This window comes from Rutidosis leptorrhynchoides, chromosome 1 (genome assembly GCF_046630445.1).
Source record: "Rutidosis leptorrhynchoides isolate AG116_Rl617_1_P2 chromosome 1, CSIRO_AGI_Rlap_v1, whole genome shotgun sequence".
Lineage (NCBI taxonomy): Eukaryota > Viridiplantae > Streptophyta > Magnoliopsida > Asterales > Asteraceae > Rutidosis > Rutidosis leptorrhynchoides.
This window is the reverse complement of record NC_092333.1, coordinates 560,621,383-560,693,471: the sequence shown is the minus strand read 5'-3', so window position 1 is coordinate 560,693,471 and position 72,089 is coordinate 560,621,383. Positions and strand designations below refer to the sequence as shown.

The 72,089-nt window shown below is 33.0% G+C and overlaps 2 protein-coding genes across 2 annotated transcripts; one reads left to right on the top strand and one right to left on the bottom strand.

Moving 5' to 3' along the window:
* Positions 1-33,327: 33,327 nt before the first annotated feature.
* LOC139881020 (uncharacterized) lies at positions 33,328-37,083 on the top strand. Its single transcript, XM_071865564.1, has 5 exons — positions 33,328-33,496; positions 35,034-35,148; positions 35,387-35,476; positions 35,560-35,658; positions 36,532-37,083. The coding sequence occupies exons 1-5, from the start codon at positions 33,429-33,431 to the stop codon at positions 36,628-36,630; spliced, it is 471 nt and encodes a 156-aa protein (XP_071721665.1). The 5' UTR covers positions 33,328-33,428; the 3' UTR covers positions 36,631-37,083.
* Positions 37,084-40,366: 3,283 nt separating this feature from the next.
* Positions 40,367-43,697, bottom strand: LOC139844099 (transcription factor EMB1444-like). The gene is made up of 11 exons (XM_071834314.1): positions 43,600-43,697; positions 42,908-43,081; positions 42,718-42,802; positions 42,557-42,598; positions 42,349-42,408; positions 42,129-42,219; positions 41,585-42,072; positions 41,402-41,503; positions 41,145-41,261; positions 40,941-41,066; positions 40,367-40,447 (listed from the first exon to the last, which is right to left on the bottom strand). Exons 1-11 carry the CDS (start codon positions 43,695-43,697, stop codon positions 40,367-40,369), a joined length of 1,464 nt encoding a protein of 487 aa, XP_071690415.1.
* Between the last annotated feature and the right edge of the window lie 28,392 nt (positions 43,698-72,089).

The following is a 72,089-nucleotide window of genomic DNA, read 5'->3' as shown; positions in this document are numbered from 1 at the left end:
AATACTTGACTAACCTAACCTTATTACTACAACTAACTTAAAATTATAATCGCAAATTGAAATTACTAATTGGAATGATAATTGATACATAGTAAAAGGTCTAAAAATATTAAAGCTTACAAGGAAAAACTAAATCCCAAATGGAAATAATTTAAAAAGAAACTAAAACTTAAAAAGGCGTCGCAAAATTCTAAAGCACCTAAATCTTAGTCTAAAGAAAAAGCACTTAAGGAATTCTACGGCAAAGCCTAAAAATATATGAGTAAAAATGACTATGGCAAAAACTAAGTTTAAAATTAAATATGAGCTAAAAATACAAATATTACGCTACAACGATTAAAAAGGGACAAAATATAAAAATATATAAAAAGTTGTAAAAAGTACAATTTTTATAAAAATATTATTTTTATATTATTTATTTAATAAAACTACTAATTTTACAATTTAATTAAACTAATTTATACTAAATACATAAATTAAATAAAAAGTAAAAGTAAAAATAAAACTAATAATAATAATAATTATTAGGGTTTAATAATAATTAATTAATAATTACCGTAATTAATGCTCGATTAGGGTTTTTTGTCGCCTGTCAGAAAGTCTCCGCGACTTGCGGTATTTAATGCTTCAAACCCCGCGAGTCGCGGGGTTCAGAAATTCAGTTGACAGATTTAAATATTCGACGCGTTTTTTTCTTTATTTTTTTTTTTATTTTCTGTTTTCTGTTTTTTTTCTATATATAAAAGATATTTAATAAAACTTATATTTTTATAAATTAAAATAAAAATAAAGAAACTTATAAAACTTAAATATTTAACAAAATCTTAAAAATACTTATATTTTTGTTTTTCTTTTTATATTTTTGAATAATTAAAACGTATTTTTACAAAAACGAATTTTTAATAAAAGTAAACTAAAAATCTTTTTTTTTTTTTTATATTAGCGTTGCGCTTCCGACGTTTAAGAGAGTTCCCCGGCAGCGGCGCCAAAAATACTTGATGTTATGCGAGGTGTATATAAAATAGCTTTATATTTTACTAGGAAAAACTATTAAATACGATACAATTTTACACAAGATATTTATTTATTTATAGAATGGATATACTTAAACCTTGCTACAACACTTATAGGCAGTGTACCTAATCGTACAGTAGTGTAGTTTTTAGTAAGTCCGGTTCGTTCCACAGGGAAATCTTTAAACAAAGCTCAACGCTATATTAATTTACTTTTAAAAAAGTACAAATATATATATATAAGTAATATTATTATTATAAAGGGGGGTTTTTACCGTTTAATGACCGGTTTGTCGATTTTAAGACTTTAGTCGCAGTTAAAACCTAATGTAAAATATAAAATAAATACAAGACTTAAATTAAAGCGTAAAGTAAATAACGATAATGAAATTGCGAATAATAAAAGTGCGATAAAATAAAATTGCGATAATTAAAAAGTACGATAATTAAAAGTGCGATTAAATAACAATAAATAAAAGTGCGATAATTAGAAGTGCAATTAAATATAAAATAAAGGAAATTAAATATGAAATAAAAGAATTATGCTTATTTAAACTTCCGTAATCATGATGTTTGACGTGTTGATTTTAGTTTTATGCCCATGGGTTAATTGTCCTTTGTCCTGGATTATTTAATATGTCCGTCTGGTTTTTGTCCATAACAGTCCATCAGTCATAAATATAAAGTGCGAGTGTCCTCGTCAAATTATTATTATACCCGAAGTTAAATATTCCAACTAATTGGGGATTCGAATTGTAACAAGGTTTTAATACTTTGTTTAATGAATACACCAGGTTATCGACTGCGTGTAAACCAAGGTTTTACTACTTTGTTAACAATTACACCAATTACCCTTGAATGTAATTTCACCCCTGTTTTAATTATTCTAGTGGCTATTAATCCATTCCCGTGTCCGGTTAAATGAACGATTATTCGTACATATAAATACCCCGCCCATCGTGTCCGATTGAGTGTATATGGTAATTTATAGGGACGCCCAATTGTAAATCTTTATATTAACATTAACAAACTTTCATTTAGTTAAACAAATATAAAGCCCATTAATAGCCCATAGTCTAATTTTCACAAGTGTCGTTCTTTTGTCCAAACCCCAATTATGGTACAAAGCCCAATTACCCAATTTTAGTAATTAGCCCAACATCATGATTACTTCGTTTTAAATAAGCATAATAATAACTTAGCTACGAGACATTAATATAAAAAGGTTGAACATAACTTACAATGATTAAAAATAGCGTAGCGTTACACGGACAGAATTTCGACTTACACCCTTACAATTTTCGCTAACATACCCTTATTATTAGAATTATAATTAAAATTAAAATTAAAATATAAATTATATATATATATATTTTACGTATATATGAGAGAAGAGAGAAATAGAATATGAAAAATGATCAGAATTCGGTTTGCTTTATAGCCAGAGTTGATTTTTGGGGCTCCGCGACTCGCGGTGAAAACCTCTTCAAACTCCGCGAGTCGCGGAGAATGTATTTACAGCTCACACCCTTGGAGTCTTTCTCTGCCGACGGTTTATAATATATATATATAATTAATATAATTAATTATATATTATATTATATTTATATACATAGTTAACTTGTAATTTTTAGTCCGTTGCGTCGAGCGTTAAGAGTTGACTCTGGTCCCGGTTCCGGATTTTCGAACGTCCTTGCGTACAATTTTATATTTTGTATTTTGCGTTTTGAATCTTGTACTCTTGTAATTTCGAGACGTTTCTTATCAATAATTGGAACCTCTTTGATTGTCTTTTGTACTTTTGAGCTTTTTGGTCGTTTGCGTCTTCAATTCGTCGAATCTGTCTTTTGTCTTCACCTTTTATTATTTAAACGAATATCACTTGTAAATAAAACAATTGCAACTAAAAGCTTGTCTTTCTTGAGGAATAATGCTATGAAATATATGTTCGTTTTTAGCATTATCAGTTATTATGAATCATTATATTCATAGATTTTACTCGAATGGGTTCTCTGTCCTTCCTGCTCAAGGCATCGGCTACCACATTTGCCTTCCCCGGGTGGTAACGAATCTCAAAGTCGTAATCATTCAATAATTCAATCCACCTACGCTGCCTCATATTCAGTTGTTTCTGATTAAATATGTGTTGAAGACTTTTGTGGTCGGTATATATAATACTTTTGACCCCATATAAGTAGTGCCTCCAAGTCTTTAATGCAAAAACAACCGCGCCTAATTCCAAATCATGCGTCGTATAATTTTGTTCGTGAATCTTCAATTGTCTAGACGCATAAGCAATCACCTTCGTTCGTTGCATTAATACACAACCGAGACCTTGCTTTGATGCGTCACAATAAATCACAAAATCATCATCCCCTTCAGGCAATGACAATATAGGTGCCGTAGTTAGCTTTTTCTTCAATAACTGAAACGCTTTCTCTTGTTCATCATTCCATTCAAATTTCTTCCCTTTATGCGTTAATGCAGTCAAGGGTTTTGCTATTCTGGAAAAGTCTTGGATGAACCTTCTGTAATAACCAGCTAATCCTAAAAACTGGCGTATGTGTTTCGGAGTTTTCGGGGTTTCCCACTTTTCAACAGTTTCTATCTTTGCCGGATCCACCTTAATACCTTCTTTGTTCATTATGTGACCGAGGAATTGAACTTCTTCCAACCAAAATGCACACTTTGAAAACTTAGCGTACAATTCTTCCTTCCTCAATACTTCTAACACCTTTCTCAAATGTTCACCATGTTCTTGGTCATTCTTTGAGTAAATAAGTATGTCATCAATGAAAACAATGACAAACTTGTCAAGGTATGGTCCACACACTCGGTTCATAAGGTCCATGAACACAGCTGGTGCATTAGTTAAACCAAACGGCATGACCATAAACTCGTAATGACCGTAACGTGTTCTGAAAGCAGTCTTTGGAATATCATCTTCTTTCACCCGCATTTGATGATACTCGGAACGTAAGTCAATCTTTGAATAAACAGACGAGCCTTGTAGTTGATCAAATAAGTCGTCAATTCTCGGTAGTGGGTAGCGGTTCTTGATGGTAAGTTTGTTCAACTCTCGTTAGTCGATACACAACCTGAATGTACCATCTTTCTTCTTGACAAACAAAACAGGAGCTCCCCACGGTGATGTGCTTGGTCGAATGAAACCACGCTCTAAAAGTTCTTGTAATTGGCTTTGCAGTTCTTTCATCTTGCTGGGTGCGAGTCTGTAAGGAGCACGAGCTATTGGTGCAGCTCCTGGTATAAGATCTATTTGAAATTCAACGGATCACTGTGGGGGTAATCCTGGTAATTCTTTCGGAAATACATCGGGAAATTCTTTTACAATGGGAACATCATTGATGCTCTTTTCTTCAGTTTGTACTTTCTCGACGTGTGCTAGAACAGCATAGCAACCTTTTCTTATTAGTTTTTGTGCCTTCAAATTACTAATAATATGTAGCTTCGTGTTGCCCTTTTCTCCGTACACCATTAAGGGTTTTCCTTTTTCTCGTATAATGCGAATTGCATTTTTGTAACAAACGATCTCTGCTTTCACTTCTTTTAACCAGTCCATACCGATTATCATATCAAAACTCCCTAACTCTACTGGTATCAAATCAATCTTAAATGTTTCGCTAACCAGTTTAATTTCTCGATTCCGACATATATTATCTGCTGAAATTAATTTACCATTTGCTAATTCGAGTAAAAATTTACTATCCAAAGGCGTCAATGGACAACTTAATTTAGCACAAAAATCTCTACTCATATAGCTTCTATCCGCACCCGAATCAAATAAAACGTAAGCAGATTTATTGTCAATAAGAAACGTACCCGTAACAAGCTCCGGGTCTCCCTGTGCCTCTGCCGCATTAATATTGAAAACTCTTCCGCGGCCTTGTCCATTCGTGTTCTCCTGGTTCGGGAAATTTCTAATAACGTGGCCCGGTTTTCCACATTTATAACAAACTACATTGGCATAACTTTCTTCGACACTACTTGCTCCGCCATTACTCGTTCCGACACCATTTGTTCCTTTCGTTCTATTAACCCCTGGTCCGTAGACCTCACACTTCGCCGCGCTATGACCATTTCTTTTACACTTGCAAAATTTGGTGCAGAACCCCGAGTGATTCTTTTCACACCTTTGGCATAGCTGCTTCTGATTGTTGTTGTTGTTGTTGCGGTTATTATTGTTGTTGGGATGATTGTTGTAGTTGCTGTTGTTGTTGTTGTTGTTGTTGTTGGGCCGTTTGTTGTAGTTGCGATTGATGTTGCGATTGTTGGGATAATTGTTGCGATTATTGTTGTAATTGCTGTTGTTGTTGTATTGGTGATTCTTATCACCGTTTTCCTCCCACTTTTTTTTGACTTGCTTCACATTGGCCTCTTCAGCAGTCTGTTCTTTAATTCTTTCTTCAATCTGGTTCACTAGTTTTTGAGCCATTCTACATGCCTGTTGTATGGAGGCGGGCTCGTGTGAACTTATATCTTCTTGGATTCTTTCCGGTAATCCTTTCACAAACGCATCGATCTTCACTTCCTCATCTTCGAATGCTCCCGGACACAATAGGCACAATTATGTGAATCGTCTTTCGTACGTGGTAATATCAAATCCTTGGGTTCGTAACCCTCTAAGTTCTGTCTTGAGCTTATTGACCTCGGTTCTGGGACGGTACTTCTCATTCATCAAGTGCTTGAATGCTGACCACGGTAGTGCGTACGCTTCATCTTGTCCCACTTGCTCTAGATAGGTATTCCACCATGTTAACGCAGAACCTGTGAAGGTATGCATAGTGTACTTCACTTTATCCTTTTCAGTACACTTACTTATGGCAAACACCGATTCGACCTTCTCGGTCCACCGTTTCAATCCGATTGGTCCTTCGGTTCCATCAAATTCCAAAGGTTTGTAGGCAGTGAATTCTTTGTAGGTGCATCCTACACGATTTCCTGTACTGCCAGATCCAAGGTTATTGTTGGTATGTAGCGTAGCCTGTACTGCGGCTATGTTTGAAGCTAGAAAAGTACGGAATTCCTCTTCATTCATATTCACGGTGTGTCGAGTAGTCGGTGCCATTTCCTTCAAAATAGTCAAATGGAACAAGTTAATCATACAGAATATTAAGAGTAGTTAATAGTATTTCGTAGCATAATATGAACTCATTTATAAAAGCTTTTTCTTCATATTAGCGTTTTATAAGTTTAAATTCGGGTAGTACCTACCCGTTAAGTTCATACTTAGTAGCCAATATACAATTCAACTACTACAATTCTATATGAAAAACTGATTGTAATAATATTTCGTGTTCAAACTTTTATACAATATTTTACAAACTTACAATACCGCTTATTTTACATAAAGCATGAAATATAGCACACAATAACTTTGATACAAGATAGTTGTGAAGATAATTCTAGCTAGTACACAAGTCGTTCAGCAAAGGCAATAAAGACACGTAATTCATACGTCCAGAAATAAGTCATGCATTCTGGTTTTACTAGGACTACTTCCCATCCTTGGTCTTGTGGAACATAACCGTTATGGCCGTTAATAAGACAATGTGTTGTAACGTCGTCAAAGGGACGAGGGTTACGTAATGTCCAACAGTCCCGTAACAATCTAAAAACCTCATTTCTTACCCCAATTACCGACTCCGTCACTTGTGGGAACGTTTTGTTTAATAGTTGTAGGCCGATGTTCTTGTTCTCACTTTGGTGAGAAGCGAACATTACTAATCCGTAAGCATAATATGCTTCTTTATGTTGCATGTTAGCCGCTTTTTCTAAATCACGAAGTCCAATATTCGGATATATTGAGTCAAAATAATTTCTTAACCCATTGCGTAAAATAGCATTTGGGTTCCCCGCAATATATGCGTCAAAGTAAACACATCGTAACTTATGGATTTCCCAATGTGATATCCCCCATCTTTCGAACGAAAGCCTTTTATAAACCAAGGCATTCTTGGAACGTTCTTCGAATGTCTTACAAACTGATCTCGCCTTAAATAGTTGTACCGAAGAATTCTGACCGACTCTAGACAAGATTTCATCAATCATGTCTCCGGGTAGGTCTCTTAAAATATTGGGTTGTCTATCCATTTTGTGTTTTTATACTGTAAAATAGACAAGAGTTAGATTCATAAAAAAAATACTTATTAATACAAGCAATTTTTTTTACATATATCATAAAGCATAAGCACACTATCTTACATATATTACACCACACGAATACAACTATCTTATTCCGACTCGCTCGTTTCTTCTTGTTCAGTTTTGATTCGTTTTGCCAAGTTTCTAGGGATATATGATGTTCCCCTAATACGAGCCGTCGTTGTCCACATTGGTTTAGAAAAACCTGGTGGTTTAGAGGTTCCCGGGTCATTGTTACAACTTAAGGACTTCGGGGGTTGACGATACATATAAAGTTCATCGGGGTTGGAATTAGATTTCTCTATTTTTATGCCCTTTCCCTTATTATTTTCTTTTGCCTTTTTAAATTCAGTTGGGGTAATTTCTATAACATCATCGAAATTCTCGTCGGAATCCGATTCATCGGAGAATTGGTAATCCTCCCAATATTTTGCTTCCTTGGCGGAAACACCATTGACCATAATTAACCTTGGTCGGTTGGTTGAGGATTCTCTTTTACTTAACCGTTTTATTATTTCCCCCACCGGTTCTATTTCTTCTTCCGGTTCCGATTCTTCTTCCGGTTCTGATTCTTCTTCCGGTTCCGACTCTTCCTCCGGTTCCTCTTCGGGAACTTGTGAATCAGTCCACGAATCATTCCAATTTACATTTGACTCTTCATTATTATTAGGTGAGTCAATGGGACTTGTTCTAGAGGTAGACATCTATCACATAATATCAAACATGTTAAGAGATTAATATATAACATAATATTCATATGTTAAAAATATATAGTTTTCAACAAAAATGTTAAGCAATCATTTTTAAAGAAAACACGGTCGAAGTCCAGACTCACTAATGCATCCTAACAAACTCGATAAGACACACTAATGTAAATTTTCTGGTTCTCTAAGACCAACGCTCTGATACCAACTGAAATGTCCCGTTCTTATTGATTAAAAACGTTCTATATTAATTGATTTCGTTGCGAGGTTTTGACCTCTATATGAGACGTTTTTGAAAGACTGCATTCATTTTTAAAACAAACCATAACCTTTATTTCATAAATAAAGGTTTAAAAAGCTTTACGTAGATTATCAAATAATGATAATCTAAAATATCCTATTTACACACGACCATTACATAATGGTTTACAATACAAATATGTTACATCGAAATCAGTTTCTTGAATGCAGTTTTTACACAATATCATACAAACATGGACTCCAAATCTTGTCCTTATTTTAGTATGCAATAGCGAAAGCTCTTAGTATTCACCTGAGAATAAACATGCTTTAAACGTCAACAAAAATGTTGGTGAGTTATAGGTTTAACCTATATATATCAAATCGTAATAATAGACCACAAGATTTCATATTTCAATACACATCCCATACATAGAGATAAAAATCATTCATATTGTGAACACCTGGTAACCGACATTAACAAGATGCATATATATAAGAATATCCCCATCATTCCGGGACACCCTTCGGATATGATATAAATTTCGAAGTACTAAAGCATCCAGTACTTTGGATGGGGTTTGTTAGGCCCAATAGATCTATCTTTAGGATTCGCGTCAATTAGGGTGTCTGTTCCCTAATTCTTAGATTACCAGACTTAATAAAAAGGGGCATATTCGATTTCGATAATTCAACCATAGAATGTAGTTTCACGTACTTGTGTCTATTTTGTAAATCATTTATAAAACCTGCATGTATTCTCATCCCAAAAATATTAGATTTTAAAAGTGGGACTATAACTCACTTTCACAGATTTTTTACTTCGTCGGGAAGTAAGACTTGGCCACTGGTTGATTCACGAACCTATAACAATATATACATATATATCAAAGTATGTTTAAAATATATTTACAATACTTTTAATATATTTTGATGTTTTAAGTTTATTAAGTCAGCTGTCCTCGTTAGTAACCTACAACTAGTTGTCCACAGTTAGATGTACAGAAATAAATCGATAAATATTATCTTGAATCAATCCACGACCCAGTGTATACGTATCTCAAGTATTGATCACAACTCAAACTATATATATTTTGGAATCAACCTCAACCCTGTATAGCTAACTCCAACATTCACATATAGAGTGTCTATGATTGTTCCGAAATATATATAGATGTGTCGACATGATAGGTCGAAACATTGTATACGTGTCTATGGTATCTCAAGATTACATAATATACAATACAAGTTGATTAAGTTATTGTTGGAATAGATTTGTTACCAATTTTCACGTAGCTAAAATGAGAAAAATTATCCAATCTTGTTTTACCCATAACTTCTTCATTTTAAATCCGTTTTGAGTGAATCAAATTGCTATGGTTTCATATTGAACTCTATTTTATGAATCTAAACAGAAAAGTATAGGTTTATAGTCGGAAAAATAAGTTACAAGTCGTTTTTGTAAAGGTAGTCATTTCAGTCGAAAGAAACGACGTCTAGATGACCATTTTAGAAAATATACTTTCACTTTGAGTTTAACCATAATTTTTGGATATAGTTTCATGTTCATAATAAAAATCATTTTCTCAGAATAACAACTTTTAAATCAAAGTTTATCATAGTTTTTAATTAACTAACCCAAAACAGCCCGCGGTGTTACTACGACTGCGTAAATCCGGTTTTACGGTGTTTTTCGTGTTTCCAGGTTTTAAATCATTAAGTTAGCATATCATATAGATATAGAACATGTGTGTAGTTAATTTTAAAAGTCAAGTTAGAAGGATTAACTTTTGTTTGCGAACAAGTTTAGAATTAACTAAACTATGTTCTAGTGATTACGAGTTTAAACCTTCGAATAAGATAGTTTTATATATAAGAATCGAATGATGTTATGAACATCATTACTACCTCAAGTTTAGTAGGTAAACCTACTGGAAGTGACAAGAAATGATCTAGCTTCAAAGGATCTTGGATGGCTTGAAAGTTCTTGAAGTAGGATCATGACACAAAAACAAGTTCAAGTAAGATTTTTACTCGAATTAAGATAGTTTATAGTTATAGAAATTGAATCAAAGTTTGAATATGAATATTACCTTGAATAAGAAAGATAACCTACTGTATATAACAAAGGTTTCTTGATCTTAGATGATTACTTGGAATGGATTAGAAAGCTTGGAAGTAAATTAGTAAACTTGAAGGGATTTTTGAAGTGTTCTTGAAGTGTTCTTCCTATGATGATTATAGCTTGATTCTTGAAGTGATTTTTGATGAAGATGATGATTAACTACTGGAAAAATACGTTCATAATAGTGTGTGTGTGTTGAGAGAGAATTAGAAAGAGAATTGGAAGTGAAATGGAGTGAATGATGAGTGGTAATTGGTGAGTGGTGAGTGGGGTTAAAAGGAGTTCTAGTTAGTTGACTAGCTCATGGTAGAAGTTAAAATTGATTAGTCATACATGACATAATCAAGAGTGGAATCCCATGCTAGTTCCTATTGGTATATACTCATAGTAAGTATGTTTTGAAGCTGTGTATAATACGGGTAAGAATACGACTAGAATTCTTGATGAAAGAAAAGAATGGAAAAGTAACTGTAACCATTTTCGTTAAGTATGAGTGTTTTGATATATGTATTGAAGTCTTCCAAAAGTATTTTAATACATCTAAATACACTACATGTATATACATTTTAACTGAGTCGTTAAGTCATCGTTAGTCGTTACATGTAAGTGTTGTTTTGAAACCTTTAAGTTAACGATCTCAATTAATGTTGTTAACCCATTGTTTATTATATCTAATGAGATGTTAAATTATTATATTATCATGATATTATGATATATTAATATATCTTAATATGATATATATACATTTAAATGTCGTTACAACGATAATCGTTACATATATGTGTCGTTTCGAAATCCTTAGGTTAGTAGTCTTGTTTATATGTATATAACTCATTGTTAATATACTTATGGAGATACTTACTTATCATAATCTCATGTTAACCATATGTATATCCATATATATATCGTCATGTCGTTTTCACAAGTTTTAACGTTCGTGAATCGCCGGTCAATTTGGGTGGTCAATTGTCTATATGAAACATATTTCAATTAATCAAGTCTTAACAAGTTTGATTGCTTAACATGTTGGAAATTAAATATCAATCTCAATTAATATATATAAACATGGAAAAGTTCGGGTCACTACATATGCAACCACCGTTCTTACGGTTGACACCCGATTTAGTTCAGGTGACCTAATGAATTCCAGGTGAATTCCTAGGATTTTACGTTCAATGGTAATGAATGCATTGAGAATACGGTTTTCAGAAAACAAATCGGTTTGTAATTTTGATCAAAATATTTTCTCGTTCAAGCTCGAGTTTAGATATCATTGAATTCCATGAGTTTGAATTCTCAATCTTTAAGGTCAATCTCAAGGATTGAGTAATATCAGTCTTAAAAGCTGATTTTTAATCTTTAAGGAGATTATCCTTTCTGGGGATCTGATTCATTAGTCTTATCAAGCTAATTTGCACGGTGTCCCCCCCATTGTACGAGATAAATCCTTCTCATGGTTAGGATAAATCTGACCACTTGGCGACCCTGTTTGATGCTGAGGTCCGTGGATTTCCTGCTGATTTTAGTGATGACTTTTCTAGATTTTTCGTCAACCTACAGCTGGTCTGGACGACAATTTCATGACCTAAATCAAGAAGCGCGTGTCTTTTTCGGAAGACTTTACTTCCTTTTAATGATGGAATTGATTCATCGTGTAGATCCATCTTTCTTACAGTAAATCAGGTAAAACTTTTTAGTTTAGTCCAAAGCAAAAGTATTTTCAGTTATTTGTACAAAAATATGTGATATATGTTTTGAATAACTTGGAGAATTTTCCCACACTTGGCTTTTATTTTCCTTTTTATCGTCCTCTATTCCATTTTAAATGAATTTTAACATTTTGGTTTGTTTCTCAATTTATGTCCTTTCCGAGGTAACAATAATTTCGGTGTTAAAACATAGTTTTATCGTTCATAAATATGTATAAACATGATTTTGAGTTCATTTAATTGAAAATTTTGAAAAATTTTACTAGAATTGGGTAGTCAGTATATAAGACTAGGGCTGTTCTTTATTATCAGAGAGCACTAGATTCTAATACAACTACTGCTTTACTAGTATTTTTAATGGTAACCAAGTGTTTAAGATAAAAAATATAAAATCCGAAAGAATTTAACCCCTTCCCACACTTAAGATCTTGCAATGCCCTCATTTGCAAGAAATCAGTAACAATTTAAATTATTGAGGGTGATTTGTGTGAAAATGATTAAATTTTTACCAAAGTTTCCAAATATATTGGCGTTTGTTTGCTGAATGATAAATGGTGCACATCATTTGTTCATTCCGTCTTGTTGTTATTTCACATATATTTTGCATCTTGTCGTCAAAATTAGTTGCTTTTGCTGAACTTAATGCCAGTCTTTGAAAATGCGTTGTTTTACCCTGTTGTGTACATAAGATAAACTGCAAACATATATACATATTTTTGAAGTTTGGTATATTACCCCACATTCAAAAATTATTAAAATCTAAGAATAAAAGTTAGAAAATTATAAAAACCATTACAATATTAACATAAGTATTAAACGTATCAACATTACAAATTACAAAATAAATAAAACTAAGTAGACTAGGGATGATACTGATACCAATAGGGGTTCCAAGCATAACCATAGGTGCTATAAAATGCTTCGGCAGGGTTATACGTAGGATACGGTGGTTGCATCTCTATAGACCAGGGAGGGAATATGGGTTTTGGCGTAGGAATATATTTTCTACCTATATGTTGGCAATGAGCTATGATTTGGTTTTGATGAACTTGCCAATCTTCAAATGCTCTCTGTCTAGCATTTTCGTATTCCTGTGAAGCTATAAACCTTTGCATTTCTTGCATTTCATTTCCCCCTCCTACATTACCTTGCTGTTGGTTTCTCTCAACCTGTGGATGTCTACCATGGTATTGTACTGCGGCGTTATTTCGGCTCTTCAAAACTTTCGCACCATGGTATACATTTAAACCTATAGTATCGCGGGGTTCTGGTTCTTCGACTAATAATCCCCCCCGACTTATATCCACACCGAGATATTCAGCAATCAAAGTAATAAAAATACCATCTCCTATTATGCTATGCGGTCTTATCCCCCTAACCATAGCTAATAAATAATAACTCACACAATAAGGTATACTTACAGCGCTTTGTGGGTCTCGAATACACATATGGTAAAACAAATCCTGTTCATTTACCTTTTCCTTGTTCTTACCTCTTTGTGTAATCGAATTAGCTAAAAACCTATGAATCACTCTTAATTCAGCTCTATCTATATCCAAATAAGAGTAATTTCCCCCTTTGAATCGGTGATGGCTTGTCATTTGACTCCATACACCGTGTGTATCAAAATTTTCATCTATCTTTCTACCATTTAGTATCAACCCTCTACAATCGGCAGATGCTAATTCCTCAGGCGTGTATATACGTAAAGCCTGAGCCATGTCTAGTAAAGACATGTGGCGCATCGAACCTCCTAACAAAAATCTAATAAAAGATCGATCGGTTAAACTAGCTACCCGATCATTTAATTCTATACTACACAACAATTCTTCACACCATACTTTATATACAGGTCTACGCATGGTGAATAAACGTACCCAATCGTCAAAAGTAGAATTACCATACCTCTGTGCAAGTAATTCCCTAATTGGCCCGGCCAATTCTACAGCTTCTAATGGTCCCCATTCTATGACCCTAGGTACCTCAACAACTTTAGAATGAAGAGTATGCAACCCCCTTTGATACTTTGGATAATCTATCCAAAGTCTGTCAAATCTCAGGTTCGGATGCAAATCTTCCAAGTGCATATCAGAAAATGTCATGACTGGATGAGGTATATCTTGCTTGTAGTAGTTATCCACCTCCTGTTGTTCCGCATTCTCAGCAGGAGCATTGCGCGCTTGGGATGAAGATTCACCCCTTTCAGTCTGCAAAACACATCAAACACAATTTTTGTGCATCCAAATATGCATTAGTGTCAGCAAAATCATCAATCAAAATAATTACAATGACATGATCAATTTATATCAAACTTAAGCTCATTTTCCTATTTTTATCAAATCTACACTTTTTCAAATAAGCATATACGAAAATGTTCGCCAAGTTCATAAGCATTTAACTCAAATAACATGTCAAAATAATCATCACTAGCAATTAAACAAGTTTCAAATGGCATTATCTCTCAAAAATCAAGTTCATGAATTTTTAAACTTGAAAAAGTCCACTTTAATTCTCAAAATCATGTTTAGGCTCAAAGTTTGGATCATTTAACTACCTAAACATGTTACACTACTTAATTTAGCAACAATTCATGACAAAAATCGGCCATAACCTGTTTATATCAAAAAGCCCCAAATTTGCTCAAGAACACAAACCCTAGATTACTGAAAATTTGAAGTTTAAGGCTTCTAATCATGTTAAATAGCATCAATCTAGGTTATACAAGCATAATACATAACCAATTTAAGCATAATTACACTAAAAAGCATCAAAATCAAATTGGGGAAAAAATTGCTCAAGAACACTAATTTTCGGATTAAATGGTGTTTAGGTGTAGAAATTTACCATTTTACTTGAGTAATTCCTTGATAGAATCCTTCTCAACATGATTTTAGTAAAAGATTTGATGATTAACGGTTAAAAATTGTAATTTTGGGGGTGTTTTTGCGTGTATTTTCGGAGTATTTTCGCTGTGTTCTTCGCAGTATTTGGTGTGGGGAGTGAACTGAGCTGTTCCAGCTCTTATATTTTTTTTTCTGTAATTCGATCCCTCCACGAGTCGCGGAGATTTTCCCTTCAAACTCCGCGAGTCGCGGAGTTTGTTTGTTTGTTTTTTTTTTTTTATAACATCTTATATTAATTAAAACAATTAAGTAATTAATTTTAAAATTTTGTTTCCCTTGTTATTTAGGACGAGGTCGTTTCGAATCGATGTCCTAGTCCGTTCCTCGACAAAATTTTAAAATTTGTCTTTTTGTAGCGATTGTTTTAAAAACTAAGATTTTTGGGTTTTTTAATGTTTTTGGCATACTTTAATTCAATAAGATTAAAAATAATGATAATAAAAGTTCTCGTCCCTCCCTCGGGTAAAGCAATTTCGGTTCAAAGACCTAGTCTTCAACTTACGACGAATTTTAAAAATCATATTTTTAACTTAATGAGATAAAGTAAATTTTTGTTTTTAAATTCACACAATTTAAATATAAAATTCAAAATTAATATTAAAAATTCACACCAAACTTAAAATTTGAAATGCATAAAATTAAAAATTCATATTTTAAAAATTAAAAATTCACACCAAACTTAATTTAAAAATTCATATTATAAATTCACACCAAACTTAATTTAAAATTCATATTATAAATTCACACCAAACTTATATTAATTTTTCAAATATTTACAATTTTAAAAATATTGTTTTTACAAAGTTTACAATATTAATTTAAGATTTAAATATTAATTTTAAAAACATGGTAAAAATAAAATTAAAAATCTTTTTGGCTTTTTATCCCACTTTAATCAATCAAATATTATCAAAACTATGCGCCCCTCTTTTCGGTAAAGTAATTTCGGTTCCAAGACCTAATTTAACTCATGACGAATTTTTGAAATATTTTGGGTTGATTGTTTAAAGATATTTATACCTTAAGAATAAACGTTAAATTTCGCAGTGATGTAATAAATTTTTGAATGATATCAATAATTTCGGTCGCCAAACCTAATTTTATTCAATACCAATTTAATACTTTATAGCGAACAAATTAGCGTTTATTATCAAAAGGTTAAAAATAAAAAATAAAAATAAAATAAAAACTGTACAAACTTACCTGTGAGATAGTATTCTTAGTTATATGATCTATCCCATTCATAAGATAGTCGGTTTAATTGGTTTTCCATAGCTACATAGGCGTAACCTCGAGCATTCAGTGTCTTTTCTTCTAAACATATGAACGGTCCGTCTCTGCATAAAGTAACAAATTCGGTATTTGAATAGGTTTGATTATTTGAATATTTACCTCCATGTGACCATTTTCCGCATTTGTGACATCTTTCTAGGTGTCGTGCTCTTCTTTTCGCTGCGGATTTTGATTTTCCTTTACCAAATTGTAACTTATTATCTTCGCATCTGGATTCTTTTCTAACACCGTCCATTCTTTCTCTGATTACTGATACTATTTCACTCGGTAGGGTGTCATTATTACCTTTAGTGATCAAAGCATGTAGCATTAGACCATGGTTTAGTTCACAGGCAGTCTTCATTTTGTAAAAACCTAGAAAAATAAAAAATCAGAATGGGGGGAGAAGACTAGTTCTTTAGGGTCTGCAAGGGAAAGACCATTCGGGTTCCATTTTCGAGAACTACACGAAAACAGACAATCTATCTCTAACAGAAATACATATTATCCTTTAAAGACTTGATTCTCCCCACACTTAGTTAGCTGTGGTGTCGAAATTGTGATTAACTTCGTTGTCGACTTCCATCAGACTATCTATGTAGTGTTTAACTCTGTGACCATTAACTTTAAATTCAATCCCATTTGAATTTATTAATTCTATCGTTCCGTATGGGAAAACTCTTTTAACTATGAATGGTCCAGACCATCTTGATTTCAATTTTCCAGGAAATAGCTTGAATCGTGAATTGAAAAGAAGAACTCTGTCTCCTTCTTTAAATTCTTTTGAACTTCTGATTCTTTTATCATGCCATTTCTTCGTCCTTTCTTTATAGATTAACGAATTTTCGTATGCTTCATGTCTTAATTCTTCTAATTCGTTTAGTTGACTTAATCGTAGACGTCCGGCTTCATGTAAATCAAGATTACATGTCTTCAAAGCCCAAAATGCTTTGTGTTCAATTTCTACTGGAAGATGACATGCTTTTCCATAAACAAGTCTAAAAGGTGTGGTTCCAATTGGAGTTTTGTAGGCTGTTCTAAAAGCCCAGAGTGCATCCTCCAATTTAATGGACCATTCCTTCGGATTTGATCCTACGGTTTTCTCTAGAATACGTTTTAAAGCTCGGTTGGTATTTTCAACTTGTCCACTTGTTTGTGGATGATATGCGGTGGAGATTTTATGAGTTACTCCATATCTTTTAAGAACTTTCTCAAGTTGATTATTACAGAAATGAGTACCCCGATCACTTATTAAAGCTTTCGGTGTTCCAAACCTTGCAAAAAGACGTTTTAAAAAGTTGACTACAACTCGTGCATCGTTAGTTGGGAGAGCTTGTGCTTCCGCCCATTTAGATACATAATCAATGGCTACGAGTATATATAGATTATTATGAGATTTTGGAAATGGACCCATAAAGTCAATACCCCAAATGTCAAATACTTCACATACTTGGATGACATTTTGTGGCATTTCATCACGTTGACTTATTTTTCCGGCCCTTTGACATGCATCACAGGATTTGCAAAGAAGGTGTGCGACTTTGTAAATTGTAGGCCAATAGAATCTAGCATCATAAACTTTTCTTGCTGTTAGTTGAGGCCCATAATGCCCTCCTGTTGGTCCTGTGTGACAATGGTTTAATATTTTACTAGCTTCATCTCCAAATACACATCGGCGTATTATTCCATTGGGACAACTTTTAAACAGATGTGGATCTTCCCAAAAATAGTGTTTTATATCACTGAAGAATTTCTTTCGTCTTTGGTACGATAATCCTTTTTCAAGGAATCCACAAACTAAGTAGTTTTCGTAGTCTGCAAACCATGGAATTTCTTTATAATCTATCTTCAATAGATATTCATCAGGAAAGTTGTCTTGTATGGCTGATTCATTTAGAACTTCTAATTCGGGATTTTCAAGACGAGAAAGATGATCAGCGGCGAGATTTTCTGCTCCTCTTTTATCTCGGATTTCAATATCAAACTCTTGTAAGAGTAAGATCCAACGGATTAATCTTGGTTTAGCATCTTGTTTCGAAAATACGTATCTAAGAGCAGAATGGTCGGTATAAACCACCGTTTTTGCTAGAACGAGATATGATCGAAATTTGTCAAAAGCAAAGACAATAGCAAGGAGTTCTTTTTCAGTAGTTGTATAGTTCGTTTGTGCTCCTTGTAACGTCTTACTAGCATAATATATAGGTTGTAATCGTTTTTCAATCCATTGTCCTAAAACGGCTCCCATTGCAAAATCACTTGCATCGCACATTAGTTCAAATGGTAGATTCCAATTTGGTGTTATCATGATCGGCGCATTAGTGAGTTTCTATTTAAGAATATTAAAAGATTTGATACACTCATCTGAAAAGATGAATGGAGCATCCTTTTCTAGGAGTTTATTCATAGGAGTGGCAATTTTAGAAAAATCTTTTATGAAACGTCGGTAAAAACCGGCATGCCCTAGAAAACTCCTAACTCCTCTAACATTGGTGGGATGTGGAAGTTTAGCAATTACATCTACTTTAGCTCTATCCACTTCAATTCCTTCTTTTGAAATTTTATGACCAAGAACGATGCCTTCTTTAAACATGAAATGGCATTTCTCCCAATTAAGTACTAGATTTGATTGTTCGCATCTAATAAGCATTCGTTCCAGATTAGCTAGACATGATTCAAATGTATCACCGAAGACTGAAAAGTCATCCATGAAAACTTCCATGCATTCTTCTATCATGTCGTGAAAAATCGCCATCATACACCTTTGAAAGGTTGCAGGGGCGTTGCAAAGTCCAAATGGCATGCGTTTGTAAGCAAAAGTACCATAAGGGCATGTGAATGTGGTTTTCTCTTGGTCCTCGGGTGCTATTGGAATTTGAAAATATCCGGAAAATCCATCTAGAAAACAATAGTAACTATTTCCGGCTAATCTTTCCAACATTTGATCTATGAAAGGTAAGGGAAATTGATCTTTTCTGGTGGTGTCATTTAATTTTCTATAATCAATACATACACGCCATCCTGTTACAGTCCTAGTAGGAATAAGCTCATTTTTCTCATTTGTAATGACAGTCATGCCACCCTTCTTAGGTACGCATTGAACTGGGCTTACCCATGGACTATCAGAAATTAGATAAATTAGACCTGCATCTAGCAGTTTAATAATCTCTTTTTTAACTACATCTTGCATATTAGGATTTAGTCTTCATTGGCGTTGCACATACGTTTTATGACCTTCTTCCATAAGGATTTTATGTGTGCAATACGAAGGACTTATTCCTTTAATATCATGAATCTTCCATGCAATGGCTGGTTTATGAGCTTTCAACACAGAAATGAGTTGTGATTTCTCATTTTCAGTAAGAGAAGACGATATTATTACAGGTAATTCAGATTCACCATGTAAATAAGCGTATTCCAAATGGTTTGGAAGTGGCTTTAATTCTAATTTCGGAGGTTCTTCTATCGATGATTTATATCGATATCTGTCTTCTTCTTTTAGCATTTGAATTTCTTCTGTTGTTGGTTCATATCCATTAGCTATAAGTGTAGCTAACATTTTAGCTTCATCAATTGGTTCATTACCTTCTCCTAAAGAACATTCTCCTGTTCCTTGTAATTCTGGAAATTCTTCTAATAATTCTGTATGTGCATCTATATTTGAATATAATAACATGTATCATCTGCAGATTGTGGTTTTTGCATTGCTCTATCAACTGAAAAGGTAACACTCTCATCCTCTATACTTAGGGTCAATTTCTTACCGAACACGTCTATCATTGCTTTAGCCGTGTTTAAGAATGGTCTTCCTAATATGAGAGGAACTTGAGAATCTTCTTCCATGTCCAGAACAACAAAATCTACTGGAAATACTAAAGTACCAACTTTAACTAGCATGTTCTCCATTATTCCTCTAGAATATTTTATTGATCTATCGGCTAGTTGTATGCTTATTCTGGTTGGTTTCAATTCTCCAAGGTCTAGTTTAGCGTATAGTGAATACGGCATTAGATTTATACTAGCACCTAAGTCTGCCAATGCTTCTATTGAACTAAGACTTTCCAGAAAACATGGAATTGTGAAACTTCCAGGATCAGATAGTTTTTCTGGTATCTTATTCAACAGTACTGCTGAACAATTAGCATTCATGGTAACAGCCGAGAGTTCTTCCATTTTCTTTCTATTCGAGATTAGATCTTTCAAGAATTTTGCATATCTAGGCATTCCTGAAATCACATCAATGAAAGGAAGATTTACATTTATCTGTTTAAACATATCCAAGAATTTGGATTGCTCGGCTTCAAGTTTCTCTTTCTTCATTTTACTCGGGTAAGGAAGTGGTGGTTGGTATGGTTTAACATAAGGTTTAGCCTTAACTGTGTTATCTTCATTAACCTTTTCAACTACCGGTTCTTTTTCCTTATCTTGATCAGGTTGTGGTTCTTGTGGAGTAGGAATAGCTTCATCAGAAGTTACAGGTATTTCCGGTGGTTTAAGTGTTGTACCACTTCTTGTGGTAATAGCTTTAGCTGTTTCATTCCGGGGGTTAGCATTTGTATCACTAGGTAGACTTCCCGGTTTTCTTTCACCTATTAACCTTGCTAGGTTACTTACTTCTTGTTCCAGATTTTGAATAGAAGCTTGTTGATTTCTAAATGCTTGAGCATTTTGTTCATTGGTTTGTTTTTGAGATGTGAAAAACTGTGTTTGAGTTTCAACTAGCTTCGTCATCATATCTTCTAAATTCGGCTTTTTATCATCGGTTTGTTGTGGTGGTTTTTTTTGAAAATTAGGTCTTTGCAGATTGTAAGTATTATTGGATACTTGTTGATTGCTAGGACCTTGTTGGTTGTTGTATGGAATATTTCGGTTATAATTCTGGTTTTGATTGTAAATCGGTCTTGGCGGTTGATAATTATTCTGATAATTATTTCCAGGCCTTTGGTTTATGTATGAAATATTCTCTCTTTGTTCCATTGTTAATTCAATACTGAGACAATCTTTTGTCAAATGTGGTCCTCCACACTGCTCACAACTAATTCGTATTGAGTGAATATCTTTAGTCATCTTTTTCATTCGTCTCTCCACAGCATCTATTTTTGCGGAAATGGAATCTAAGTCATGGCTAGAATCGGCTCTAGCTGCTTTAGATGATCTAACGATATCTTTTTCTTGGTGCCACTCGTGTGAGTGGGAAGCAGTGTTATCAATAATTTTGTAAGCATCAGTTTCGGTTTTCTTCATAATAGAACCACCAGCTGCTATATCTATGTCTTTCCTTGTAGTGATGTTGCATCCTTGGTAAAATATTTGTACTATTTGACAGGTGTCTAAACCATGTTGCGGACATCCTCTTAACAACTTTCCATATCTTGTCCACGCCTCATATAGAGTTTCATTTGGCTTCTGTGTGAACGTAACAATTTCTGCTTGAAGTCTTACGGCTTTAGATGCAGGAAAGAATTGTTTAAGAAATTTGTCAACTAAAACGTCTCATGTATCGATCGCCCCTTAAGGTAATGATTCCAACCAATCTTTGGCTTCTCCCTTTAAAGTCCAGGGAAATAACATGAGATATATCTGTTCATCCTCCACTTCTCGGATTTTAAATAGTGTGCAGATCCTATTAAAGGTACGTAGATGTTCATTTGGATCTTCCTTCGGCGCACCACTAAATTGGCATTGATTAGTCACCATGTGTAGAATTTGTCCTTTGATTTCATAATCTGGCGCATTAATGTCTGGATGAGTAATTGCGTGACCTTGGCCAGTGCGTTTAGCTCTCATTCGGTCTTCCATACTTAAAGGTTCCAGATTCTCCATAATTGAATTTGTTGAATCGGTATCACTAGATGATTCTGATTTAATGGTTCGTTCCTCAACAATCTCTGTTTGAATGATTAGTGGTTCCGGAGGAAAGTTTAGTGGTTCAGGATCTACGAACCGTTCCTGAATATTCTCCGGATTCTCAATTGTGAGGTCGGGTTCAAAAAATGGATTATCGGAAATTTGAACTGAAGTACTTGGTCGACTGGATGACGATTCTAAAGAAAAATCAACGGCGGTTATATTTGCTAAATGTCTTGATCTAGTTACAGGTGGTGAACGTACAAAAGGTGATGAACGTCTTGCTCGGTGCATTCACTGAATATCCTATTAGTTTTTAAAAGGAAAGAAAAATTATAATAAGTTATCCAACCAATAGACTTTTCTGATTTTGCCCACGTTTTGAATAGCCAAAAGATGCAGCAGAGGGGCAGGATTCGTTTGGTCTCAATATAATTGAGGACTGTTTGGCTCCAATAACCCGGTCCACGTACAAATCCAACTATTACTACGAACCAGAAAATTTTGATGTCTATTAATTTAACCACTTAAAATAAATTTTCGTAATTTTAAGAAATTTAGATAAGAAGTAGAATAAAAATCTATGTCCTAAAACTAGAATAGCGAGAAATAAGAAAGAAAAAGAGTTCGTCGAAAAAGGTCGAAAAAGAAAAATGGTTGAAAAATAAAAGGTGAAGGAAAAATAAAAGAAACTTATAAAACTTAAAAACACTTGACTAACCTAACCTTATTACTACAACTAACTTAAAATTATAATCGCAAATTGAAATTACTAATTGGAATGATAATTGATACATAGGTAAAAGTCGTCTAAAAATATTAAAGCTTACAGGAAAAACTAAATCCTAAATGGAAATAACTTAAAAAGAAACTAAAACTTAAAAAGGCGTCGCAAAACTCTAAAGCACCTAAATCTTAGTCTAAAGAAAAAGCACTTAAGGAATTCTACGGCAAAGTCTAAAAATCTAGAAGTAAAAATAAATATGGCAAAAACTAAGTTTAAAAGTAAATATGAGCTAAAAATACAAATATTACGCTAAAACGATTAAAAAGGGACAAAATATAAAAATATACAAAAAGTTAAAAAAATACAATTTTTTATAAAAATATTATTTTTATATTATTTATTTTATAAAACTATTAATTTTATAATTTAATTAAACTAATTAAACTAAATATACAAAATAATAATAAACACTAAAAACTTAATTAAAAACTAAAAACCTAATTAGGGTTTTAATTAAAAATAATAATAATAATTACGTAATTAATGCTAAATTAGGGTTCTGTCGGCGTGTCAGGTTAGCTGCGCGAGTTGCGGTATTCCAAGAAGAAAACTCCGCGAGTCGCGGGGTTCCAATTTTCAACTCAGGTACAGTTTAAAATTCGACGCGTTTTTTTTTATTTTTTTTTCTGTTTTATATTTTTCTGTTTTATAATCTAAAATTTATATTTAAAAACTAAAATAAAAATAGAATTACTTTATAATTTTATAAATATCTTAAAAATAGATTTATATATATAAATTTTTTTTTTATGTTTTAAATAAAAACAAAATACTTAAAAAATAAAGAAACTTTATAAAACTTAAATATTTAACAAAATCTTAAAAATACTTTATATTTTTGTTTTTCTTTTTATATTTTCGAATATTTAAAAACGTATTTTTATATAAAAACGAATTTTAATAAAAGTAAACTAAAAATCTGTTTTTTTTTTATATTAACGTTGCGATTCCGGCGTTTAAGAGTTTCCCCGGCAACGGCGCCAAAAATAACTTGATGTCGTGCGAGGTGTATATAAAATAGCTATTAATTTTAGCAGGAAATACTATTAAATACGATACAATTTTACACAAGATATTTATTTATTTAGAGAATGGATATACTTAAACCTTGCTACAACACTTATAGGCAGTGTACCTAATCGTACAGTAGTGTAGTTTTTAGTAAGTCCGGTTCGTTCCACAGGGAAATCTTTAAACAAAGCTTAACGCTATATTAGTTTACTTTTATAATAATACAAATATATATATAAGTAATATTATTATTATAAAGGGGGTTTTTACCGTTTAATGACCGGTTTGTCGATTTTAAAACTTTAGTCGCAGTTAAAACCAAATGTAAAATATTAAAAATAAATACAAGACTTAAATTAAAGCGTAAAGTAAATAACGATAATGAAATTGCGAATAATAAAAGTGCGATAAAATAAACTTGCGATAATTAAAAAGTACGATAATTAAAAGTGCAATTAAATACAATAACAATAAAAATGCGATAATTAGAAGTGCAATTAAATATAAAATAAAGGAAATTAAATATGAAATAAAAGAATTATGCTTATTTAAACTTCCGTAATCATGATGTTTGACGTGTTGATTTTAGTTTTATGCCCATGGGTTAATTGTCCTTTGTCCTGGATTATTTAATATGTCCGTCTGGTTTTTGTCCATAACAGTCCATCAGTCATAAATATAAAGTGCGAGTATCCTCGTCAAATTATCCTTATACCCGAAGTTAAATATTCCAACTAATTGGGGACTTAAACTGTAACAAGATTTTAATACTTTGTTTAATAATTACACCAGGATGTCGACTGAGTGTAACCCAAGATTTTAATATTTTGTTATCAATTATACCAAGTGTCCTTGTACATAATTTCACCCCTGTTTTAATTATTCTAGTGGCTATTAATCCATTCCCGTGTCCGGTTAAATGAACGATTATTCGTACATATAAATACCCCGCACATCGTGTCCGATTGAGTGTATATGGTAATTTATAGGGATGCCCAATTGTAAATCTTTATATTAACATTAACAAACTATCATTTAGTTAAACAAATATAAAGCCCATTAATAGCCCATAGTCTAATTTCCACAAGTGTCGTTCTTTTGTCCAAACCCCAATTATGGTACAAAGCCCAATTACCCAATTTTAGTAATTAGCCCAACATCATGATTACTTCGGATTAAATAAGCATAATAATAACTTAGCTACGAGACATTAAATTAAAAAGGTTGAACATAACTTACAATGATTAAAAATAGCGTAGCGTTACACGGACAGAATTTCGACTTACACCCTTACAATATTCGCTAACATACCCTTATTATTAGAATTAAAAATTAAAATTAAAATTAAAATATAAATTATATATATATTTTTACGTATATATTGAGAGAGAGATAGATATTAGATGATGAAAAATGATCAGAATTCGGTTGGCTTTATAGGGAGTTTCAGAAATTGGGGCTCCACGACTCGCGGCATTTTTTGCCTTCAAACTCCGCGAGTCGCGGAGTTTGAAATTACAGCTCACAAACTTTGGAGTCTTTCTTGCCGACGGATTTTTATTATTTATTATAATATATAAATAATTATAAGAATTATTTAAATATTATATTATATTTATGTGCATAGTTGACTTGTAATTTTTAGTCCGTTGCGTCGAGCGTTGAGAGTTGACTCTGGTCCCAGTTCCGGATTTTCGAACGTCCTTGCGTACAATTTAATATCTTGTACTTTGCGTTTTGAATCTTGTACTCTTGTAATTTCGAGACGTTTCTTATCAATAATTGGAACCTATTTGATTTTATTTTGTACTTTTGAGCTTTTTGGTCGTTTGCGTCTTCAATTCGTCGAATCTGTCTTTTGTCTTCACCTTTTATTATTTAAACGAATATCACTTTTAAATAGAACAATTGCAACTAAAAGCTTGTCTTTCTTGAGGAATAATGCTATGAAATATATGTTCATTTTTAGCATTATCATTAACATACTGCGGCGGGGGCTTTCGGTCGGCGTATTCATATTTAACGCAGTTTTATTTACAGAAGGGTAAACCGGCCATCTGTTATGCGTCGTTGTTGGTGTCGTCGTCTTTAGTTTTTTTAAAATTTGTCCGGTTCGAACGTAGTTATTTTCGTTTTGTTGATAAAATTATTTCGAGCCTAATGGTGCTGGCGAAAAAATTTAACTCGTGGCGAGCAGGAAGATACGGGCTGTCGTTGTGTTTAGCGTTTTTTTAAATAAAGTGCCCGTTTCGAACGTAGTTAGTATCGTTTTGTTTATAAAATTATTTCGAGTCTGACGCTGTCGTCGAAAAAATTTAACTCGTGCCGAGCGGGAAGATACGGGTTGTCGTTGTGTTTAGCGTTTTTTTGAGAAGTGTCCGTTTCGCGTATAGTTAGTCCCGTTGGGTTCGTAAGATTTTTCCGAGTTGAACGGTGATCTCTGAAAAATTTAACTCCCACCCAGCGAGAAGATACGACCCATTATAAATTCGGGTGAAATTAGTTTCTTATATTTTAATTAAATTATATATTTACACTTTTTACCCCTTAAAATGTGTAAACTTGAGGGACCGTTGTGGAAATATAGGCGAAGTTGAGGAAGCGTTTGTAATGTCAACGCAAACTCAAAACTACAATCAGATATAACTCAAACTACAATATTTCACACCTCTTTTAGTATATAAGGTTAAGGTTAATAATAATAATAATAATAATAATAATAATAATAATAATAATAATAATAATAATAATAATAATAATTAATAATTAATAATATTAAAATTATGTTGATTTTAACGATTCTATCAATAGTTATTTATTTGAAACATACTTTCTCTTTGATATTTTTATGGTTATTAACGTTTAAATATTTAATTTAAAAGATAAATTGTGTGCAACGAAAAACTGGTTAATTATGTTATATAAAAAAAAATAAGGGATCGTCGTCGCAACGCGCCACTAACCCAAAAAACTTGTTGCAAAAAAAAAGAAAATTTTGTTATAATTCAGTAGGCTTATAACTACCTTTAGTGGTTTGATTCTTGATGTTATAATTCAGTAGGCTTATAACTACCTTTAGTGGTTTGATTCTTGATGTTATAATTCAGTAGGCTTATAACTACCTTTAGTGATTTGATTCTTGATTTAGAATACTAATAATGAAGTGTAAGAACAAAGATGATAATGGAGAGAAAGAAAGAAACACTTTGTAAGTGTGAGAAATGGTGCAAGTTTAATGCTTGCATTCATGAGTATTTATAGCCTAAAATCTCAATATAAAAATACATACTTTGTGTACCAAAATTGACTATATGTATACACCAAAATTGACTATCCATATCTATATTATTATTATTATTATAACACTCCCCCTTGGATAGCAATTTTATTTTGTTGAAGATCAACTATAAATTACTGCCTCGTTAAAAACCTTGCTAAAGAAAACCCAGTGGGAAAAAAACTTTAGCTAAGGGAAAAAGAGTGCAGCATGGAGTTGACTCCCCCTCAAGTAGACATCGCTTCAGCTGTTACATCTTTTGAACATGTCTCATGCCAATGTTATGAACGTGTGTTCTGAAAATAGCAGTTGGAAGTGCTTTCGTGAAAAGATCAGCAGAGTTTTTGCTAGATTGCACATATCTCATTTCAATCTGGTTGTCCTTAATGAGATTTTGAGTGTATGAGAAGAATCTAGGTGGTATGTGTTTTGTTCGGTCACTTTTGATATACCCTTCTTTCATCTGTGCTATGCAAGCTGCATTATCTTCAAAGATAGTTGTTGGACTTTTATCGCGTTCTAGTCCACAAGAATCAGTAATGAGTTGTGTCATTGATCTCAACCAAAAACATTCTCGAGTAGCTTCATGTAATGCAATCACTTCGGCATGATTTGACGATGTAGCAACAAGTGTTTGTTTTTGAGAACGCCATGATATTGCAGTACCTCCATTTAGGAATACATATCCAGTTTGAGATTTAGCTTTATGTGGATCAGATAAATAACCTGCATCTGCATAACCAACCAAATCTTGTTTTGATTCGTTAGAATAAAATAATCCTAAATCAGTAGTTCCTCGAAGGTATCGAAATATGTGTTTGATCCCATTCCAGTGTCTTTTGGTAGGAGCAGAGCTGAACCTTGCCAACAAATTAACTGCAAAAGAAATGTCAGGTCTTGTACAATTTGTAAGATACATAAGAGCTCCAATTGCACTAAGATATGGTACTTCTGGTCCAAGAATGTCTTCTTGATCTTCACATGGACGAAATGGATCAGCTTCAACATTGAGTGATCTAACAACCATAGGAGTACTTAATGGTTTTGCCTTGTCCATATTGAAACGTTTCAAAATCTTTTCAGTATATGTTGTTTGATGTACAAGTAAACCATTAGGCATATGCTCAATTTGTAAACCAAGGCAATACTTGGTTTTTCCGAGATCTTTCATTTCAAATTCTTTCTTTAGAAGTTGAATGGCTTCATGGATCTCTTTATTTGTACCTATGATGTTAAGATCATCAACATAAACAGCTATGATCACATATCCGGATGTTGTTTTCTTAATGAAAACACAAGGGCAAGTAAGATTATTTGTATACCCTTTGCTTATCAAGTAATCACTTAATCGGTTATACCACATACGTCCCGATTGTTTTAACCCATATAAAGATCTTTGTAATTTAATCGAATACATTTCTTTGGGTTTTGCATTTGATGCTTCTGGTACCTTAAATCCTTCAGGTATCTTCATATATATATCACTATCAAGTGATCCATATAGATAAGCAGTCACAACATCCATGAGATGCATTTCTAAATTTTTAGAAACTGCCAGACTGATTAAGTACCTAAAAGTAATTGCATCCATAACAGGAGAATAAGTTTCTTCATAATCAATTCCCGGTCTTTGAGAAAAACCTTGAGCTACAAGTCTAGCTTTATACCTTGTAACTTCATTTTTCTCATTTCTTTTTCGGACAAAAATCCATCTGTATCCTACAGGTTTCACATCTTTAGGAGTGAGAATGATGGATCCGAAAACTTTTCTTTTATTGAGTGATTCTAATTCAGCTCGTATTGCTTCTTTCCATTGAGCCCAATCATGTCTATTTTGACATTCAACCATAGATGTTGGTTCTGGATCATCATCATTATTCATGATGTCATATGCAAGATTAAATGAAAATTTCTCATCAAGATTTTTCATTTCATTTCGGTTCCATAATATTTTTGAATATGCATAATTGATTGCAATTTCTGTATTGACATCATCAATCTCCTCTGCAGTAGGAGTACTGATTTGTGGTTCTTCTTGAACACTTTCTTTTACTTCATTATCAGCTGATTTTCTTTTTCGAGGATTTTTATCCTTTGAACCGATTGGTCTTCCACGTTTCTGACGTGGCAAAGATTCATGAGTGACGTTATTGCCAGCTTTTGGAATTTCAATTCGAGCTGGAGTATTTACTGCTGGTATATATGATTTTGTCACCGTTTTTGTATCTGTAAATGCATCAGGCAATTGATTTGCAAGTTCTTGTATATGCATTATCTTTTGAACTTCTGTCTCGCATTCTTTTGTGCGAGGATCAAGATACTTTAATTGAGGTTCACACCATGAAACATCATTTTCTTTATTTTTCATTTCTCCCCCTAATCTAGGGAACAATGTTTCATTAAAATGACAATCAGCAAAACGTGCTGTAAAAACGTCACCTGTCATAGGTTCAATATACCTTAATATTGAAGATGTTTCATATCCAACATATATTCCCAACCTCCTTTGAGGACCCATTTTTGTACGTTGTGGTGTCGCAATTGGAACATACACTGCACAACCAAATGTTCTAAGATGGGAAATATTTGGCTCTTGACCAAAAGCAAGTTGTAGGGGGGAATATTTATGACTTGCACTTGGTCTGATGCGAATCAATGCAGCAGCATGTAAAATTGCATGACCCCATATAGATACAGGGAGTTTTGTTCTCATTATCAATGGTCTAGCGATTAACTGTAAACGTTTAATCAATGACTCGGCTAAACCATTTTGTGTATGCACATGAGCAACAGAATGTTCAACAACAATTCCTATAGACATGCAATAGTCATTAAATGCTTGAGATGTAAATTCACCAGCATTATCAAGTCTCACCCTTTTAATGGTGTAATCAGGAAAATGAGCTCTCAATTTAATAATTTGGGCAAGAAATTTTGCAAATGCCACATTACGGCTTGATAACAGACAAACATGAGACCATCTGCTAGATGCGTCTATTAGAACCATGAAATATCTAAATGGTCCACATGGTGGATGAATTGGTCCACATATATCACCTTGAATTCTTTCAAGAAACATTGGTGATTCTTTCTCAACCTTAAGTGGTGAGGGTCTAGTTATCAATTTTCCAAGAGAGCAAGATGTACATGGAACCATTGTATCATGATGGATTTTTCTATCCTTTAGTGGATGTCCATGAGTACATTCAATAATCCTTTTCATCATTGTTGATCCTGGATGGCCTAATCTGTTATGCCATAAACTGAATACACCAGGATCAATATATTTTTCGTTAACTACCATATGTATTTCTGGTACATTTATATGTGTATAATGTAATCCAGAACTAAGTCTTGGCAGTTTTTCAACCACATGACTCTTGTCAGTGATACTTAAATATTTCTCATTTTCTGTTGTCACTGACTGATAATCATACCCGTTAAGGTATATGTCGGAGAAACTCAATAAATTTCTGCTTGATTTGGGAGAAAATAAGGCATCATTTATTAAAAATTTTGTACCATTTGGTAGTATGAAATTTGCCTTTCATATCCCTTTTATCAAGTTAGCAGGTCCTGATATTGTATGTATAGTTCCTTCCGTTGGTTTTAGATCAATAAAATATTTCTCGGATTTAAGTATAGTGTGTGTAGTTCCACTGTCTGCTATACAGAGATCTCCACCACTTGATTGATGTTGTATTCCAGCAAAATTCATATTGAACTTCATATATAAGAAATAAATAGTGAGTACATTAATATTACACAATATTTTAAACGCAAATAGATAGTACTGAAACATTTAGCAAACATAATGACAAAGACAGACGATATTAAATCGTTTATTTTTCAAAAGACACACAACTTAAACATTCAAGAAATCTTCATATAAATCAGATGGTTTCTCAGTGACTGTTGGATCAATATTATCCACAAAATTTACTTCCTTTTCTTTACCTTTCAGCGAATCCTGATACATCTTAACAAGATGTTTAGATGTTCGGCAAGTATTAGCCCAGTGGCCCATTCTACCACATCTGTAGCAAGATTCTTCAGAATTTTTAGAAGAATTTTCTTCAACATCTTGTTTAATGGGCTTGTTTTGTGGTTGATATTTATATTTTCGTGGATTACTATTTCTTTGACCACCACGGCCACGACCACGACCACGTCCACGCCCATTACCATTACCATAAGGATGGTTTCTACCATAGTTATGGCTTTTGGCATGATGATGGTGATGGTTATTATAACCACGACCTTGCCCGCGTCCTTGTCCCTGTTTATAATTATTTGCAGTATTTGCTTCAGGGATTGCAAGTGTACCAGTAGGACGGGATTGCTGATTTTTCATTAATAGCTCATCATTTTGCTCTGCAACTAAGAGATATGAATTAAGTTCAGGATATGTTTTGAACTTTAGCATTCTCAAATTTCTTTGCACTGTGATGTTTGCAGCATTCATTGTGGAGAAAGTTTTCTCCATCATGTCTGCATCACTAATTTCATGTCCACAGAATTTAAGTTGTGAACATGTATTATATAGAGCTGAGCTGTATTCATTTACTTTCTTAAAGTCTTGGAACCTTAATGTTCTCCATTGTTCCATTGCAGCTGGAAGTAAAATTTCTCTTTGATTATTGAATCTGCTTTTGAGACCTTCCCATAAAACATGGGGATCTTCTACAGTCACATAATTATTTTGTAAGCATTCATCAATATGTTGATGAATAAAGCAACATGCCGTAGCTTGTTCTTTTTCAGAACAAGTGTTGTTTTCATTTATGGTTTCAAGAATGCCCATTGATTTAAGATGCATTTTTACTTTTATAACCCATGGCATGTAGTTGTTTCCAGTTGATTCTAAAGGAGTAAATTTAAGCTTTTCCAGATTCGACATTTTCTATTATCAAAAATTAAAACAAACATCATGATAAATTAGAGTCAATTTATATTCATAAGTATATAAACATTAAACATAAATTTAATATAACATAAATGATAAGTAGGTGACAGTGTCGACCATGTGTAAGCAATCATAAATAAATGTTATATAACAAAAATATAAATATTAGTAAACATAAATGAAAAATTTGGCGACAGTGTCGACCATATATTTTTTCAGGTGGTATAACCGACCTATATCATTCTGGTGGTATAACCGACCATATATCATTTTGGTGGTATAACCGACCATATATCATTTTGGTGGTATAACTGACCATATATCATTTTGGTGGCAGAGCCAACCATATTTAGTATTAAGATTATCGTGCTGATAACGTGTTATAATTCAGTAGGCTTATAACTACCTTTAGTGGTTTGATTCTTGATGTTATAATTCAGTAGGCTTATAACTACCTTTAGTGGTTTGATTCTTGATGTTATAATTCAGTAGGCTTATAACTACCTTTAGTGATTTGATTCTTGATTTAGAATACTAATAATGAAGTGTAAGAACAAAGATGATAATGGAGAGAAAGAAAGAAACACTTTGTAAGTGTGAGAAATGGTGCAAGTTTAATGCTTGCATTCATGAGTATTTATAGCCTAAAATCTCAATATAAAAATACATACTTTGTGTACCAAAATTGACTATATGTATACACCAAAATTGACTATCCATATCTATATTATTATTATTATTATAACAAATTTGTTCTTATCGCACACATAAACCCGGGGGAAGAAACTATTTTTTTTTTCTTTTTGATTTCAAAGTCATCTCATTACAAATTAAAATTAAATTATGACAACTTTAGTCCCTTTAATTTCAAATTAAGCTTATTTCTATCTCAAATCTGATACGGAAGTAAACATTATATATTTTCATCTCACAGATTAAGGTGCATTTGTTTTCATCTCATTCAGCATTCAGTACGTTTGTTTCTGACCTCTGAATGACATATAGTGCTGAATGGTTCAAAATTCAGCTTTGAACCATTAAGAGATGAAACACTCTATTTACCATTAAGAGCCTAAATTATCTATAATATTCTTCTCAAATCATATAGTGATCGCCTAAATAACAGGTATATTGAATTTTTTATTCATGTCACACGCTAATAAGGTAGTTTTAGTCCGTTTATATCGTTCATTCTAAATTATTATCAAACATCTTATTTTCATTCAGAGCAAACCTTATTCAGAGATTCTGGACCATTCAAATTATGAATCATTTAGCATTAAATCATCCAGTTTTATTAAAGGACCCTAAATCATCCAGTTTTATTAAAGGACCCTAACACTCCTTTCTTTTAATGCAACCATCATAATTGACCTCTTTAAGTTTAACTTACAACATCAAGACAATATTAATAGATATATGCAATATCAGTGTTGTTCATATGTGAGGTTGATCTAAGTTGCGATTCAAGTCAAATGGCTTTCACTATTTTCATCGGAAGACTTCTTTTTGCTTCTCTCTTCATATTATATGCTTATCTACTGTACGTATAATTCTATCTCTATTTTTTTCGTTTTACAGATTACAGATCCGATTGATATCGATTTTTAGGTTTTTAACTGTTTCATTTACTTTAGTTCTCTCGTTTTCAATGCGTTTATGTTGTTGATTATATCTATATCGCTAGGTTTTTTTAGTAATTTTACGGTAGATTTTGATATATGTGTGCAATTTTTTAGGTTTCTAATGGCTTAATTGCTGACTGCTGTTTAATATTTGTATGTAGACTGCTGTTTGATATGCTTATTTTTTCTACATTGATTCATTATTTAAATTATAAATTGGAGCTTCTGATATATTGATGTATAGAAATAGAAATTTTGTCCTTAATTTTGATATCTAAATGGTCAATAATGGTGAGCTGTTGACTAACTTTCAGAATTTAGAAACATCATGCTATTGTCTTGTAAAATTGGCAAAGCTAACAGATAAAAGATTGCAAAAATATATAGTTAATGTTGATTCTTAGTTTGCATAATTAGTTTAGAAACATCATGCTATTGTCATGTTCTCATTGTTCATATTTGGCTTGATTTTGCTGATAAGTTGGAGTTGTGATGTTTGTTGAACTTAAGAAAATGGAGAAATAATGTTAGTGGCGCATAGATAAGGAAATTTGGCGAGTTTTTGACTTTGATTTGCAGGACAGCTCGACTTTTACATCCATAAGAAGTTAAATCGATAGTTTCGCACTAGATTTTGTGAGGTATAAGATAGAATAATGACCTAGTTTAGAACGTTAAAGCCCAATGAGATCAGTATTCTAAAATTGGAGTTTTTTTGCTTGCTTCTTCTGTTTTGCTATTTGTTTATCAACTGTCAATACTCTGATCTCTAGAGTTGTTGCCCCAGATCTAGTTTTATTTAGTTTTTAAATTGCTTACTTCAAATTCGTGTTCATATAAATGTCAAAAGCTAGCAAATTATTCTTTCATAGTCATACCTCACCACCTCTAATTTATTGAATCATGAAACTTCAGTTCTTTTAGTGACTAGAATCTTATCGTATATTAAGTGGAGAAGTTATAGGATTATGTTTGTAAATTTTGACATTCAAATGTGGTTAGAATGACTTAACCGCTTGTTAGAGCGATCAAGTGTTCATGCCTTCAATCATTGCAAAGCAAATCATCAACACATAATGAACACTTTATTTTGCACGAATGAACTATCCTCAACAATGCCAAATATGATGGTTATTGTATGTACTTGTATCTTCATAATTTGTAATGAAACCATTCGTACTTGAAATTCATTGTGCATGTTTTCTCTATTTTACAACACTGATGAATTCCCCTGTTCATTGCGCTTTTTTTTCCACATATTCTATTTAATATTCACTATTGGAATCGGGTAAAACATAAGAATGATTATTTGCATTATCTAAATAAGACTAGCCCTTCTATCATCATTTCATATACGTATATCTTATATCTTATATCAATGGGTCATCTACACCTTCTTTTTTAGTTTATTTAAGGATGATGGGTAATGATGTTGTTTTAATTTCATTTTTTCAGGTATCATGATTATGGAACTGATGGAGGGCCAATTGTAAAGGTTCTTGAGCCAAAACTTAATGTTTTCACCACCTTGATTAACTCTAAAGTTGGCATACGAGTTCCTAAAGTTGATGTGAGTATCTATTTTTATTTAATTATCTGGTGTATATGTAGTTCCATTTGAATTTTGCATTCATCTTTAATCCTCTTTACTTTCTTTTGGTTCATTTTCATTTACATTCAACTTATGGAAAACATAAGGCGCACCAATTAACATTATGGAATGCTAAAAGAGTGAACTTAGATTATAACAGATTAATAGGATATCTTTCATTTATGCAGCTAATAGTGAGTCTTTTGTTATTTTACAGACCAAAGATGTGGTTTTGGCAGTGATTATTCTTAAAGGCTTGGGTGGAGTTGGTTTCATATTTGGTACCTATTGGGGTGCAATTTTGCTGGTAGTTAAACTTATTCCTGAATTTTTTTCATGTCACCATCGATTTTAATTTTTCAGTATCTAAATTCTTTTATCTACCTACAGGCTCTTAACCAGCTTATTTTTACACCTATAATGTATGATTTCTACCACTACGATGTTGAAGACGAAGAATATGGCCTACTTTTGTATAAATTCACTCAGGTTGGATTTTCTTTTTCTTTATGAGTTAAAAGGAGTAAGTACTAGTTATTGTACTTGTAGTCTAGAAGATCATAGGCAGGTATTTATTTATAGCCCTATATTTAGATTAATCATTCAGACCGGGAGTGCCTTAAAATCAATCACAGTGATATTTTATAGCATTTGCCTTGATTCTATTACATGTAAATCGGTTATTCTGGTTATGCTTAATCTCTATATGATTAAACAAGTAAAGTAAAAGAATTAGCTAGTCAAAACAACAACAACAACAACAACAACAACAATACCCAATACCACATGAGTGGTGTATGGGGGAGGTAATATGTAGACAATCCTTCCCCTATCCGAGAATAAAGATAAGTCATTTTTCCACCCAGAGTGAAACACTCTCAAGAGTAGAGAAAGTCATCCCTCTCTTTATTCGACGGATAAAGAGATTGCTTCCGAGAGGACCTCCGGCCTTTAAGTAGGAAAAAGGTTTTATTTTTAAAAAATAATAATAATAATAATAGACGCCATGAAAATGGTAGAATCAAATTTCCATGGGTTTTAAATCCTGATTGGAATTTAATTAGCTAGTCAAAAGATGTCGAAATTCATTCCAAAGTATTTTTAATGCATACCAACTTTCTACCTATAATTCAAACAGTGACTCATTATTTATGTATATAAAATACTAAAATGGGCAATGAAGTGTTTTGGGTCAATGGACCTAATTCGACCCAACACGTTTGATCCAAACTCGTTACCCAACCTGCTCAACTACAGCTTTGCTATCTTGACAGTTGCAAACATATAGACTAATTTGCAACATTATTACAAGTCCTGTCAATTTGGAATGCGCTTTGATGCTTTTATACTTTTTGAAAGCAGAATATGTCTTTGCTGGGAGCGTTGCTCTTTTTCATTGGGATGAAACACTCGATATCACTTCGGAAACAACGGAAGACTCCTAAGACGAAAACTAACTAGTTGTGATCTTCATTACCATCAAGTGCTTAGCTTCAATGATATCCTACATGTAAGATACGTAAACCACGATTTAAATCCCTTAAAATTTGACTATCCAAAACATGAATTGTATTAATTTTTGTGGGATTACTCCATCAGACATAAGAGCAGTAGGTTCATTATTGATTATTTGTCATTCATACTTGTCTACCCCTAAAGTGAGGGTAATTCATCGATGTATCAAATTGAACCGTTTGAGTGTTAGGACTATTTCTTTATTTATTGGTCATCCTTTTATCACAGCTGAAGTAACCAATGAGTTCTGACCTCCTGTTATCAACAACAGAGGAACTCATTGGTAAACCTCATTTCATTTCTTCTTGTAATGAACGAACAAAAATGAAAATTTCGTACGAATACCAAAAGCTTTTGAAGAACAAAGGTTGGTTCATTGTTAACCAAAAGATATACATGGCATTGGAATCCATTGAGACTCGTATCAAGCATCAATAGCGTTTCTGGTGACTCGATTACTTGATGTGTTTTCGTGAAAGAGGAAAGTGAAAGAATAAAACTGTTCGTAGATTTGTCTTGTTTCATATATATCCCTGTGAAATATATGAATGTGTGTAAATGTATAAGGTAGAGGATGCATGTCGTATAAGTGCTAACAGCTCTATAGTGCATCGATCCTGGTCTAGGTTAACTGGATACAAAGATTTATACTGTTTGTTAGCTTTATTTTCTACCAATAAAATTTAATCTCTACTCATAAAAATCACATTTCTACTCGATAAAAGCTATTTTGACTAGTTAAAATAAGAAATAAACATCTATAATGAGACAATTCAAAATAGTAAGGCAAATATTTGTGATAGTTTATAAATAGTTTTTTTATTTTTATTTTTTATTTTTATTTTTAATTTTTTTTTGGTAAAAGTGCAATTTTTAGTTCATCTGAGCATAATTACAATATATATTTAATGAGTTGAATTTAAATACTAATAGCAAGTTTATATGTAAATATATTGATTAGTGTAAATAAATGAGTTTTCATTTAGCTGAGTGGTTACTGACCTTATGAGTGTCCGTGAGGTCTCGAATTCGAGTCTCAAATGAGAATTTCATAATGCAATTTGTTTTGCAGTTAGTTATCGAGTCTTTTGAAGGCATAGATGTCTGAGTCTGTTCTATGTTAGTTGTTTGGTAAAACATATACTTGACACGTGAAACGAATATGATCGGGTGGTGTTTGGTGGTTCTTGTCGACTCCATCCAGACATGATTTAAAACCCATGAAAATTTGATTCCACCATTTTCATGACGTCTCAATTTTGTTTTTAAGTTTATTTTACTATTTTTTAAGTAATTTTCCTACTTATTGGCCGAAAGTCCACTCGGAAGCAATCTTTTTATCCGTCGAATAGAGAGAGTGATGACTTTCTCTACTTTTGAGAGTGCATCACTCTGAGTGGAGAAATGACTTGTTTTTATTCTCGAATAAGGGAAGGATTGTCTACATCTCACCTCTCCATACACATGTAGTATTGAGTTTTGTTATAATTTAAACATAGTGGCAAGGGCTAAAAATGTTATAAATGATTGAAGCGGATCATAAATGAACATATATACTAATCTAATACGTTTTCACACCATTACCTTTCGACACTTTCGCTAGGGTTTTAAATCACCGGCAGAGGCCGATACGTAACGACGTCGTTGTAGCCGGTAACGTAAATATTCTCACTGATTTACTATTATTTCAAATAATCTATTACAGCCTTTATACAAGTTTCTATTCGTACTAATTAATCCTTTTCAATCTCTGCTAATTATGAATACGAATTAGGGTTCTGTTTCTGTTGCTCTATTTATGAATTGATGTTCCCTTAAATTGTGTTTATCTTGATTAAAATTTGCACACGTCATACATATGAGAATGTATCTGACTTTGTATGCAATGTATTTACTGATGTTATAGATTAAAAATAAAAGAAATGGGAGAGAAGAAGAAAAGTGCTACAATTTTGATAAGGCTGGTTTCAGCAGCAGGAACTGGTTTCTTCTATGTTAAGAAGAAGAACCCGAGGAAGATACAAACAAAGCTTGAATTCCGTAAATACGATCCTCGTGTTAATCGTCACGTCCTCTTTACCGAAGCCAAGATGAAATGATAGGGTTATAAACCTTAATATCGGTAACATCTAATAACATGAACTTGTATTTGTCCTTATGTTTCGTGTAGAACGTGTACTTCAATAATTTTTGTGTTATTGATTGATTGTTTTTTTGCTTAAATGTCTTGTGATAATGCTACTAGTCTTTTGTTAGAGAATGTTTCTGTTATGAGGTTTTTAAGGGGATTCGTGAGGATCTAGACAACACGACATACACGTTCCTATGATTCAAAACCGATATAATAATATCATACCTTATTACGCTAATAGTATTCTTTTAGCAAAAGGGCTTGCACGAAAGATGAGTGGTAAAATAAGAATTGTTCACTCTCAGTTTTCTCATGTTTTGTAACCACGGTTTGTCAGTTTGTTAGTTCTGTTGTGTGAGTAGCATTGACGATAGACCATCGAAGTTCTTTATGACTTATATAAAGGTCGTCGAGACCGAGATCTTACTTAGGATCATTCTTATCTTTCCGAGTTTGGGGTTAGGATCAAATGATTTTACTAATCTTATCGTGAAATAAGTATATGACAACATCTTGAAATATTTATGATGGAATTATCATATGAATAGTACTATACCAATCATATGCTCAATGTTTAGTAGGGTAAACGAAAAAATACAAGACAAATCAAAGGTTAAACTTAATAGAAAGTATATTTAAGAATGACTCGTATATGAACTTTGAACATCAATTAACTTTTGTATTATATTTTGCAACTTGGAATTGCATGCCTGTTTCATAGCTCTAGTCACTCTTCTCTTCATGATTAAGGTTACTTTTAGGGCCTTAGAGATAACACGTTTCTAGTTTAAGACACTATATTAAGCCGTTCTGAAGTAATCATCCATTTATTGAGTCATAGGTAAAATCCAATCCTGCTTAAAAATGATCCTACTACGGTTGATTTAGTATTTTGGTTATCAAAATCTTATGATCAGGTCTGTAGAACTCATTAAATCTCGACAAGTACTTGCCGAGTTCTCGGTTTGAGATTGGTCCGAGTACACGTTTCAGTTACTTGGTCAAATCTCGGGATTACTCGGTCAAACTTGTTCAAAACTTGAGATTACTTGGTCAATCTCGGTCAAAACACAGTCAAACTCGGCCAAAACATACTTGGAAAATCAGTGAAAACTCGGTCACAACCGGTGAAAGTCAAACTTGGTCAACACAGTACTCCCCGAGTTGCCGCATACTCCCCAAAAAGTGCCGACCAAGTACTCCTCGAGTTTGCGAGCTCTGCAACTTTGCTTATGATTCTATCCTTTACTAGAATAAAATATCATATAAGTTATAACTGATCTCGTTGTCTACTTTGTCCAAATTCCATGACAAACTATAAAACAGTTTATTTCCAAAACACTCAAGTCACGATAAGTAGTTTACAAGTTCACAAGCCAAATCACAACAAATCAAAGAGTAAAAATAAGCGTTCCACTCATTTCTCACTCACAATCCCGCAACAAAATATATTACAAAATGTTATAAGAAATTTTCTAGAAGCCAAGTAAAAAATGTAGCTATAAACCACTAGGCCTAAAAAGATTAACCAGTCTATTAAGATGATCACGCTCAAGTCTTCGTCTTCAATTCCATTTTTTGAAGGAGTGACCATAGTACATTCATCCGATGTAATTTTATGTTATTCTCTCCCTGTACACAAGAAATAACCATCATATTACTGAAATTAGGGGCATGCTTGTTACTAGAAGTGACAATTTTGACCCATTTATCTGTAGTTAAAATTGATTTGCCTTGTGCACCTTTAGTGGGTCAAACGAGTTTGATATATTATATGAACTTAAAGGATAGGATATGCTAAATCAAAAGATTGAACTAATGTCTAATAATGAACATGGCGAAGTTCATGTATAAAGTATTTGAACGCATGAAATCTCTTGAATCACTGTATTAGACAAATTATTATTATTATTATTGTAATAATATTATCATTCTAATGAAATGTGACACTTTGAGAATCTATAAGACTCAAGAAAATCTGTGAAAGTCCGGTTGGATTGACCCAACCCATTTTGATATGTTACTCGACCCACCCGAATCAACCAATTGTCTATTAAAGATCAAAGAAAGCATGCTATACTTGATTTATGACATATATCAACACGAATAGGACTATGGTATATACCTCAACAACAAAACGCATCCAGATTTTATCACCGTAGGCATCTGTTGCGCTTCTTAAAATAGTCAGACCCAAGCTTCTGATAAATTCAGTGATCTCTAGAATATGGACACATTCGTTACTCATCATCTATGCATATTTGAAACTAAGTGTCGGTAACTTATGAAAATATAATAGGTCCTCTTGCGTTACAAGTCAAAACTGTACCTCTACTGACATTTGCCCGTCAATGCCAATATTTTCCACAATTATTGGGCATACGTTTAGGTCACTCCCTACTTCCATTATCCAGCTTGAACCCTGCTCTCGACTAAAGGGTCGCAACTGCAGAATAGTAACCGAATTAACATTCTAAAAGTGAACCAAATTATTTTAACACTATTTTAGGTCCAATTAACATCCCTAGTCTGTAACAAAAATTATCTAGCAAATGATGATCAATAAGCTAAGAACCTGAGACATACCTTGAACTCTGCGCATTTATCAAGCTTATCAGCATGCTTCATCATACGTTGCATGAATAGCATATGCTCGATAGTTCGTTCTAAAAGCGCATCGATACTACACTGTTGTACAAAATGACCCATTTTAACTCAGATTCGTAAAAAAGATCCGTAATTGATTAGATGGGAAAAAACTATAGTTACCTTTGATCCATTGGGAACAAGTTGTCGAAGCTCTTTAATACGATCTTGAATCAGTTGTCTATCCCTGGGCCGAGGTCTACAACTTTGACCAGCCCTAGCTCGTTTTTTCCCCACCTTCACTGGTTGACCAAATGACGTTGACTTTTTTCCGTCACTATCACTGCAACAAGCGCTGGCCACAACTGCTTCCAGAATGTTTTCAGAGCCCGATCTTTGTGTCAAGAGACAGCTACTGCTCGTTTCTTCGAACGTCTCGGTAACTGTTTGGGTTTCGGCTACCATCGTCTTCCATTCAGAACTTTTCTTCTGCTTGTAAAATGCAGGTCCTAATGATTCATACAGCTCGCACCCACCACGAAACTCATAAGACTCATTAATCTTGGTTTCGGCAACCAATTTTTTATTGTTTACATCTTTGGGAACTCTCGCGGGTCCCGAACTTGTCGACAAATCTGTCTGTAAATCAATTGTGTGATAAGATTCTAGATCTAGTATTATTATTCCTATCAGTACAATGTGGGAGACAAAGTGAAAGATACCACACAAGGAGAGCAATCTGTTGATGTCATCGAAGACCTTTGTAGCTCGTAAAAGACCTCTTTTATAAAGTTTACAAGCGTTAAGTCCTCAGCAATCTGTGTGTTTCATATTTAAGGCAAAGATTAAATAATAGATGAACGTTGTAAAATATTTAACGTCTCGAGTTCATGCATTTTTATAGACAGATGCATGAGGTAGAAGAAAATGATTCTAAGTTGTCTTACTGTGTATGATGAGCCGAGCTGTACAACCCCGTAAGGAACAATAGCAACAACAACGAGGTTCTGCATAGCATAAAGAGACCAAACTTCGATTATATCATAATTTAGTTTATGTCTTCCTCGTAAAGCCTCAGTGTACAGGATTCACCCTTTTAGTTGTTTTTAGTTGGATAGTTGATATATGATTAGTTAGGGGAGATATGTGACTTACCCTGATTCCGGTTGCAAACTGTGTTTTCCATTCATTAAAATTCTGAAATTGACAAATGATAAATTTCATGAGTTCTGTTTAGATAAACAGATTACCAAATAATAAACATTGTTTTCTAGATCAGTAGTAGACTTTATAATACGAAACCAGAGTCATCTCACCTCGTTAAAAGAACACGAGCTATTATCAAGCTGATCTTCTGATATCCATAAATGTTTACCGGTAGCTGCAACCTTTCCAACAATCCTGCTCATGAAAGTGAACGAAAACACTCATATTAGAGTATGATTAACAATCTATTATTGCAAAGTATGAACATTTAACTAGTTTATGGTTATTTTATCAACATACCCTTCCCCAATAGAATATACTCGATTAGACATGTTTGCAACTGCTAATGCTAGATGATCTTGCGTGTACTGATCCTCCTTCGCATGTTCATTCATGTTATCGAACCAGTTGCTTTCTAAGCGATTGTTTTTCTCTTTATCGTCACGATAATAACCATCTTCCCAAGTCATGACCCTGCAAATATTCCCTGTTTTGATAAGTTTTCAAGGTAGAATACACCATATTTGCCTTCTCTTATGCAAAGAATTTGTAGAACATGCATCAGACTCTTTTGGATCACAATATTTAAGGTATTTCACCTATGTAAATTTTGTAGCTGAAATTTGCATACTAACATAACCTAGTACTCCGTATAAACTAGTGCTTGGGGTCCTGATATCCTTGCTGGATATCCTTATATCCTTAAAAGTGGGCTTATATATAAACTTCACTAGCAAAATACTTTGGAGTGGTCCGGAAAAGACTCGAAAACGGTCGCGGAATAACCCGGTTAGGCTAGGCCCTATGTACTCCCTGAACATGAAAAACCTTATGCATTTTTTTGTTTTTCGGTAGGGCGTGATCAATCAATTGATCTTTAAATTGTCTAAAACAAATGATGCATCAATGAAACTAAATTCAAGCAATATCATAAGCAATTCAAATAGTAATTCAATAAAGTTGCAACACTAATTCTTGAAAATTATCTTTACATTTGAGACTGATTCCCGAGTTTCCAGAAAACAGCATACTTCCAGTCAGTGTTAACACACAGATTCTTGAGTTGATGATGTAATCCACCACCACCCATCTTTGTTTATGACCCAACTATGTTAATGAACTATGAACGAACACCCCTCACCCCCCAAAGCATAAACTAATATAACTATCTAACCCCTATGCAAATTCTAACTAGCCCTGTAAGAACCTCTTCCTGCCTGTTCTTTCCTTAATCCAGCTCGACGTTTTATCGGTGGGCCCACCGTGAGAGTAAGAAGACACCCTAATCCCATCTCCCCAACCACTTTAAACCCCAACTCCAACCTCTAAACAGGTTCACTAAATCAGCAACAAATCAACAAGATTTATCTTTAAACAAGCATTGACAAACTTCAAGAATTTGACCTGTAAAGTTCAAACTTGAATGAATTCAATGTGATCAATCACAAAGAAATATTTGATGGGTATCTTTTACAAGTTCAAGATCCAACTGATTTTAAAAGACATCATTGAAATAAACATAAAAGTTAAATCTATTCATGCAATATTGCTTCAACTTCACTAAAAGAAAAACACAAGAAAAAGTATCAGTTTTTGTGAGTTTTCATACTGTTTTTTCAATAGAGGGCGTTTTTTTTTTTTTTATATAATATTTTACTCCCCACCACCCTCTACTTAGAAAAATTGCTAGTTGACACAATAAGTGAAAAACACATTGCTATTTGCCAGTTGGTGCATATCATTTTTGGGATGTATGAGTGGTCTTTTTATAGATATAGTCCCTTTAATATGGCAAACACCATAATGCATCAAGTGAGAATATGTTTCTTATCTCTTCTACTTTTTTGTCACTTGATTCATTTTTTTCTCAAAGACCTATTGACACCAATGATTTTTTATTGAGTAAAGTAAAAACACCAAGAAAACACAATGCCATAGTTATCTACTTATCTTCTCATTATGGTTCATAATAGCCATTCATTTGTTACTGTAAAATAGTAGTTCTTATACGGCGTAACATGTTTTAGTCAATCTAAAATTTTACAGACTTAAATAATTTTGGTCTGTTGATTCGCTTCAAATAAGGTAATGAAACAACATCAAGAGATACTAAAATGTTTAATAATTTTTGTATTGGTAACTTCTTGTTTTCTTTTGTCCTCAACAGTTTTTTTTTTCTTTCTTTCTTTTACTAAGAGTAATTTTTCCCTAACAGTAATAGTAACATAAAATGTTACTATTAACTAGGTATGAACATTAATCTCAATTGATCATTAAATAGTGTTAACAATTTCTTCATAAACTATTTCGACCCAATTGATGTCAAGGTAAAAGAAATTTTTACTGAGATATGACAAGAATAACGATTAGTATTTTGGCAAATGAAATCACTAATCAATATCATAGTGTTTGTGTTTTCGGTGTGTTTTTTGAATGAATGAAAATCTGTCAGATAAAGAATTCCAAAACTAATTAATTGGCGGTTGAAAACAAAAATGGGTATAAGTGTATAACCCTTCGTTTTGGCGAGAGAAACTGTTACCCGAAAATGTATTAATTTGGGGGAAAAGTCGTTTGAAAGCAACTTTTGTTAATACATTTTTTTTAACGGAAAAAATTCATATCAAAACTCTCAGAAGCAACTTTTGTTAATACACTTTTTTTGAACGAAAAAAAATCATATCAAAACTCTAACAAGAACCTAGAAAAATTATAAAGGCTTTACAAGTCAATCGTTCTAGCATATACATGTTAATGCACTTCATACTCTCCAAACCCGTTAATGAACATAGCTGCATAACTCTTACTTTCAAGTAAATCGCAATTAACTAAAAACATTATTAGATGACAATAAAATTATCAGCATAAAAATGAATTAATATTGGTGTATATTCTATAAGATACTTCCTGTCTCAATTTAATAGCTCACAGATAAAAAGACACACAGTTTAATAGATGTCATTATTACACTGTATTTTTATTCACTTTACGGTTTTACCCTTTACTTTTTACCTATTTTTTTATTTTACATGCATAAAGGAATGGTATAAAAGAAATTTACCTCATTATTTTTATCTATTTATGAAAGTGAACTATTAATTTATGATGTTACAAAAATGAAAGCAATACTATTGAATTATAACAGAGGGAGTACTAAGGAACACTAAAGAAACGAGAATTAGAATTGGATTTAGAATTACAATTGATCAAGCATAAAACCGCGGTCAGGGCAGAAATAAGCTAGATCAACAAAAGAGGGGTTTTGAGGATCAACGACATCAACACTCCGGTCCAGTTACCTAATAACCCGAATCGAGATGATGATCTCGAGAGGGTGTTTGATGGTTGAAGGTCATCCGGTTAGATCGGGTAGTCGGGCCGCCTATGAAGGGAAAAACCCTAGAGAGAAGAGAAGAGAGGTTGAGATGTGAGGAAAGAAGAGAGAGAGTGAGCTGATGGAAAATGAGGAGGGTGACTCCTCTATTTATTAGGGGGCCAATTAGGGATTTGAAAGGACCCGTTCATATCGATTATAAACGATTCATATCAATTGATTTCTTTGCGAGGTATTTGACCTCTATATGTTACATTTTACAAATATTGCATTCGTTTTTAAAAGATAAACTTTCATCTCAACGAAAATTGACGGCATGCATACCATTTCATAATATATCCAACTATAATTGACTTAATAATAATCTTGATGAACTCGACGACTCGAATGCAACGTCTTTTGAAATATGTCATGAATGACTCCAAGTAATATCTCTAATATGAGCAAATGCACAGCGGAAGATTTCTTTCATACCTGAGAATAAAAATGCTTTAAAGTGTCAACCAAAAGGTTGGTGAGTTCATTAGTTTATCATAATAATTCATTTTCATCATTTTAATAGACCACAAGATTTCATATATTGTCACGCGTAACCCGCGAATTAAAATTCATTCATATGGTGAACACCTGGTAACCGACCTTAACAGGATGCATATAGAATATCCCCATCATTCCGGGACTCACATCGGACATGATAAATCGAAGTACTAAAGCAGTTCAAATTCTCTGACTGGGGCTTGTTAGTGCCCATAGATCTATCTTTAGGATTCGCGTCAATTGGTGGCAATTATAATAAACACCAATTCTTAGGCTACCAAGCTAAAAAGGGGCATATTCGGTTTGATAATCCAACCATAGAATGTAGTTTCGATCACTTGTGTCTATTTCGTAAAGCATTTATAAAAGCAGTGCATGTATTCTCAGTCCCAAAAATATATATTGCAAAAGCATTTAAAAAGGGAGCAAATGAAACTCACAATACAATATTTTGTAGTAAAAATATTTATACGTCGATACTGAACCATGCAGGGTTGGCCTCGGATTCACGAACCTATATCATTTGTATATATATTAAAACATATATTCGTAATCGAATAAATCTATTTATTATAGTTATAGATGTATTTGTTATATTAATAATTTATAGGTTTCATTATATATATATATATATATATATATATATATATATATATATATATAGAAATATTAATATAGTTAAGTTATGTAATTTACATATATATTTTTATATATCTAATCTTTATTTTTATATATCTAATCTTTATTAATACTTATAATAATAATAATAATGATAATGATTATAATACTTATACATATAGTAGTAACAATAATAATTTTAACACTAATAATAACATAACAATAATAATAATAACCATAACAATAATTATACTAGTAATAATAATAATAATAATAATAATAATAATAATAATAATAATAATAATAATAATAATAATAATAAAAATAAAAATACTAATTACAATAACAATAATAATAATAAAAACAATAATAATTATAATGATAATGGAAAAGAGAATAAAAGTGTATACCCTTCTAAATTGTTTTTCTAAAAAGAAATGCTCTAGACGGGACTCAAACCCGAGACCACTCGTTCAAACACACATCCCTTAACCATTCAATCCATGATGTTTTTCTGATTTAAACAGAAACCTTAAGTATATAACCCGTAATTATATAGCAGCTTCTTCTTCTTCATCAATATATCAAGTCGACTACACTCTTTTACTTTTACTAAAAATTGCTAAATCGAATTCAGGACTAAATGACCAACATAGAAACAATTGTGCGTGATTAAAAGGATTGAAAGAAAAAGAAGAATTTTAAAGAAAACAAGCTTACCTGCTGTAGCGTTTTGTAAGAGAAGAGAAAAAAATTGATTTCATTTTTGGTAACGTTTTAGAAAAAGATTAAAACACGAGACACCTTGAAAATCAATCCTAGAAGCTATTGGTATCGTCAATTTAACTTGAATCATCTCAGAAAGTTCGAATTTGATTGAAGAACAAAAGTTGACTTTTTTATTTTAAAACTTTGACTCACGAATTCAAAGTGAATAATGAAAATTGGATCATGAAACTTTGTAGGAAGTTTAAGTGGATGATTCCTAATAACTTCACATTTATAGATTTTGTTAATTGATTCAATTTTTGATTTGGGCCAAAAAGTTGAAGGTACAGAGTACCTGCTTCTGTTTAAAAAAAAAAATTCCTGTATAATTCATACAGATTGCAGTTTAAAAGTAACTGTTATTGATAATGATTAAGAAAAATCGAATCATTCTTCTCTGATAACATAAATCAAATGATTGTTATATATACAATTTTATCGACAAGCATGGTTCAATTATGCAGAGGAGAAATAAAAAAAATATATATATGTATAAAGCAGATGGAGACCTACAACTGATTTTGGTTGTATCTTATGATTCAATTACGCTGGTAACCAGTTAAGGGACATGGACAAAATTTATATACAGCTTGATGGGAACGTAAAACTGATTGGAATCCTTTTCTAATTTTATATATATGATAAATATATTAATAATAATAATAATAATAATAATAATAATAATAATAATAATAATAATAATTATATTAATAATAAGAATATCGAATGATAATATTTATTATAAAGTAATGATAATAATATGAAAATAATAATTTGTATTATAATGATAACTATAATCCAAATAACGATTTTTAGTAATAACAAATATTAAAAATACAAATGATAATAGTAATTTTAGTAACAATATTAAAAATGATATTATTAATGATAATAATAAATTGTAGTATTTTTATAATAATATTTATAATATTAACAATGATTTTAATGATAATGGTAATAATAATAATAATAATAATAATCTTAATTAAAATCAAAATTTTTACTACTAATTATGATATTATTAGTAATGATAACAATATATTAATTCGAATGTATCTAATCTCATAACTATATATAATAATATTATTAATACTGATATTAATATTAATATTTATTTTAATGGAAGTAATAATATTAATATAACAACTATATTTTAACTTTTATATATTATTAATTATGTAATTTATATATAATATGACAACCTTTATTGAATATTTATTATTTATAAATTATATATATATATATATATTACAATATACATATAATAATAATTAATCATAAAAATCATATATGTTTATATATATAGATTCATTTTAAATTTACACTTAATTATTTTGTATCCTATTTTACATATTTAATTCTAATGTTTATTTTATAATTTCAAATTATTATATATACTTTCACACACATATATATATATATATATATATATATATATATATATATATATATATATATGCATATTTATTTACACACCATTGTTCGTGAATCGTCGGGCACAGTCCAAAGGTAAATGACTACATGAAAATAGTATACAAAATTTTAATATTCAACATTACAGACTTTGCTTGTCGTGTCGAAAATCAAATAAGAATAAGTTTAAATTTGGTCGGAGATTTCCGGGTCGTCACAATACCTACCCGTTAAAGAAATTTCGTCCCGAAATTTGATTGAAATCGTCATGGATGACAATAAGTATGTTTTCATGACGCATATGAGCTGAAAATTAGAGTTTTTATCATCAGTGTGTAATATGAATAAAACAATTCAATTTATGAGAAGATTACGAGTGAAGCTATCACCAAAGAATGAAATGAATAAATGCAGGTTTGTCTTAACCGGTGACGTAGTCACGGTTGATTTCCGGAATTCCAGGGATTTTAAAGAAAATCTTCGTGATCTATATAAGATATTATTCTTTGGTAATTAATGGAATTAGGATCCTCTTTGATTAAATGGGGTCATTTGTTTTTATTGCTCTGTCAGATATTTTACTATAAATCCACTCCCTTCATTCCCTTTATATTTTGGAGTTCCATCCTTTTGTTTTCTCTTCCCGACTTTAAGTCAAACGAATAATGGTCCAGAATTTGTAGATATGGAGTTTCGAATGAACATGACTAATGTTCTAAGAAAGAAATTGTAATATCACGATCTTGATTAGTTAAATTACCAGAATTCAAGAGAAAAGATAGAACTATCAAGAAATATGTTCTTGATATGTTTATACGTTAGATAAAATGTAAGAGTCGTGTAACATGGCACATGATGACGTTATGATCTGTGAATCATCACGTTCTAATAGAAACTCAGCATGACTTACTGTAATATAATCACATTGATCAAGTGTCATTAGATTATACTAACTCATGCATCAGTTCCCAACACTACTTCAATATCATTCATATTTTAAATTCAAATTTTTCAGAATTTAGAAACTAGAACAGTTTCCTTTCTGATGTAACACTGATATCGCGAAGAGATAAATGATTTCAGATAAGAATAGTTATGAAAATATCTTCAGAATTATCGAAGATATTATAATGAAAGATATGATGATATCTTAGAATTTCTAATATCGAAAGATGATGAAGAAGATTTGTCCGTAAAGGCTTAGAGTTAGGAGCAAGGTATTCGATAATAATTTTAGCAGACACTGAATCATTTGAATTCTGTGAAGGCAGGTTTAGTCCTTGTGATTTGTCCACAGCCTTCTTCATAGTTTGCTCAATTCATTTTCCAGTTCCAACTTTTCTGAGCTTTGCCAACACACTATTCTTTATCATCAAACTTTTGACTGTTAAGTCGTTTGCATTTTTTGCTGCTTCATCAGCATTTTTCCAATTTCGGAGAACAAGTTCGCAGTTTGGGGTGTTTTTCAGAAACTTCACATTCAAAATATATAAGTCTAGGAGACAGACGTTATATGTATATATATAATTGTTGGCGTAGAATCGTTGCGAGATACGAAAGACTGATTACTAATTCTTGGTAGTTGGTATGGCAATTATTGTTACAAGATGTTGATGAGTAAATGATCGGGTTTCGATAATTATAATGATTTTTCGGAAGATCCTAGATCAATACAGTTGCTGGTAAGTTTACTGCTAATGTGGTGGAATATAAACGGTTCTCCAGTAACGATGATGAAGGGGTAATCTTTATAATAAGGTTTATTCGAATGAAAAATTGAAGCTGATTTGCTGGAGCTGTGACAAAATTGGCTAATTTGAAAAAGAATTGAAATGTTATTTTCGGTAATAACAATGCCAAAGGAGCTAGCACAGATACGTGTTAAACGTTTACTCAGTTTCCGAGAGTTTTCAGGTGCATAACTATATGCATCAATCTTTTCTCCCATAGATGAAGTGCGGTTGGTTCATCCTCTCGATTGTGATGTTTTCAAGAATTATGAAAGGTTTAAACGCAGATTGTAATCGTCAAGATACAAGTGAGATTTAAGATGAAATCAAGTGGCAAACTTGAAGAATTATTTAGTTTCATATGTTATAATCAATATTTTAATTCATTTTAATTGTCCAATGTTGACAGTCCACAGTTAGCAGTCCACAATTTGTAGTTCAACAATTTATATATAGTTTGATATATAATATTCGAATTAATTAATACGTGTCGTGACCCATTATATACATGTCTCAGACTCGATCACAACTCAAAGTATATATATTATTATAGAATCAACCTCAACCCTGTATAGTTAACTCGATCATTACCGCATATAGAGTGTCTATGGTTATTCCAAATAATATATATAGATGCGTCGATATGATATGTCAAAACATTGTATACGTGTCCCGATATTTAAGGTGCGTAAATTAAATAACAGAAATTAAATGACGATAAATAAAATTGCGAGAATTAAAAATGCGATAAATAAATATAATAAGGAATTAACAGTTAGCTAAAAATAGTTAGCTAGGATTTTGTTAGCATGGATTCTTAATAGAATTTCTCATAGTTAATTCGTTTGTTTCTAACAAATTTTATTTTGTCCAATGTTTTCTTCATTATGCCACTTGTTGGATTCTGATAAATCAAAATCCAAATATGAAATTGAATGAAAATGATTATTTTGCGGTGAACGGATACGTATATCGGTGGTTGTAAATAGGATAGTAAATGACTGTTGAATTAGATTTGAAAGAATGTACAGTGTAACTTATTAATGTAACTTATTTGAAAGAATGTACAGTGTACCCGTTAAAATATTTTCACCATTAACATTTTGTTCGAAAGAATTTTTAATTACAATCTTTATGAAAATATACTTACATATATATTTTCTTCAGATGTAATCATGGATTTAATGAGTTAATATAATATTAATCTCATTTGATTTACCGTTAGAACTAGAATACATAATCTCTAAAACATTAGAGATTACATAATCGCCATGAAGAACGAAGATAATTGATGTGTGCGAGGTGGTGTATAAAATAGTTATATTTTTACTACAAAATACTATTAAATATGATACCATTTTACACAAGTGATTTATTTATTTATTTATAGAGTGGATATACCTAAACCTTGCTACAACACTTATAGGTAGTGTACCTAATCATACAGTAGTGTAGTTTTTAGTAAGTCCGGTTCATCCACAGGGAACTCTAGCCAAGTTTAACGCTATATTTTTTTAACTTATAATTGTAAAAATACAGAAATATATATAAGTAGTATTATTATTATAAAGGGGGGTTTTTACCGTTTAATGACCGGTTTATCAATTTTAAAACTTTAGTCGCAGTTAAAACCTAATGTAAAATATAAAAAAATATATAACTTAATTTAAAGCGTAAAGTAAAAGATAATAATGAAATTGCGATAAATAAAAGTGCGTAAAGTAAATGACAATATATAAAGTTGCGATAATTAAAAAGTACGATAATTAAAATAACAATAAATTAAAGTGCGATAATTAAAAGTGCAATTAAATATGAAATATATAAATTATGCTTATTTAAACTTCCGTAATCATGATGTTTGACGTGTTGATTTTAATTTTATTACCATGGGTTAATTGTCCTTTGTCCTGGATTATTCGATATGTCCATACGGATTTGTCCATAATAGTCCATCAGTTATAATCATAAAGTGCGAAAGTCTTCGTCAAATTATTCTTATTCTTGAAGTCAAATATTCCAACTAATTAGGGATTCGAATTGTAACGAGGTCTTAATACTTTGTTTAATGAATACACCAGGTTATCGACTGCGTGTAGTCCAAGAATTTACTACTTTGTTAACAATTACACCAATTACCCTTGAATGTAATCCACCCCTGTTTCAACAAGTCTATTAACTATTAATCAAGTTCCGTGTCCGGTAAAATGAACAATTATTGGTATTTATTGATATCCCGCCCACCGTACCCAGTCAAGCGTATGTTGTTATATATAAATATGTCAAATTATAAGTCTATATATTAAATCAACGAGGTATCATTTAGTTAATATAAAGCCCATTAATAGCCCATAGTCTAATTTCCACAAGTGTCGTTCTTTTGTCCAAACCCCAATTATGGTACAAAGCCCAATTACCCAATTTTAATATTTAGCCCAACATCATGATTACTTCGGCATTAAATAAGCATAATAATAACTTAGCTACGAGACATTAATTTAAAAAGGTTGAACATAACTTACAATGATTAAAAATAGCGTAGCGTTACACGGACAGAATTTCGACTTACACCCTTACAACATTCGCTAACATACCCTTATTATTATTAAAATTAAAATTAAAATTATAATTAATATATATATATATATATATATATATATATATATATATATATATATATATACGTTGAGATTGAGGAGAAGAAAAAGATGGTGTAATGTTGCTCAAAACTGCGAAATTTATAGGCATGGGGCCTAGTACCTACTGCCATGCGATCGCATGGATTTCTCTCATCCAGGCCATGCGATCGCATGGCCTGCTTTTCCTGGTCACATGTCTCTGTTTGCATTCTGCCGACGGTTTATAAATATATATATAATATATAAATAATTTTAAGAATTATTTAAATATTATATTATATTTATGTACATAGTTGACTTGTAATTTTTAGTCCGTTGCGTCGAGCGTTGAGAGTTGACTCTGGTCCCGGTTTCGGATTTTCGAACGTCCTTGCGTACAATTTAATATCTTGTATTTTGCATTTTGCGTCTTGTACTCTTGTAATTTTGAGACGTTTCTAATCAATAATTTGAACCACTTTGATTGTACTTTGTACTTTTGAGCTTTTTGGTCGTTTGCGTCTTCAATTCGTCGAATCTGTCTTTTGTCTTCACCTTTTATTATTTAAACGAATATTACTTGTAAATAGAACAATTACAACTAAAAGCTTGTCTTTCTTGAGGGATAATGCTATGAAATATATGTTCGTTTTTAGCATTATCAAATATTCCCACACTTGAGCGTTGCTTTTCCTCAAGCAATATAGTCTTGAAATAAAAACATAATAGAATCACTTCTTTATTCTTCACACTTTGTACATCAGTGATTTCTATACAGCGGTATAAACAATGGTAGTAACGATGTGGTTTACAGTCCCACATGACTATGAAAATTTAGATCCTTAAAGAAAATTGAATCTTTATGAAAACATTTGATCTTTTAAATAAAATCTAGCTTTTACCCTAGATAAGTTTTCCGGAATAACCCTTCACCGATGTTTGCAAATTGTTTTTGTGGGTTTGGTGGGTTTCAGATTTGAAAATTTTAGCTCAAAACTTATGGTTTTGTGTCACCAACTTGCTAACCTTGTATTAGAAAAGCAACACGTCCAGTATACTTGCTCCGTATATTACCTTTCGGTAAACTACCATCCGGTTGTAAAGGAAAGTGTTGAACAAGCAACTGTTAAGGCAATGTCCCCTGACATGCTTTTAATTATGGTCTATAACATGTCGAATGCAATTACTATCCTTTGTAGGAGCAATAGTAAAGCTCACCATATAGTTTTTCGGTCTGGCACAAGGTCCTGTCTTCGACCATGCTATGCAACCACCGTTCTTACGGTTGACACCCGATTTAGTTCAGGTGACCTAATGAATTCCAGGTGAATTCCTAGGATTTTACGTTCAATGGTAATGAACGCATTGAAAATGGATTTTCAGAAAACAAATCGGTTTGTAATTTTGATCAAAATATTTTCTCGTTCAAGCTTGAGTTTAGATATCATTGAATTCCATGAGTTTGTAATTCTCAATCTTTAAAGTCAATCTCAAGGATTGAGTAATATCAGGCTTAAAAGCTAATTTTTAATCTTTAAGGAGATTATCCTTTCTGGGGGTCTGATTCATTAGTTTTATCAAGCTAATTTGCATGGCGTCCTCCCTATTTTACGAGACAGATCCTCTCATGGTTAGGATAAGTCTGACCACTTGGCGAACCTATTTGATGCTGAGGTCCGTGGATTTCCTGCTGATTTTCGTGATGACTTTTCTAGATTTTTCGTCAACCTACAGCTGGTCTGGACGACAACTTCCTGATCTAAATCAAGAAGCGCGTGTCTTTTTCGGAAGACTTTACTTCCTTTTAATGATGGAATTGATTCATCGTGTAGATCCATCTTTCTTTCAAATATATTACAGTAAATTTGGTAAAACTGATTAGTTTAGTCTAAAGCAAAAGTATCTTTAATTATTTGTTACAGAAATATGTGATATATGTTCAAAATAACTTGGTAAATTTTTCCCACACTTGGCTTTTATTTTCCTTTCTTTGCCTTTTTATTGTCCTCTATTCCATTTTAAATGAAGTCTAACATTTTGGGTTGTTTCTCAATTTATGTCCTTTCCGAGGTAACAATAATTTCGGTGTTAACACCTAGTTTTATCGCTCATAAATATGTATAAACATGATTTTGAGTTCATTTAATTGAAAATTTTGAAAAATTTTACTAGAATTGGGTAGTCAGTATATAAGACTAGGGCTGTTCTTTATTATCAGAGAGCACTAGATTCTAATACAACTACTGCATTACTAGTATTTTTAATGGTAACCAAGTGTATAAGTTAAAATTTTAAAAATCCGAGAGAATTTAATCCCTTCCCACACTTAAGATCTTGCAATGCCCTCATTTGCAAGAAATCAGTAACAATTTAAATTATTGAGGGTGATTAGCGTAGAAAAATGATTAAATTTTACCAAAGTTTCCAAACATATTGTCGTTTGTTTGTTGAATGATAAATGGTGCACATCATTTGTTCATTCCGTCTTGTTGTTACATCACATTTGTTTTTCGTTTTGTCGTCAAAATCAGTAGCTTTTGCTGAACTTAATGCCAGTCTTTGAAAATGCGCTGTTTTACCCTGTTGTGTACAATTGACAATATACATACATACAAATAATAACATGAATGGTAATTTGAAATGAGACTTAAAATCCCACTTTCAAATCAAATATGAAATATTAGTACAAAATAATAAAAATGTTAAACAATACATTAATGTGTCACAATATCATATGTTTAAACATAAATAAATAAAAATAATAAAAAGATAAAAATCATAAAAATCACCAACTGGAACTATATCAATCTGGATAGGGGTTCCAGTTCATGTCATCGTTCGGGTTCCATGGTTGGTGATAGGTGTACTGGTAGGCCTGGTTAGGGTCGTAGAGAGTATATGGTGGTCTTATCTCGGGCTGGTGTGGAGGATAGTAAGCGGGTCGGGTCGGTACGTAGTGATCATGAGGTGACAGCCGGCTCATAATCTGATGCTGATGATAGTCCCATCTATCATGCTGTCGTTGCCTGGAATGCTCGTAATCATTCCGGGCTTGCCACTGCTCCATCCGACTAAATCTCTCCCCGTTTGTCATATCTACCTCATCTACACGCTGGTAGACGTCAGTCATAGCCTCCCTAATGATATCCCTAATGTCATCCGCTTCCTCCATTTCCTCATCTGATCCTCTCTCTACCTGTGGATGACGACCTTCATAGGGTACTGCCTGGTTGCATCTGCTCTTTAATACCTTAGTACCCTGATAGACCTTCAATCCTAAAGGCTCAACCTGTTCCCTACATTCCAAAAGTGGACCCCCTTGTTCCCTATCTACACCCAAATACTCTCCAATGAGAGTAACAAAAATACCTCCTCCTATTATTCCCCCTTCCTTTATTCCTTCCACCATCTTAGAAAAATAAAAACCCACACAGTAAGGGATATTAACAAAGCCTCTTGGGTCTCGAATACACTTTAGGTAAAATAAATCATGTAAGGTCATTTTCTCCTTATTGTGACCTCTCTGTGTAATCGAGTTAGCCAAAAATCTATGAATTATACGAAGCTCGGCTTTGTTAATATGTAAGTAGGAGTGTTTTCCTCCCAACGTGAAAACATTATAATCTGACATACGCCTCCAGACGGCGTTCGCGTCAAAATTCCTATCTACCCTTTCACCACGATAAATCAAATTCATACAATCGAGTAGTAGTAATTCACTAGGAGTATATATCTGCAAAGCCCTGGCCATGTCCAGCATGGACATCCTGTACATCCTACGGCCAAGTATAAACCTAAGAAAACTTCTATCATCTAACCTATCTACATCTGCATTTAATGCTATAGTACTCATAAGCTCAATACACCATTCCTTATATACAGGTCTACGAATGGTGAATAGACGTTCCCAATCGTGAAAAGAAGAGCTGCCATACCTTTGAATCAAATGCTGTCTAACTGAGTTAGCAAGTTGGACCCTTTCCAAAGGCTCCCAATCGATTACCCTTGGCACTTCTACAATTTTCGGTATCAGTTTGAATTTGTTACTTTGATATGTTGGGTAATCTCTCCAGCTTCTATCGAATCTCAGATTAGGATGCAACGTGTGTTCAGGAATCGTTGGGTATTCTACTGGCGGATGCATCGGAAATACTATAAAGGCATCAACAAATTGTAGCGGATCATAATAAGGTACGTGTTCATCAGGTTGTTGTTGTGGTTCCTGTTGTTGCTCTGGTTCAGGTTCATATTGCATTTCTGGTTCAGGTTCTGGAGCAGGTTGCCTGGATGATGATGTTGCACCATCAGTATCTGTAAATCTCTGCAAAACACATTAAACACAAAATTTGTGCATCCAAATATGCATTAGTGTTAGCAAAATAGCACAATTACAATAACATGTTAAATCAAAATTAAACTTATACGTATTTTCACAATTTTTACAATTCTACGCTTTTTCAAATAAGCATATATGAAAATGTTTACAAAGTTCATAAGCATTCAATTCAAATATCATGTTAAAACAACCATTACTAGCAATTAAACAAGTTTCAAATGGCATTTACATCAATTTAATCAAGTTCATGAATTTTATACCTAAAAAGTCCACTTTAATTCTCAAAAATCATGTTTAGGATCAAAGTTTGGATCATTTAGCTACCTAAACATGTTATACTACTTAATTTAACAATAATTCATAACAAAAATCGGCCATAACCTGTTTATATCAAAAAGCCCCAAATTGCTCAAGAACACAAACCCTAGATTCCTAAAATTTTTGAAGTTTTTGGCTTCAAATCATGTTAAATAGCATCAATCTAGGTTATACATGCATAATATACTAACAATTTAACTCTAATTACACTAGAAATTAACAAAATCAAATTAGGTAAATTATAGCTCAAGAACACTAAAAATCAAATTTAAAGAGGTTTAGGGGTGAAATTTTTACCTTCTTTGAAAAGCTTCTGAACAATTTCATGATTAGAGCGAGAAATTTGACGAATTATGGCGAAAAATTGCGAATTTTAGAGGTGATTTTTGGGTTATTTTCGTATATATGTGTGTGTGTTGTGGTGAAGACAGACTCGTCTGTCTATTTGATCTGCCCAGATATTCTGCCTCATGCGATCGCATGAGGTTACAGGCCAAACCCCATGCGATCGCATGGGGGTCTGTATTTATTTTTTTTTTTTTTGAAACCTTTACTAATAAAACATATATATTAAAAATTAAAATTTTGTTTTTTGGATGAGGGCGTTTCGGATCGTTGTCCTAGTCCGTCCCTCGACAAAATTTTAAAATTTGTCATTTTTTTAAGCGCAGTTTTAAAAGCAAAGATTTTTGAGTTTTTTTTTAATATGTTTTTGGCATACTTTAATTCAATAAGATTAAAAATAATGATAATAAAAATTCTCGTCCCTCCCTTGGGTAGAGCAATTTCGGTTCAACGACCTAGTTTTCAACTCACGATGAATTTTAAAAATCATATTTTTAACTTAGCGAAATAAAGTAAATTTTTGTTTTTAAATTCACACCAAACTTAAATTTAAATTGCATAAAATTAAAAATTCATATTATTAAAATTTTAAAAATTCACACCAAATTTATATTATATTTTTGTTTTTATACATACAAACTTATATTAAAAATATTAATTTTTTTTATATTTACAAACTTAAATATATTAATTTAAAAAGTTTACAATAATAATTTAATATTAATATATTAATTTTAAAAACAAAGTAAAAATAAAAATTAAAAATCTTTTTGGTCTTTTATCCCACTTTAATCAATCAAATATTATCAAAAATATACGCCCCTCTTTTCGGTAAAGTAATTTCGGCTATATTACCTAGTTTTACTCCTGACGAATTTCTGAAATATTTTGGGTTGATTGATTAAAGATATTTATACCTTAAGAATAAACGGTAAATTTCGCAGTGATGTAATAAATTTTTATATGATATCAATAATTTCGGTCGCAAAACCTAATTTTATTGAGTACCAATTTAATACTTTATAGCGAACGATTCAGCGTTTATTATCAAAAGGTTAAAAGCAATAAAATAAAAATAAAAACTATACATACTTACCTGTGAGATAGAATTCTCAGTGACCTGCTTTAGCCCACTCATAAGATAGTCGGACTAATTGGTTTTCCATAGCTACATAGGCATAACCTCGAGCATTCAATGATTTTTCTTCGAAACATATGAACGGTCCTTCTCTGCATAAAGTAACGAACCCGGTATTGAAATATGTCTGATTCGTCAAGCATTTTCCTTCGTGTGACCATTTTCCGCATTTGTGACATCTTTCAAGGTGTCGTGCTCTTCTTTTCGCTGCGGATTTTGATTTTCCTTTACCAAAATGTAACTTATTATGATCGTTTCTGAGTTCTTTTCTTACTCCGTCCAATTTGGCTCTTATTACTGATACCAGGTCACTCGGGAGTGTGTCATTATTACGTTTAGTGATCAAAGCGTGTAGCATTAGACCATGGTTCAGATCAAAGGAATTCTTCATCTCGTAAAACCTAAAAAAATAAAAATTCAGAATGGGGGGAGAAGACTAGTTCTTTAGGGTCTGCTAGGGAAAGACCATTCGGATTCTGTCACGACCCTACTTTTTCCGTTATTTTCTTTCGTTAACTATTTAACGACCGTTAACTGTTAGTGTGCCACGTCATTTCCATGACCTATATTATTATTTTTTTTTTTGTAATAATATATATATAATAATTATTATGTGTTATGTGGATATATGTATTCATATTTTAAATTATACGTTTCTACGTTCCGCGGATTTCCATCCGGCGAATCTTTTCGGTTTTTAAACCAACGGTCGAGTTTTCTGGATTTTTAAATCCTAAATATTTTAAATATGATATTTTAAGGTCATATTATTAGTAGGTGTATTTATATTTATTTTTCGTCGCGCGTTCGTTATCTTTCCGGATTTTAAATCGCGTAAGTGCGTTTTCGCGTTTCGGGCTTCGTTCGGGTTTTCGGGCCACAAGTAATTTAGCATTTGAGTGAGATGGACCCATGGGGCCCACCCCCATGCAATTTTCGGCCGAACCCCATGGGGAGGGGGGAGCCTTTCCTTGTTTTTCCATAATTAGATTTATTCTAATTTTATTATTTTGTAAAAACATTATCTAAACCTAAAACCTAAATTTTATCTTTTTTTCTCTCTTCCCCTCTCTCTTTGTGCCGCCACCATCACCACCATAAACCACCATCTTCATCAAAAAGCTAGCTTGGATCAAGAGATCATCTACATAAACGTGTTCTCCTCTTCGTTCTCTACGCGATCATATACTTTGATTCTCGATTAGGGTATAAACCCTAACCCTAGCTTTTTGATTTTTCATATATATTACTGATTTTATATGTTATATGATTAGTATGATATGTATAAGTTGTTGTAATGTTGTTTGAATGCGTAGAGTTACTCGTTTGCGTATGATTTCGGTTTGTAAATTTTGGACAGCAGTTTGATTCGTGTTTTCTGACTTTGTAACTGTTATGAATGTTAAAATAAAGTACATAAATGAGTTCCTCTCATCAAGACATTAATTTTAGACTCCGGATTCATGTCGTTTCGATTCCCGGAGCCCTAGATATGCTTAATTTGGTTTTTGTTAAAGATTGAAAGGTGTTCTTGGCATGAACAAGGTTGGGTCCGACTTTGTGACCATCCTTGGTGTCTTTAGGGTGCCTCATTTGGTTAGGACTGATGGTGAGACGAATATTCATGTTCGGGTCACCTAAATCCGAGCCACGGTTCACCCGTTTTGCCCGAATTACTGTTTTGAGTAAAATGATTTTCCCAATTGATGTCATGGCTGATATCCACGACCTAGGGACTGTTCTTGGAGTGTTCTTGAGTTCATAAATGTGTCGGGTGGTTTGAGTAGGTGAAGTTACATATGTGGCTTGCCCGAAACTGACGCCCGGGGCTCAAGATACGACCCGGCGAACTTTTAAACTTAAAACTTATGGTTAATGATTAAACTTATGATAAAATTTATGGAATTCATTATTAATTAATTACTTAAGATAAAAGAAGTAATTATTATTATTTAAAACATATGATATAAATATTTATTATATCATTTAATTATTAATTATAATTTAATTAACATTTTAATTAAACTTATGATTAGTAATACTTTTATTATTAAAGGAAAATACTTATGATAAGTATTAAATTTGTTTTTGAGAAATTATTAAAAGACTTATAATAAATATTAAATAATTATTTAATTATTATAAGACTTAATTATTATTTAATTATGACTTAATTATTAAATACTTATGATTTAATAATTTTAATTAGAAACTTATGATATGATTAATAATTCATTATTAATTAATAATACTTATGATATGATTTAAAAATTATTATAAATTAATAATATTTATATTATGATTGATATTTAATTAATTAATTAAATACTTATGTTATACTAATTATAACATTTCAACTTATATTAACTTTAATAATTCATTTTATTTAATTAAACTTATGTTAAGACATTATTATACACTTTTGACTTTAAATAACATTATAACCTATGTTATTATTATAACTTACACTTTTAAAATTAATGTTGACTAGGTTTGACCAAGGTTGACTTTTGAGTAGACTTTCGGTTGACTTTGACTTTCAGTTGACTTCTGTTGACTTTCTAAATAAGGAAACTTTCCTAACTTCAAAACTTTCTAAAAATAGAACTTTCTAAATTTGGAAACTTTCCAAAAATAGAAACTTTCCAAAAATAGAAACTTTCCTAAAATAGAAAACTTTCCAAAAATGGAAACCTGCTAAAAATAGAAACTTTCTAAAAATAGAAAGTGTGTGTCCTTATGCTGTTCCAATCAAACCGATGCTTGCTGAGTAATGTTCTATGCCTACTTGCAACATGTACAATAGCTATCATACTAAGACTTGGCCTAAGTTAGTTATTTATTTCGACCTGCTTTATTTATAGGTCGGCGTTGTGATCTTTCTTGATCACATTACTTTACGTGCTGTCCGCTTGTTTGTGAGATTTCTTCAGTTGCTATTTAAGGTGAGTTATAGTCCCGTTTTTACATACTTTTCAAAGTATATTTTTGGGATGTGATTACATGCAGATTTTTATTTACGTTTAGACACAAGTAACAGTTAAATTTAATTATTCATTGTGAGTTGGACAAAAATATTCCCTAGTCTGGTAACTGTAATCATTGGTTTCTACCGGTGAACGCGAATCCTACGGATAGATCTATCGGGTTTGACAACCCCATTTCGAGCTAGTCGCGCTAGCAATTTATAATCGGAATGTTTAGTACTTCGTAATTTGTTGTAGATACACTGTCCAAGTGTATATTTTTATTGTGTTTGGCAAGGGTAAATAAAGGGTTAAGTGGTTACCAGGTGGCTCATTGATAATGGAATAATGTTTAATGTTTTCTAACATTTTTAAATCTTGTGGTCTAAAGTTTACTTATTTATTTAAACCTATAATTCACTCAACCTTTGTGTTGACAGTTTACTTGCATGTTTTCACAGGTACTTGAGTTATTTGATGCTTCCGCTGTCGTTAGATGAGTCTGCATGTATTTGGGCAGATTTTATGAAACTATTTATGAAACTTAAGTTTGCATTCTATTTTGGATAATTTAAATTGTGGGTTTGTTGGCAATGTTTTGTGTCAACTTTTGGTTTCATATTATGGTTGGTTGGTTTTCAAACTACTTAATTTGGTTTGTTTCCTTTTTGGGGAACATTTTGAAATAAAAGAATGCAACTTTGTTTATTTAATTCATTTAAGTCCGATCAAGCTGTGGGACCAACTGACGGATCCGTTAAGTGTTTTGACGGGGTCGTCACATGTGGTATCAGAGCTCTGGTTGTAGGGAACTAGGCAGTCTTAATGTGGTCAACCCGTGGTTATTAGGGTGCATTAGAGTCTAGTCTACAGCCCGACCATTTTGCTATAGCATTATTATGCATTTCATTTCGTATAAGTTATATTATTAGCTTTCATATCTTTTGGTATATGGTTTGCGGTTTTGCTGTTTGCAGATGTCGACTTCGAGCGATAACTCTGTTGCTGCTCCTGCTCCACCGTCTCCTGCTAGACGTCGTGCTAATCAACCGGAGATCGATGATCCTGTTCATTACTATTTTTCTACCATTACTCATATGAACCGGGCTTATAATGAGGTGACACGTATTAACGCCCTTAGTGATTGTTTGCGCACCTTGCCACATAATGAAGTTATGGACGAGATCCGTGCCGACATGGGTAACTTTATCACTTTCAAGCATAGGGTTGAGGATGCGAACCGCAAGCGTGATCGAGAAGTTAATGCTAAGTTCGAGGCTCTCGAGAGCACTATTCGTGTGTTGAAGGAAGAGTTGGATGTTGTGAAAGGGAAGTTGCGTAAGTATGAGGATCCTGCTGAGACTCATGCTGGACCAGCTTATCACACCCGCTCTAAGCGAATGTGATGTGATTATTCATATTGATTATCTATTTCATCAGACTTAATGTCCTTTTTATACATACATTTTGGGTTATGTACGGCGTTTTGCCGAGGATTTTATTAAGATTTTGTTATGGGATATTTTTCATTATGTATGGATGGTTATTTTTATGACATCTATTATCATTATCATGTTTTATTTCTGATGTTGTGGCTCTTGGCATGTTATATTATGCGTAATATATGTTCATGTATGTTAGGTGCTATGTATGTTGTATGATGTTATCATAAAATATGTATGCATGTGATGGTTATTTCTATAACAATCATAACTGTCATGTTATTACTCATAGTGTTAGTTGACTAATATCTTAATGGTTAGTCTTTTCGTGTTTTGATCTATTCCTTTATGACACTAGTATTATTCTTGGTACTAACGGATGTGTTATTCTATTTTGAAGATCATGCCTCCAAGAGAGTCCACTGAAGCGCGTATGCAACGCCTGATCAATGAAGGAATTGCTGCTGCTATGGCAGCAAATGCTAATGTTAACGCCAATGCGAACAACGTGGGATGCTCCCAAAAAACTTTTATGGCTGGTCGACCTCAAGAATTCAGTGGTACGGAAGGACCAATAGGGCTTACTCGTTGGTTCGAGAAAATCGAATCTATTTTCAGGGTCAGTCGAGTTCGTGAAGAGGACAAAGTTAGTTTCGCTAGTTGCACTCTCAAGGATAGTGCCTTGACATGGTGGAACAATCTGGTTAGTAGTTTGGGAAGCGATGTAGCTTATGGTTTTGGCCTGGAATGATTTTAAGGAAAGATTGATCACCCGCTATAGACCTCGGGGTGAGCTTAAGAAGCTAGAGGTTGAGCTCAAGAATTTGAAAATGCATGGCACTGAGTTAGATGCCTATGAACGAAGGTTTTTCGAGTTAACTTTGCTGTGTCCTAGGGTTTATGCGGATGAGGACCGCAAAATTGAGGCTTACATTGATGGTTTGTCCGAGAAGATTGAACACGGGGTTGAGTCCAGTGAACCCCAGACTATTGAGGCCGCTATGTCTATGGCCCACAAACTTAATGACAAGGTGTTGAGAAGAAGCAAGACTACAGTTGTTGAAAGTAGTGAGGAGGTTGTCAAGAAGGCTGAAAATGGGAAACGAAAGTGGGATAACAACCGCAATCAAAACCAAAATCAGCAGAAGAAACAGGATACCTCAGGTGCTAACAACAGAAATCAGCGTGTGTGTCCTCGTTGCTATAAAGTTCATGATGGTTACTGCACAGTTACTTGTAAGAGGTGCTCTAAGCAAGGGCACATTGCTAAAGATTGTACAGTGCTTTTGCCGGGGTCTGCTACTCCCGCGACTGGTGGTAATAATAATAATGTTGGTAATAGAGGTGGTAACGGTAACGGTAATGGGAAATCGAATAATGGAGGTAATCCGAGGGTTTGTTATGAGTGTGGGAAGCCGGGGCATTTCCGAGATGCTTGTCCCAACAAGAAGACTGCAGAGACTGCACGCGGCCGAGCGTTCAACATTAATGCTAAGGATGCGGAGGAAGATCCTAAGCTTGTTACTGGTACGTTCTCAGTCAACGATTTATCAGTTTATGTTCTATTTGATTCAGGGGCTGATTTAAGTTTCGTGTCGAGTAAATTAAGTCCGAGAATCAAAGCGCCGTTAACTCTTTTAGACAATACTTATGTTATTGAAGTAGCTAATGGTAAGGAACTTACTGCTAAGACTGTACATCGTAAGTGTAACATTAATCTGGGTGGTAGGGATTTCGAGATAGATTTGATACCGATTGAACTTGGTAGTTTTGATATTGTTATTGGTATGGATTGGTTGTCCGCGAACCGTGCCGAGATCGTCTGTTATGATAAGGCTATTCGTATTACTGATGTGATTGGAGAGCCACTGATGGTCTTTGGAGATAAGAAATGCACACAGTTAAACCTTATTAGCTGTATGAAAGTTCGAAAACATCTTCGCAAAGGCTGTCATGCTATTCTTGCTCATGTTGTTGATCCTAGTAAGGAAGTAAAGAACGTTGATGACGTTCATATTGTCAGGGATTTTCCCGAGGTGTTTCCCGATGACTTACCTGGCCTTCCGCCGCAACGCGCGGTAGAATTTCAAATTGATCTTGTTCCCGGTGCTGCTCCTGTAGCACGTGCTCCTTATCGTCTTGCGCCTTCTGAACTTCAAGAATTGTCAAGTCAACTCCGTGAGTTGATAGACAAGGGTTTTATTCGTCCTAGTTCGTCCCCTTGGGGAGCTCCTGTTCTGTTTGTTAAGAAGAAGGATGGTTCTTTTCGTTTATGCATTGATTATCGTGAACTGAATAAGCTCACTGTTAAAAATCGTTATCCTCTTCCGAGAATTGATGATCTGTTCGATCAGCTTCAGGGTTCTTCTGTTTATTCAAAAATTGATCTTCGTTCTGGCTATCATCAGTTGCGTGTTAAAGAATCTGATGTTTCAAAAACTGCTTTTCGCACCCGTTACGGTCACTTTGAATTTCTTGTTATGCCGTTCGGATTGACAAATGCACCTGCTGTGTTCATGGATCTCATGAACCGTGTGTGTAGACCCTATCTGGACAAGTTCGTTATTGTTTTCATCGACGACATTCTTATCTATTCTAGGAATGATGAAGAGCACGAAGAACACTTGAGGTTAGTGCTTGATTTGTTAAAGAAAGAAGAGTTGTACGCTAAGTTCTCTAAGTGTGCTTTTTGGTTAAGAGAAGTTCAGTTCCTTGGTCACATTGTTAGCAAACAAGGAATACAAGTTGATCCTGCTAAAATTGAGGCGATTGAAAAGTGGGAAACCCCGAAAACTCCTACTCAAATTCGTCAGTTCTTAGGATTGGCAGGTTACTATCGAAGGTTCATCCAGGATTTCTCTCGTATAGCGAAGCCTCTGACTGCTTTAACGCATAAAGGGAAGAAGTATGAGTGGAAGGATGAACAGGAGAATGCTTTTCAGATTTTGAAGAAGAAACTGACTACCGCTCCGATATTGTCTCTACCGGAGGGTAATGATGATTTTGTTGTTTATTGTGACGCATCACGACAAGGCTATGGTTGCGTTTTGAGGCAACGAAAGAAGGTTATTGCGTACGCATCACGTCAGTTGAAGATTCACGAGCAGAACTATACAACTCATGATTTAGAGTTGGGGGCCGTTGTTTTTGCACTTAAGATTTGGAGACATTATTTGTATGGGGTCAAGAGTACTGTGTACACAGATCACAAAAGTCTTCAACATATCCTCGATCAGAAACAGTTGAACATGAGACAACGAAGATGGATTGAGACGTTGAATGATTACGATTGTGACCTTTTGTATCACCCGGGTAAGGCCAATGTTGTGGCTGATGCATTGAGTCGTAAAGAAAGGACTGAACCTCGCAGGGTTAGGGCCTTGAATATGACAGTTATATCAAACCTTGCAAGGCAGATTCTTGAGGCACAACAAGAAGCCTTAAAGGAAGAGAATCTTGTGAAAGAGAACGTAAGAGGTATGGCTAAGAAATTCGAGATTCGAGCAGATGGTACTAGGTACTTTGTAGGACGTCTTTGGGTTCCGAAGTTTGGTGAACTGCGACAACTTGTTTTGGATGAGGCTCACAAGTCTAGGTACTCTATTCATCCTGGTTCAGGGAAGATGTACCATGATCTTAAGGAGCTGTATTGGTGGCCAAATTTGAAAGGTGATGTGGCTACGTATGTGGCTAAGTGTTTGACCTGTTCTAAGGTCAAAGCTGAACATCAAAAACCGTCCGGATTGTTGGTGCAACCAGAAATTCCCGAGTGGAAGTGGGAAGGTATCACTATGGATTTTATCACTAAGTTACCAAGAGTTTCGGGTGGCTACGATGCGATTTGGGTGATTGTAGATCGACTCACTAAGTCGGCTCACTTTTTTCCGATTAGGGAAACCGATTCCATGGAGAAACTCACCCGTTTGTATTTGAAAGAGATTGTTTCGAGGCATGGTGTTCCCGTTTCTATAATTTCCGACAGAGATAGTCGATTTGTATCGAGATTTTGGCAATCGTTGCAAGAAGCCTTGGGCACTAGATTGGATATGAGCACCGCTTATCATCCTCAAACGATGGTCAAAGTGAGAGGACCATTCAGACATTAGAAGATATGTTGCGAGCTTGTGTGATTGATTTTGGAAATGGGTGGGATAGGTATTTGCCGTTAGCTGAGTTTTCTTATAACAACAGCTACCACGCAAGTATTAAAGCTGCACCGTTTGAAGCTTTGTACGGTAGGAAATGTAGATCTCCTATTTGTTGGAATGAGGTTGGGGATGCTCAACTTACAGGTCCAGAGATTATTCACGAGACTACTGAGAAGATTGTTCAAATTAAAGAAAGGTTGAGAACTGCTAGAAGTCGGCAAAAGAGTTATGCCGACAAAGGAAGGAAAGATGTTGAATTTCAAGTTGGTGATCGTGTTATGTTAAAAGTTTCGCCTTGGAAGGGTGTTATTCGTTTTGGTAAAAGAGGGAAGTTAAGTCCTCGTTTCGTGGGACCGTTTGAGATCATTGAAAGAGTTGGACCGGTGGCTTATCGTTTGAAGTTGCCACAAGAACTCAGTGCTGTTCACGATGTTTTCCATATTTCGAACTTAAAGAAGTGTTTGGCTGAATTTGATCAGACTATTCCTTTGGAGGAACTTCAAGTTGACAAGCAATTGCATTTTATTGAGGAGCCAGTTGAGATCATGGACCGAGAGGTTAAGACTCTTAAACAGAGCAGAATTCCTATTGTTCGGGTCCGATGGAACGCTAGACGCGGTCCCGAGTTCACTTGGGAGCGTGAAGACCAAATGAAGCAGAAGTATCCGCATTTGTTCTCAGATGCCGAGTCAACCCCTGCGCCTGCTTAAATTTCGGGACGAAATTTCCGTAACGGGGAGGTACTGTCACGACCCTACTTTTTCCGTTATTTTCTTTCGTTAACTATTTAACGACCGTTAACTGTTAGTGTGCCACGTCATTTCCATGACCTATATTATTATTTTTTTTTTTGTAATAATATATATATAATAATTATTATGTGTTATGTGGATATATGTATTCATATTTTAAATTATACGTTTCTACGTTCCGCGGATTTCCATCCGGCGAATCTTTTCGGTTTTTAAACCAACGGTCGAGTTTTCTGGATTTTTAAATCCTAAATATTTTAAATATGATATTTTAAGGTCATATTATTAGTAGGTGTATTTATATTTATTTTTCGTCGCGCGTTCGTTATCTTTCCGGATTTTAAATCGCGTAAGTGCGTTTTCGCGTTTCGGGCTTCGTTCGGGTTTTCGGGCCACAAGTAATTTAGCATTTGAGTGAGATGGACCCATGGGGCCCACCCCCATGCAATTTTCGGCCGAACCCCATGGGGAGGGGGGAGCCTTTCCTTGTTTTTCCATAATTAGATTTATTCTAATTTTATTATTTTGTAAAAACATTATCTAAACCTAAAACCTAAATTTTATCTTTTTTTCTCTCTTCCCCTCTCTCTTTGTGCCGCCACCATCACCACCATAAACCACCATCTTCATCAAAAAGCTAGCTTGGATCAAGAGATCATCTACATAAACGTGTTCTCCTCTTCGTTCTCTACGCGATCATATACTTTGATTCTCGATTAGGGTATAAACCCTAACCCTAGCTTTTTGATTTTTCATATATATTACTGATTTTATATGTTATATGATTAGTATGATATGTATAAGTTGTTGTAATGTTGTTTGAATGCGTAGAGTTACTCGTTTGCGTATGATTTCGGTTTGTAAATTTTGGACAGCAGTTTGATTCGTGTTTTCTGACTTTGTAACTGTTATGAATGTTAAAATAAAGTACATAAATGAGTTCCTCTCATCAAGACATTAATTTTAGACTCCGGATTCATGTCGTTTCGATTCCCGGAGCCCTAGATATGCTTAATTTGGTTTTTGTTAAAGATTGAAAGGTGTTCTTGGCATGAACAAGGTTGGGTCCGACTTTGTGACCATCCTTGGTGTCTTTAGGGTGCCTCATTTGGTTAGGACTGATGGTGAGACGAATATTCATGTTCGGGTCACCTAAATCCGAGCCACGGTTCACCCGTTTTGCCCGAATTACTGTTTTGAGTAAAATGATTTTCCCAATTGATGTCATGGCTGATATCCACGACCTAGGGACTGTTCTTGGAGTGTTCTTGAGTTCATAAATGTGTCGGGTGGTTTGAGTAGGTGAAGTTACATATGTGGCTTGCCCGAAACCGACGCCCGGGGCTCAAGATACGACCCGGCGAACTTTTAAACTTAAAACTTATGGTTAATGATTAAACTTATGATAAAATTTATGGAATTCATTATTAATTAATTACTTAAGATAAAAGAAGTAATTATTATTATTTAAAACATATGATATAAATATTTATTATATCATTTAATTATTAATTATAATTTAATTAACATTTTAATTAAACTTATGATTAGTAATACTTTTATTATTAAAGGAAAATACTTATGATAAGTATTAAATTTGTTTTTGAGAAATTATTAAAAGACTTATAATAAATATTAAATAATTATTTAATTATTATAAGACTTAATTATTATTTAATTATGACTTAATTATTAAATACTTATGATTTAATAATTTTAATTAGAAACTTATGATATGATTAATAATTCATTATTAATTAATAATACTTATGATATGATTTAAAAATTATTATAAATTAATAATATTTATATTATGATTGATATTTAATTAATTAATTAAATACTTATGTTATACTAATTATAACATTTCAACTTATATTAACTTTAATAATTCATTTTATTTAATTAAACTTATGTTAAGACATTATTATACACTTTTGACTTTAAATAACATTATAACCTATGTTATTATTATAACTTACACTTTTAAAATTAATGTTGACTAGGTTTGACCAAGGTTGACTTTTGAGTAGACTTTCGGTTGACTTTGACTTTCAGTTGACTTCTGTTGACTTTCTAAATAAGGAAACTTTCCTAACTTCAAAACTTTCTAAAAATAGAACTTTCTAAATTTGGAAACTTTCCAAAAATAGAAACTTTCCAAAAATAGAAACTTTCCTAAAATAGAAAACTTTCCAAAAATGGAAACCTGCTAAAAATAGAAACTTTCTAAAAATAGAAAGTGTGTGTCCTTATGCTGTTCCAATCAAACCGATGCTTGCTGAGTAATGTTCTATGCCTACTTGCAACATGTACAATAGCTATCATACTAAGACTTGGCCTAAGTTAGTTATTTATTTCGACCTGCTTTATTTATAGGTCGGTGTTGTGATCTTTCTTGATCACATTACTTTACGTGCTGTCCGCTTGTTTGTGAGATTTCTTCAGTTGCTATTTAAGGTGAGTTATAGTCCCGTTTTTACATACTTTTCAAAGTATATTTTTGGGATGTGATTACATGCAGATTTTTATTTACGTTTAGACACAAGTAACAGTTAAATTTAATTATTCATTGTGAGTTGGACAAAAATATTCCCTAGTCTGGTAACTGTAATCATTGGTTTCTACCGGTGAACGCGAATCCTACGGATAGATCTATCGGGTTTGACAACCCCATTTCGAGCTAGTCGCGCTAGCAATTTATAATCGGAATGTTTAGTACTTCGTAATTTGTTGTAGATACACTGTCCAAGTGTATATTTTTATTGTGTTTGGCAAGGGTAAATAAAGGGTTAAGTGGTTACCAGGTGGCTCATTGATAATGGAATAATGTTTAATGTTTTCTAACATTTTTAAATCTTGTGGTCTAAAGTTTACTTATTTATTTAAACCTATAATTCACTCAACCTTTGTGTTGACAGTTTACTTGCATGTTTTCACAGGTACTTGAGTTATTTGATGCTTCCGCTGTCGTTAGATGAGTCTGCATGCATTTGGGCAGATTTTATGAAACTATTTA

Bases quoted from the DNA above. Each gene is read 5' to 3' on its own strand.
- LOC139844099 (XM_071834314.1), bottom strand. From the start codon at position 43,697: ATGGGTGGTGGTGGATTACATCATCAACTCAAGAATCTGTGTGTTAAC. The intron at 42,220-42,348 runs GTAAGACAACTT...TGAAACACACAG, and splicing joins AGCTCGGCTCATCATACACA to ATTGCTGAGGACTTAACGCT. The intron at 42,073-42,128 runs GTGTGGTATCTT...TAATAATACTAG, and splicing joins ATCAACAGATTGCTCTCCTT to ATCTAGAATCTTATCACACA.
- LOC139881020 (XM_071865564.1), top strand. From the start codon at position 33,429: ATGGCTTTCACTATTTTCATCGGAAGACTTCTTTTTGCTTCTCTCTTC. The intron at 35,149-35,386 runs GTGAGTATCTAT...GTTATTTTACAG, and splicing joins TACGAGTTCCTAAAGTTGAT to ACCAAAGATGTGGTTTTGGC. The intron at 35,477-35,559 runs GTAGTTAAACTT...ATCTACCTACAG, and splicing joins ATTGGGGTGCAATTTTGCTG to GCTCTTAACCAGCTTATTTT.